At 47.5% G+C, this 72,089-nt stretch overlaps 1 long non-coding RNA gene across 3 annotated transcripts; it reads left to right on the forward strand.

The window, feature by feature from the left end:
• The first annotated feature begins 7,845 nt into the window (after positions 1-7,845).
• LOC142922483 (uncharacterized) lies at positions 7,846-51,259 on the forward strand. 3 transcript variants are annotated; one of them, XR_012940075.1, is made up of 8 exons: positions 27,813-27,912; positions 28,964-29,352; positions 36,162-36,252; positions 39,356-39,478; positions 40,332-40,490; positions 42,652-42,742; positions 42,956-46,046; positions 49,851-51,259. It is a non-coding gene; the product is annotated as an uncharacterized LOC142922483 (long non-coding RNA). The 3 variants fall into 3 exon arrangements; XR_012940073.1 differs by lacking the exon at positions 42,652-42,742; XR_012940074.1 differs by lacking the exons at positions 27,813-27,912; positions 28,964-29,352; positions 36,162-36,252; positions 42,652-42,742 and adding an exon at positions 7,846-8,231.
• The last annotated feature ends 20,830 nt before the right edge of the window (positions 51,260-72,089 follow it).

Genomic DNA, 72,089 nt, shown 5'->3' on the forward strand with positions numbered 1-72,089 from the left:
TCAGACCCTACACAGCCTGACGACTCAAGTGCTGTGTCACGGTCAGACCTGGGCCGTTCCGGGGCCAGGAGAGCCTGGGTTCTCAGCGGCCGTGGGAACGAGGCTGGGAGCATTACCTGACGCAGAGTGTCCTCATTCTCAGCTTGGGACGTGGTCAGCTGATCCTGCAGCGCCGACAGTCCCTGTTGGGGGGTGGAGAGCTCCGGCTGGGCACTGGCGCGCTCCGCCTCACTCGCTGCGAGCTCCTCCTTGCTCGCCTTGAGCTCCTCCCTCAGACGAGTGATTGTGTCCTCGTCCTCCTGAGCCTTAATACAGGCAACGTTCGTTTTACCATCGTAATCATCACCATCATCATCATGAACAGCCATGATCCGTCCACCGCTGAATGTGTTTTTGTGATACTGCTGGATGAAAGTTTCCCTGAGCCATACCGGTCATGGGAATTAATTGATCATACTTCATCACACTGGTCAGCACGAAGTGGTACACCCAAGACTGGGTCAGATTTCACTGGCCACCAATGCTAGCCATGGTTGGTAATCAAACTCGGACAGCTTGGTTCAGAGTGCAGAAGGCTCATCACAGTAAATTAATACGTTGTATATCATCATAAATATTTCGCCGCACAAGGGTCTCCTCCTCTTGTGAACGCTGCCACAAATGTCTTAAAACTCAAACTTTAATTATCTTTATTTTACCAGCTAAGGCCTACTGAACTATATAGCTCTTTTTCAGAAGCGACCTGCCCACAAATGAAAGTTCAACGAAGTGGCTTATCATGTGGAAATGTATTGCAGCTATAGAATCTAAACGCACGTTTCTAAATGTGGAGGAAGAACCGGAGGACCCGGAAAAGATCCACGTGACCACAGGGAGAACATGCAAACTCCAAATATACAGGTGTCGGGGTTGGGATTAAACCCACAACCTCCTGCATACAGGCGAGGTAGTTAACATCTCGCCACCATGGCGCCCCTCTTCAGTGCCAATCGCGGCTTCACCACGCGTGCCCTTGCGAGCCGATACCTTCTTGGAGTTGCGCTCGAACTGCTTAAAAGCATCGGTAAGGGTGAGCCGGACCTCCTCCAGCCCTGTCGCCAGCTCGCAGGCCTCTTTCCGATGCGCGTCCTGCTGCTGCGCCTTCTCCATCCCAAGTGCCTGGACGTGCCCCTCCGACTCCTTCAGCTACAGGCACGCACACGTTCCACAATGTTGGATTCATGTCTGGGGAAGTATACTGAATATGGTGTGCAGAATGTGGAAATATTTTCTGGGTTGGAAAAGACCCAGCTGTAATTAAGCCCGGCTTGCAAACAGATAAATAATTACCACTTAAGTCATTTAAAGTCTGTGGTGTGCATATAGCTGTGTGTCTGCAAGCCTATATTGTTTCTCTAACAAATGCAAGCCAATCACATTTTAGAAAAAGTCCTGTAAACTGCAGCTGACTTCATAATTAAATTGTATTCATTCTAACTGAAAGTATTAAAATGTGAGAAAATACATTCGCAACTCTGAATCATGACAAATTATGAGAGGGAGTGAATTAGTTAAAGGCCTAGTCAGGGATTGCCTTGTCTAGTGTAATTACCTCATCCAACATTCACCTATCTGCAGACAAAATTAAGAGCCATGAGGGGAGGACCGATCCTGTGGTCACAATTATACCTTTTGCCATATAGAAATGCATTATCATACTACATTCGAAAAAAAAAACATTCTGGCTGTCTGCCTTCCTGGCTGCATCCATATTACTTATATAACCACTTCAGGTTTCAGCCACCTGTGATTAAGCCAGGTTCACATGTGCAGTGAGTTAATGATCTCAGCCTGATCATCAATGACTTCACAGAAAAGCCCATGAAAACAATGTCGGCTTTACACTAAATCGAGCTAAGTTCCAGCTCTGAAAACCAAAGATCAGACTGTTTTGTGATGAACATTACTCATTACTCTCCATAGCAGGGCAGATATCAAAGTATTTCCTCCTATTGTGTGGGTACCAGAGGGCACTTAAATATTTCTCAGAAGTAGTTATGTGATTTATGCTTCTGCAAACCATTCTCTAACATGAAACTTGAACCATCTTCTTTGGTTCTTTCGGTAAAGTCACGTAGAATGAGAATAAAATAATAAATTGATAAAATAAAATAACACAATAATATTCTCACGATGTTTCGGCCACAACACAAGCGGCCTTCATCAGGTTGTTGTGGCCGAAACGTCGTGAGAATATTATTGTGTTATTTTATTTTATCAATTTATTATTTTATTCTCATTCTACGTGACTTTACCGGAAGAACCAAAGAAGATGAATCATTGCAGTCACGAAAGCTTTAAATCGAAATGAAACTTGAATTTGGAGCTTTCGTGACTGCAGGAATTATTCTTTGGTGTTTTATTATTAATTTTATTATTTCTTATTTCTACGTGACTTTACCTAAAAAAACATTCTCTAACATGCGATGGTGCACTGCTCAGGCGATGAGGACAGGCCTCATGCACACACATGGAGGTGGGGGGGCTGCCGCATAAGGCTCTGGTTACCTGGTGCTGCAGCCCGGCGATCTGGCCGTGCATGCACTCCATCTCAGCATCCGTGTGCTGAAGTGTGTGCTGCAGCTGCACCACCTCCTGTGCCCTCGCGGCCTCCTCTGCCCTGGAGACTCCCAGCTCGGCCTTGAGAAAGTCCGTCTGTTGCTCCAGAGAATTGCCTGTCGGAAGGGACACAAAACCATGGCGATGAAGACAGTACAGCCACCAGTGGCAGCAGACAGAGAAGGAGCAGCAGCTCAGGAGGAAGAGTACCAGCAGCGGGAGTAGTAGCAGACAGAATAGGTCTGAGGTCCCTCAGACCTATTCACCAGCTTGCATGCAAACACAGGGTCCAGAATAATAATATATGCACAGGAAGGGCCTAGTGAGAGAGCAGTTAGTAAACCCAGTGCAGTCCTATGTTAGACAGCGGAAGTGGTCCACGTGGGAAATGAAGTAAAAACGAGGAATTACTCGTTTTAACTCGTAAAAATAAGTTATTGGTGCACAGTGCTCGACAAAAATTAGTGTTCAATGGGTCCGTGGATTCAGAAAGATTTTGGAGCACAGGCCCCTACCCACCGGTCTCCTCGCAGCAAGCGTTAGCCTCCTGCAGTCGTTGCTGCAGCTCCAGTACTTCATGCCGCAGGTTGTCCACCTCGGTCTGCTGCACCTCTTGGTTGGTAAAGAGGTCGCGCATGTTCGCTCTCAGCTCCGCGGCCTCGGTGCCCAGCCGCTCGGTTTCAGTCCCGCGCTCTCGCGCCTCTTCCCGCGCCGCCACCAGGTCTGCCTCTGAGCGCCGCAGCAGCTCGTCACGCTCCTTCAGCGCCTGCGGGCGGAGACGGGCAGCATCTAAATTACACGTAATTACAACATGTAATTTGAATATATTAATAAATTGTTTAGCATTCATCCAAAATATTGAGAAAATAAGTGGGCTTGGGCAGGACACATTGCTGTTGCAAGAAGGGGGGTGGCTGTTGCGAGAGTGGAGGCCTCACCTTCTGGAGGACCGTGATGTGCACAACGTGAGCGTCGTACTCTGAATCGTCGTGCATATGTGATGCACGATATTCGGCCAGCTCTATGTATGCCAGATGCAGAGTCGCATCGTGCTCACGCCTCAGCTGCTCCTCGCGCTCGCCCCACCGCACTGCCTCCAACTCCACCTGCAGGCTGTTGATGGCCTGCGAGTGTGCCATTAGCTGCTCACGGGCAGAAGGGCACAGTGTCACAGGCACGTGCATGCATAGGTGGGCAGCCCTTCATCACAGACACATGCAGCGTGCAGATGAGGACAGGTACAGACATACAGACACACGGAGCATGTAGTTGTACAGAGAGATAAGAGACTATAGACATGGGCAGGAGGCACAAGAAAATAAATTACAGATGCAGAGACATACACACAAAGACACAAGCAAGTCATACAAATTTGGACACATTATGGAAAGACAGTGCATGTGGAGAGAGATGTACATAGCCAAAGGCAGAACATGCAGAGGGAGACAAGATAAGAATGCGGAGACACGGGCATTGAGTACAGAGACGCACATACAGGCGCCTCGCATGCAGACGGACGCACACGTGCAGTGAATGCTTTTCAAGATGAAAATAAGAAATTGAGATTCTATTGTAAACAAATCAAGAACTACAAAAATATGCAAGGTAAACACCTGTGGTCTTATTGAACATACCACAATCACGTTTAAAATATTTAGAATGATAATAGAAAGTCAAAAAATAGAACCATGATACATTGTATACATCAATCAACGATTGGTAAGCGTGCATACAACATGGCAACGTTCTTCATCATAAGATAATGAAGAAACTCGTTGCACCCAAATGTTCATCTTCAAATTGAGTCAATATTCAAAACAAATAACTCACAACGCCTCCTCACACCATGTCGGTCATGGGAATGTGTTTGACTATACTTCCCCATGCTGGTCAGCACCGTACAGATGTATTAATCAATAAAACATAATACATGCACATTATGTGGGGAGATGCTATGATACAAAAATTTAGTTTGATCTGCTTTTATCTTTCGTTTTCAACATTATTGGGAATAAAACCATGGACCACTCGCTACAGTGAATTTAGCAAAATTTATTACGGAACCAAAATATAATTCGATGGGTTTTTTGTGCACTCATTTGCAACTAGGCTGAGACCACTATGCTTGAGAATCCGGTTTAATCACTGTGGTTGGGCAGCTGTAATCCACATTCAATCCTGGCATCTCAGCCATGCTGGCACAGCATGTCTGACCCCTGGGGCACCTAGCTACCTCCCAGAATGCACTCATTTAATGTGCCATTTCCTTGACGTTCAGATCGTAACTCTGAATAAAAACTCAACGCATGAATCAATAATGATGCACTTAATAGGGCAGAGCTTCTAAAAGGTGATGTTTCAGGCAATGGGCCTTCATCACATCAGAGAAGTCAAAGCAATATCCATTGCAGCGTTATTGACGAATATGTTGAGGTTTTGTTATCTCTGCTTGTGTGCCACGCAGCTTCACAACGTGAACACATTATTTGGGTCTTTCGGTAAGGCCATGTAGATACAAAAATAATAAAATAATAATAACAATATCACGACGTTTCGATCGCAACACAAGCAATCGTCATCAAGTGAAGGATATGGCAGGAGAGCTGCCGAGGCAGGAAAAAATATATGGCGGGAGCGCTGCTAAGGTAGGGAGTTAAAAAGGTTTGAGATGGGTGTAGCTCAAGGGTCAGTGGGCAGGGCTTGATGAAATTTGCATGTAAATGTAAGATCGGCGTAATCTTGACAAACGAAGTTTCACTTTAGCCGTGCTCCGTGTAACAAGGGGACAGGGGGGTTGGTGGTGGCCACAGTACCTCCTCAACATGGTTTTTCTTGAGTTGGTGCAGCATCTCGAGGAGACTCTTCTCTGTCTGGCTCAGTGAGCCACGCAGGGTGGCGAACTGCGCTCTTGCCCTGCTCAGATTGTCCCGCAGGGTCGACACCTCCCGGGACAGGTGGTGCATTTCCTTTTCCGGCATTTCCAACTGCGACGGGAGCAAGGGCACATGGCACGGGCACGTTAGCTCCTCCCAGCGTAAATCCTGCCTTCAATCGCATCGTGACATGCCATTCGCCATCGGATGGTGGAGACAACACCATGGCACATGGCAAGTGAGGTGCCTAATACACAGGTATACACACATAGGACAGATGGGCTGACACCCACACACCCAAGCAAAGGCAACACCACGATTCCCCGCACAGCCTAAACAGAGTGGTAGAATGCGCAGCAGCGCTGGCCTAGGAAACGCACCCACATCATCTTCATTTACATTCGCTCAGCCAATGACTTACGTTTATTCGGGACCTCGGGGTCCCGCCATAAGGTTAATTTGATATTCAGTTTTATCACAGTACGCTCTGAGCCACACAGCGCTCGCCAATTTTTAAAAGACAAACTCGTCCGCCGACGTGTTTGCTCCTCCTTGGTCTCTCTGCCTTAGCCCCAAAATGTCTGGGAATGTCAACATGCCAGTGATAAGGCCGGTCGAGGTGAGTGAGCATATGGCGGTTACACTGGTGAGTACAGTACATAATACTTCCTGATGCTATTATTAAAAAAAAAATTCGTTTGATGGAATGTTTACCATCTGTTTTATTACTCTTATAAAATAGCGCTGATACTCCAATGAAGCCCTCATTTATTGTTCATAAGAGATAACGCTGTCGAGAAGTCATCCCCATATATAATGGTATAACCCTTTTCGCGCTGATTTCCTGAATGCTCACTTCTCCACATAGGCATCTTGAGCGCTAAGCGAGACTGCCTGTATTCATTTCAGCCTAAGTCGACATAGGGGAGTCCCAACACTGGCTCAGATATCCCTCGCCACTGGTGTTAGCAGGTATTTGTGGTTCATGCGGACTTGCTGCCTTGTAAAAGGTGTCAATCTGGTGTTGGGGCAAAGCTTTTTTTTTATCATTCCATACACGTTTGCATTTTAGCTGGTAAGTGGCAGAGTGGTGGCCTCCACTCCAGCCTAGATTTGTCTGTCCCCTACCTCTCTTACCGAGTACAACTCCTCTGACATCAAAACACAAGGGGCCGTCCATAAATGACGTCATGCTATTTTGGACCCCTCCCCCTTTGTCACACGGTGTCACAAAAAGTCAGACCCCCCCCCCCCCCAAAAAAAAAAAAACATGCTTCAAATCGCTTTAGTTCACAGTTCCATTTATTTGGTATAGCCCTGTGAGCCATTCAGCCCTTGAATCGGGTGCACCCGCAACAAACAAAAAACATGAACAAGAAAACATATTAAACTATTGCCATTGTAGTGCGTATTAATGTGGTGCTGCACTCTGATGTTGTAGAACATTTATTAAAAAGTATTTAATTAAGTAGAACGTGTTGTCTATTTTTATTTAAAATTGCGCATTTTGATGTGACATCACATTTCTCAAACCCCCCCCCCCGTCACACATCGTCACAAATGTCTGCCAACCCCCCAAGTGCGTGACGTCATTTATGGACGGCCCCCAAGAGGTGGCACTACGCACCTACTCTGTTGACACATTCATTGTCTCATGTGTTGCTTTCTCAACTGTGGTCTGTTGAAGAATATCATGTATATTCTTGCCGACGCAGATAAAGAAACACAGGTGCTCAGATCGCTGGCTTTGCCCGAATTACAGGCCACCACGCAGCGATAAGGAGCCCGCAGCGCTGACGTAATCAAATGCAGCGATGCCGTCATCAGATGCAGCGATTACGCCATCGACTACAGCGATGACATCGATTAGTGATGACGTCATCAATTACAGTGACGACGTCAATTTCAGTGAAGAATGCATCGAATACAGTGATGACGTCATCTATGGCAGTGATTACGTCACTGGCTTTACCCAAAAAGGGCGGAGCCAATGGCTCGGGCCTTATTGCGTCACCAAACGTCACGTGACCCCCAGGCACAGCTGCTGGGAAATGGCAGTTGACACGAGATGCTATCACCTTGGCAACGCAAACAAGGACCAACTGCCCAGAGAAAGCTTTCTCCGACTAAAATCCTTGATGAAACTCTCAATCTGTGATCTTAAACTATGAACCTCGTTACCCACGCATCAAGCGCTCAATTTAAAGTAAAATTTAAATATTTTAAAAAATAATATTTTTTCTCGATGTGATCGCAATACTCTATTTGTTACTTCGTATAACTCCAACGCAAGAGGTGGCGCCACTCACCTCCACTGTTGACGAATTTGGAGTCTCCAGCGTCGCTTGCATCTGCTGCCGTCTCTTGAAGAACTTCATGGCTCCTGTTGGGGGCGCAAGAGACAAACGCAGCCGCTCAGCTCGCTCGCCCTGCCGGAGTGACGTAACGCCATTGGGGTCGGAGGTGAGTGCGCAGGAAGTGACGCAATTGGCCCCGCCTACCATGGGCGGAGCCAGATCACGTGCCCCCAGGCACCCTATGGGGGCAGAGGAAGCTGCCTTCGTATCAGCCAGTGCTCAAAGTTCTCGACGCGGCTTTTGCGTCTGCGATTTGAAACTCGGAACCTCTTCACCCACGTGTCGAGAGTTCAATGTTTGAATGCAATTTAATCGAGGCCACTGTCTTGGTATGGTACTTTGACTGTTGGTGTTTTGCCATCTTGCCCAAGCTTGGATTTGATGTTGACAAATCTACAAGAAGGTATGAGCTTGCACAGTTTGATTTTACATGACATTTATTCGTGACTTGACTACATTTTCTCAATCCTTACTCGAGTATCTTTAATTGCATTTTGTTGTTGATGCAACTGGCTAACCCGACCCTTCTGGACGTGTGTGAATGAGAACGTCAAAACTCATGTAAAATACAGATTCTGATTTATCTACACGCACACGCAGAAGGCAAACGCGGGTACCTGGCCTCTATGCAGCAGACACGAGTAATTTATTATCTTTCAGGATGTTATTTAGAACTTTATTGAATGTTATGTCACCAACCAAACATCGAGCATAGCAACAAATATCATGCAACACTCCGGAGACGGACACCTCCCTTACCGACCTCACCTCATCCTCCTCACCCCTAGCCTCGTCCTCCTCACCCCTAGCCTCGTCCTCCTCACCCCTAGCCTCGTCCTCCTCACCCCTAGCCTCGTCCTCCTCACCCCTAGCCTCGTCCTCCTCACCCCTAGCCTCGTCCTCCTCACCCCTCGTCCTCCTCACCCCTCGTCCTCCTCACCCCTCGTCCTCCTCACCCCTCGTCCTCCTCACCCCTCGCCCTCCTCACCCCTCGCCCTCCTCACCCCTCGCCCTCCTCACCCCTCGCCCTCCTCACCCCTCGCCCTCCTCACCCCTCGCCCTCCTCACCCCTCGCCCTCCTCACCCCTCGTTCTCCTCACCCCTCATCTTCTCGCCTCGTCCTCACCCCTCACCTCGTCCACCTCACCCGTCGTCCTCAACCCTCACCTCGTTCTCACCCCTCGCCTCTCGTTCTACTCACCTCGTCCTTACCCCTCACCTCGTTCTCACCTCATCCTCACACGGCTACCTGCACTCTATGTAGTAGACGTGAATAATTGACTATAATTCAGATTGTTATTAATAACTTTATTACATGTTTTGTCACGAATCAAACATCACCTCCTCCTCACCCTTCACCTCGTCCTCACCCCGTCCTCGCATCTCGCCTCGTCCTCCTCACCCCGTTCACCTTCACCCCTCGTTCTCACCCCTCGCCTCGTCCTCCTCACCCTTCACCTCGTCCTTCTCATCCCTCAGCTCGTATTCCTCACCCCTCACCTCGCCCTCACTTCGTCCTCCTCACCCCTCACCTCGTCCTCGCCTCGTCCTCACCCCTTGCCTCGTCATCTTTACCCCTTAGCTCATCCTCCTCACCCTCACCTCGTCCTTCTCTAACCCCTCGCTCTCCTCACCTCGTCCTCACCCATCACCTCGTCCTCCTCACCCATCGCCTCGTTCTCCTCAACCCTCGTTCTCACCCCTCGTTCTCCTCACCCCTCACTTCGTCCTCCTCACCCCTCACCTCGTCCTCGCCTCGTCCTCACCCCTTGCCTCGTCATCTTTACCCCTTAGCTCATCCTCCTCACCCTCACCTCGTCCTTCTCTAACCCCTCGCTCTCCTCACCTCGTCCTCACCCATCACCTCGTCCTCCTCACCCATCGCCTCGTTCTCCTCAACCCTCGTTCTCACCCCTCGTTCTCCTCACCCCTCACTTCGTCCTCCTCACCCCTCACCTCGTCCTCGCCTCGTCCTCCTCACCCCTTGCCTCGTCATCTTTACCCCTCAGCTCATCCTCCTCACCTCGTCCTCCTCACCCCTCACCTCGTCCTCCTCAGCTCGTCCTCTCAACCCTCACGTCGTCCGCTTGACCTTTCACCTCGTCCACACCCCTCACCTCATCCTCACCCATCACTTCGTCTTCCTCCCCCCTCACCTCGTCCTCCTCACCCCTCGACTCGTCCTTCTCACCCCTCATCCTCCTCACCCCTCGTCCTCCTCACCCCTCGCCTCATCTTCCTCACCCATCGTCCTCCTCACCACTCGTCCTCCTCACCCCTCGACTCGTCCTCTCACCTCAGCTCGTCCTCTCACCTCAGCTCGTCCTCTCACCTCAGCTCGTCCTCCTCACCCGTCGTCGTCCTCACCGCTCACCTCGTCCTTCTCACCCCTCACCTCTCCCTCGCCTCGTCCTCCTCACCCTTAGCTCGTCCTCACTCCTCGTCCTCCCCTCCCCTCGCTGTCCTCACCATTTGCCTCGTCCTCCTCACCCCACACCTCGTTCTTCTTACCCCTCATCTTGTCCTCCTCACCACTCGACTCGTCCTACTCACCCCTCACCTCACCCTCCTCACCCCTCGTCACCCCTCGTCCTCCTCACCCATCGTCCTCCTCACACATCGTCCTCCTCACCGCTCGTTCTCCTCACCCCTCGTTCTCCTCACCCCTCAGCTCGTCTTCCTCACCCCTCACCTCACCTCGTCCACCGCACCCCGCGCCTCGTCATCCTCACGCCTCGCCCACCTCACCCCTCACCTCGTCCTTCTCACCCACACCGCGTTCTTCTTACCCCTCACCTCTTCCTCCTCACCCCTCGACTCGTCCTTCGCACCCCTCACCTCCTTACCTCTCGTCCTCCTCACCCCTCGTTCTCCTCACCCCTCGTCCTCCTCACCCCTCGCTCTCCTCACCCCTCGTCTTCCTCACCCCTCGCTCTCCTCAACCCTCGTCCTCACCTCGTTTTTCTTCTCACCCCCCGTCCTCACCCCTCGCTCTCCTCAGCCCTCGCCTCGTCCTCCTCACCCACACACCTCGTTCTTCTTACGTCTCACCCCCCGTCCTCCTCACTTCTCATCCTCCTCACCCCTCGCTCGTCCACCGCACCCTGCTCCTCATCCTCCTCACCCCTCACCTCGTCCTCCTTACCCCTCACGTCGTCCGCTTGACCCCTCAACTCGTCCTCTTGACCCCTCACCTCATTCTCACCCCTCACCTCATTCTCACCCCTCACCTCGTCCACCTCACTTGTCCTCAACCCTCACCTCGTTCTCACCCCTCACCTCGTCCTCACCCCCACAACTCGTTCTTCTTACTCCTCACCCCTCACTCTCCTCAGCCCTCGTCCTCCTCACTCTCGTCCTCCTCACCCCTCGTCCTCCTCACCCCTCGCCCTCCTCACCCCTCGCCCTCCTCACCCCTCGCCCTCCTCACCCCTCGCCCTCCTCACCCCTCGCCCTCCTCACCCCTCGCCCTCCTCACCCCTCGCCCTCCTCACCCCTCGACCTCCTCACGCCTCGCCATCCTCACCCCTCGCCCTCCTCACCCCTCGCCCTCCTCACCCCTCGCCCTCCTCACCCCTCGCCCTCCTCACCCCTCGCCCTCCTCACCCCTCGCCCTCCTCACCCCTCGCCCTCCTCACCCCTCGCCCTCCTCACCCCTCATCTTCTCACCTCGTTCTCCTCACCCATCGCCTCGTCCTCACCCCCGTTCTACTCACCTCGTCCTCACCGCTCGCCTCATCCTCACCCCTCGCCTCATCCTCACCCCTCACCTCGTCCACCTCACCCGTCGTCCTCAACCCTCACCTCGTTCTCACCCCTCGTCTCTCGTTCTACTCACCTCGTCCTTACCCCTCACCTCGTTCTCACCTCATCCTCACACGGCTACCTGCACTCTATGTAGTAGACGTGAATAATTGACTATAATTCAGATTGTTATTAATAACTTTATTACATGTTTTGTCACGAATCAAACATCACCTCCTCCTCACCCTTCACCTCGTCCTCACCCCGTCCTCGCATCTCGCCTCGTCCTCCTCACCCCGTTCACCTTCACCCCTCGTTCTCACCCCTCGCCTCGTCCTCCTCACCCTTCACCTCGTCCTTCTCATCCCTCAGCTCGTATTCCTCACCCCTCACCTCGCCCTCACTTCGTCCTCCTCACCCCTCACCTCGTCCTCGCCTCGTCCTCACCCCTTGCCTCGTCATCTTTACCCCTTAGCTCATCCTCCTCACCCTCACCTCGTCCTTCTCTAACCCCTCGCTCTCCTCACCTCGTCCTCACCCATCACCTCGTCCTCCTCACCCATCGCCTCGTTCTCCTCAACCCTCGTTCTCACCCCTCGTTCTCCTCACCCCTCACTTCGTCCTCCTCACCCCTCACCTCGTCCTCGCCTCGTCCTCACCCCTTGCCTCGTCATCTTTACCCCTTAGCTCATCCTCCTCACCCTCACCTCGTCCTTCTCTAACCCCTCGCTCTCCTCACCTCGTCCTCACCCATCACCTCGTCCTCCTCACCCATCGCCTCGTTCTCCTCAACCCTCGTTCTCACCCCTCGTTCTCCTCACCCCTCACTTCGTCCTCCTCACCCCTCACCTCGTCCTCGCCTCGTCCTCCTCACCCCTTGCCTCGTCATCTTTACCCCTCAGCTCATCCTCCTCACCTCGTCCTCCTCACCCCTCACCTCGTCCTCCTCAGCTCGTCCTCTCAACCCTCACGTCGTCCGCTTGACCTTTCACCTCGTCCACACCCCTCACCTCATCCTCACCCATCACTTCGTCTTCCTCCCCCCTCACCTCGTCCTTCTCACCCCTCATCCTCCTCACCCCTCGTCCTCCTCACCCCTCGCCTCATCTTCCTCACCCCTCGCCTCATCTTCCTCACCCATCGTCCTCCTCACCCCTCGTCCTCCTCACCCCTCGACTCGTCCTCTCACCTCAGCTCGTCCTCCTCACCCGTCGTCGTCCTCACCGCTCACCTCGTCCTTCTCACCCCTCACCTCTCCCTCGCCTCGTCCTCCTCACCCTTAGCTCGTCCTCACTCCTCGTCCTCCCCTCCCCTCGCTGTCCTCACCATTTGCCTCGTCCTCCTCACCCCACACCTCGTTCTTCTTACCCCTCATCTTGTCCTCCTCACCACTCGACTCGTCCTACTCACCCCTCACCTCACCCTCCTCACCCCTCGTCACCCCTCGTCCTCCTCACCCATCGTCCTCCTCACACATCGTCCTCCTCACCGCTCGTTCTCCTCACCCCTCGTTCTCCTCACCCCTCAGCTCGTCTTCCTCACCCCTCACCTCACCTCGTCCACCGCACCCCGCGCCTCGTCATCCTCACGCCTCGCCCACTTCACCCCTCACCTCGTCCTTCTCACCCACACCGCGTTCTTCTTACCCCTCACCTCTTCCTCCTCACCCCTCGACTCGTCCTTCGCACCCCTCACCTCCTTACCTCTCGTCCTCCTCACCCCTCGTTCTCCTCACCCCTCGTCCTCCTCACCCCTCGCTCTCCTCACCCCTCGTCTTCCTCACCCCTCGCTCTCCTCAACCCTCGTCCTCACCTCGTTTTTCTTCTCACCCCCCGTCCTCACCCCTCGCTCTCCTCAGCCCTCGCCTCGTCCTCCTCACCCACACACCTCGTTCTTCTTACGTCTCACCCCCGTCCTCCTCACTTCTCATCCTCCTCACCCCTCGCTCGTCCACCGCACCCTGCTCCTCATCCTCCTCACCCCTCACCTCGTCCTCCTTACCCCTCACGTCGTCCGCTTGACCCCTCAACTCGTCCTCTTGACCCCTCACCTCATTCTCACCCCTCACCTCATTCTCACCCCTCACCTCGTCCACCTCACTTGTCCTCAACCCTCACCTCGTTCTCACCCCTCACCTCGTCCTCACCCCCACAACTCGTTCTTCTTACTCCTCACCCCTCACTCTCCTCAGCCCTCGTCCTCCTCACTCTCGTCCTCCTCACCCCTCGTCCCCCTCACCCCTCGCCCTCCTCACCCCTCGCCCTCCTCACCCCTCGCCCTCCTCACCCCTCGCCCTCCTCACCCCTCGCCCTCCTCACCCCTCGCCCTCCTCACCCCTCGCCCTCCTCACCCCTCGCCCTCCTCACCCCTCGCCCTCCTCACCCCTCGACCTCCTCACGCCTCGCCCTCCTCACCCCTCGCCCTCCTCACCCCTCGCCCTCCTCACCCCTCGCCCTCCTCACCCCTCGCCCTCCTCACCCCTCGCCCTCCTCACCCCTCGCCCTCCTCACCCCTCACCTTCTCACCTCGTTCTCCTCACCCCTCGCCTCGTCCTCACCCCCGTTCTACTCACCTCGTCCTCACCGCTCGCCTCATCCTCACCCCTCGCCTCATCCTCACCCCTCACCTCGTCCACCTCACCCGTCGTCCTCAACCCTCACCTCGTTCTCACCCCTCGTCTCTCGTTCTACTCACCTCGTCCTTACCCCTCACCTCGTTCTCACCTCATCCTCACACGGCTACCTGCACTCTATGTAGTAGACGTGAATAATTGACTATAATTCAGATTGTTATTAATAACTTTATTACATGTTTTGTCACGAATCAAACATCACCTCCTCCTCACCCTTCACCTCGTCCTCACCCCGTCCTCGCATCTCGCCTCGTCCTCCTCACCCCGTTCACCTTCACCCCTCGTTCTCACCCCTCGCCTCGTCCTCCTCACCCTTCACCTCGTCCTTCTCATCCCTCAGCTCGTATTCCTCACCCCTCACCTCGCCCTCACTTCGTCCTCCTCACCCCTCACCTCGTCCTCGCCTCGTCCTCACCCCTTGCCTCGTCATCTTTACCCCTTAGCTCATCCTCCTCACCCTCACCTCGTCCTTCTCTAACCCCTCGCTCTCCTCACCTCGTCCTCACCCATCACCTCGTCCTCCTCACCCATCGCCTCGTTCTCCTCAACCCTCGTTCTCACCCCTCGTTCTCCTCACCCCTCACTTCGTCCTCCTCACCCCTCACCTCGTCCTCGCCTCGTCCTCACCCCTTGCCTCGTCATCTTTACCCCTTAGCTCATCCTCCTCACCCTCACCTCGTCCTTCTCTAACCCCTCGCTCTCCTCACCTCGTCCTCACCCATCACCTCGTCCTCCTCACCCATCGCCTCGTTCTCCTCAACCCTCGTTCTCACCCCTCGTTCTCCTCACCCCTCACTTCGTCCTCCTCACCCCTCACCTCGTCCTCGCCTCGTCCTCCTCACCCCTTGCCTCGTCATCTTTACCCCTCAGCTCATCCTCCTCACCTCGTCCTCCTCACCCCTCACCTCGTCCTCCTCAGCTCGTCCTCTCAACCCTCACGTCGTCCGCTTGACCTTTCACCTCGTCCACACCCCTCACCTCATCCTCACCCATCACTTCGTCTTCCTCCCCCCTCACCTCGTCCTTCTCACCCCTCATCCTCCTCACCCCTCGTCCTCCTCACCCCTCGCCTCATCTTCCTCACCCCTCGCCTCATCTTCCTCACCCATCGTCCTCCTCACCCCTCGTCCTCCTCACCCCTCAGCTCGTCCTCTCACCTCAGCTCGTCCTCTCACCTCAGCTCGTCCTCCTCACCCGTCGTCGTCCTCACCGCTCACCTCGTCCTTCTCACCCCTCACCTCTCCCTCGCCTCGTCCTCCTCACCCTTAGCTCGTCCTCACTCCTCGTCCTCCCCTCCCCTCGCTGTCCTCACCATTTGCCTCGTCCTCCTCACCCCACACCTCGTTCTTCTTACCCCTCATCTTGTCCTCCTCACCACTCGACTCGTCCTACTCACCCCTCACCTCACCCTCCTCACCCCTCGTCACCCCTCGTCCTCCTCACCCATCGTCCTCCTCACACATCGTCCTCCTCACCGCTCGTTCTCCTCACCCCTCGTTCTCCTCACCCCTCAGCTCGTCTTCCTCACCCCTCACCTCACCTCGTCCACCGCACCCCGCGCCTCGTCATCCTCACGCCTCGCCCACCTCACCCCTCACCTCGTCCTTCTCACCCACACCGCGTTCTTCTTACCCCTCACCTCTTCCTCCTCACCCCTCGACTCGTCCTTCGCACCCCTCACCTCCTTACCTCTCGTCCTCCTCACCCCTCGTTCTCCTCACCCCTCGTCCTCCTCACCCCTCGCTCTCCTCACCCCTCGTCTTCCTCACCGCTCGCTCTCCTCACCCCTCGCTCTCTTCACCCCTCGCTTTCCTCAACCCTCGTCCTCACCTCGTTTTTCTTCTCACCCCCCGTCCTCACCCCTCGCTCTCCTCAGCCCTCGCCTCGTCCTCCTCACCCACACACCTCGTTCTTCTTACGTCTCACCCCCCCTCCTCCTGACTTCTCATCCTCCTCACCCCTCGCTCGTCCACCGCACCCTGCTCCTCATCCTCCTCACCCCTCACCTCGTCCTCCTTACCCCTCACGTCGTCCGCTTGACCCCTCACCTCGTCCTCTTGACCCCTCACCTCGTCCTCTTGACCCCTCACCTCGTCCTCTTGACCCCTCACCTCGTTCTCACCCCTCACCTCGTCCACCTCACTTGTCCTCAATCCTCACCTCGTTCTCACCCCTCACCTCGTCCTCCTCACCCCCACAGCTCGTTCTTCTTACTCCTCACCCCTCACTCTCCTCACCCCTCGTCCTCCTCACTCTCGTCATCGTCACCCCTCGTCCTCCTCACCCCTCACCCATCGTCCTCCTCACCCCTCGTCCGCCTCACCTTTCACCTCGTCCTCCTCACCACTCGACTCGTCCTCACCTCTCACCTCAGCTCGTCCTCCTCACCCGTCGTCGTCCTCACCCCTCACCTCTCCCTCGCCTCGTCCTCCTCACCCTTAGCTCGTCCTCACTCCTCGTCCTCCCCTCGCTGTCCTCAACATTTGCCTCGTCCTCCTCACCCCACACCTCGTTCTTCTTACCACTCATCTTGTCCTCCTCACCACTCGACTCGTCCTACTCACCCCTCACCTCATCCTACTCACCCCTCGTCCTCTTCACCCATTGTCCTCCTCACCCATTGTCCTCCTCACCGCTCGTTCTCCTCACCCCTCGTTCTCCTCACCCCTCAGCTCGTCTTCCTCACCCCTCACCTCACCTCGTCCACCCCACCCCGCGCCTCGTCATCCTCACGCCTCACCCCTCACCTCGTCCTTCTCACCCACACCGCGTTCTTCTTACCCCTCACCTCTTCCTCCTCACCGCTCGACTCGTCCTCCGCACCCCTCACCTCCGCACCCCTCACCTCCTCACCCCTCGTCCTCCTCACCCCTCATTCTCCTCACCCCTCGCTCTCCTCACCCCTCGTCCTCCTCACCCCTCGCTCTCCTCACCGCTCGCTCTCCTCATACCTCGTCCTCACCCCCACACCTCGTTTTTCTTCTCACCCCCCGTCCTCATCCCTCGCTCGTCCTCCGCGCCCTGCTCCTCACCTCCTCACCCCTCGTCCTCCTCACCCCTCGCTGTCCTCACCCCTCGCTCTCCTCACCCCTCGCTCTCCTCACGCCTCGCTCTCCTCAGCCCTCGCCTCGTCCTCCTCACCCCTCGTCCTCCTCACCCCCACACCTCGTTCTTCTTACTTCTCACCCCCCGTCCTCCTCACTTCTCGTTCTCCTCACCCTCTCGCTCGTCCACCGCACCCTGCTCCTCATCCTCCTCACCCCTCACCTCGTCCTCCTTACCCCTCACGTCGTCCGCTTGACCCCTCACCTCGTCCTCTTGACCCCTCACCTCGTTCTCACCCCTCACCTCGTCCACCTCACTTATCCTCAACCCTCACCTCGTTCTCACCCCTCACCTTGTCCTCCTCACCCCCACAGCTCGTTCTTCTTACTCCTCACCTCTCACTCTCCTCACCCCTCACTCTCCTCACCCCTCGTCCTCCTCACTCTCGTCATCGTCACCCCTCGTCCTCCTCACCCCTCGTCCTCCTCACCCCTCGTCATCCTCACCCCTCGTCCTCCTCACCCCTCGTCCTCCTCACCCCTCGCCTCATCTTCCTCACCCCTCGCCTCATCTTCCTCACCCCTCGCCTCATCTTCCTCACCCCTCGCCTCATCTTCCTCACCCATCGTCCTCACCCCTCGTCCGCCTCACCTTTCACCTCGTCCTCACCCCTCGACTCGTCCTCACCTCAGCTCGTCCTCCTCACCCGTCGTCGTCCTCACCGCTCACCTCGTCCTCCTCACCCTTAGCTCGTCCTCACTCCTCGTCCTCCCCTCCCCTCGCTGTCCTCACCATTTGCCTCGTCTTCCTCACCCCACACCTCGTTCTTCTTACTTCTCATCTTGTCCTCCTCACCACTCGACTCATCCTACTCACCCCTCACCTCACCCTCCTCACCCCTCACCCTCCTCACCCCTCGTCTCGTACTCACCCCTCACTTCGTCCTCCTCACCCCTCACCTCGTCCTCCTCACCCCTCACCTCGTCCTCGCCTCGTCCTCCTCACGCCTTGCCTCGTCATCTTTACCCCTCAGCTCATCCTCCTCACCCTCACCTCGTCCTCCTCACCCCTCACCTCGTTCTCCTCACCTCGTCCTCCGCACCCCTCAGCTCGTCTTCCTTACCTCGTCGTCACCCCTCACGTCGTCCGCTTGACCTTTCACCTCGTCCACACCCCTCACCTCATCCTCACCCATTACCTCGTCTTCCTCACCCCTCACCTCATCCGCTTTACCCCTCAGCTCATCCTCCTCACTCCTCAGCTCGTCCTCCTCACCCCTCGTCCTCCTCACCCCTCGACTCGTCCTTCTCACCCCTCATCCTCCTCACCCCTCGTCCTCACCTCTCATCCTCCTCACCCCTCGTCCTCTTCACCCCTCGTCCTCCTCACCCCTCGCCTCATCTTCCTCACCCATCGTCCTCACCCCTCCGCCTCACCTTTCACCTCGTCCTCCTCACCCCTCACCTCTCCCTCGCCTCGTCCTCCTCACCCTTAGCTCGTCCTCACTCCTCGTCCTCCCCTCGCTGTCCTCACCATTTGCCTCGTCCTCCTCACCCCACACCTCGTTATTCTTACCCCTCATCTTGTCCTCCTCACCACTAGACTCGTCCTACTCACCCCTCACCTCACCCTCCTCACCCATTGTCCTCCTCACCCATTGTCCTCCTCACCGCTCGTTCTCCTCACCCCTCGTTCTCCTCACCCCTCAGCTCGTCATCCTCACCCCTCACCTCACCTCGTCCACCGCACCCCGCGCCTCGTCATCCTCACGCCTCGCCCGCCTCACCCCTCACCTCGTCTTTCTCACCCACACCGCGTTCTTCTTACCCCTCACCTCTTCCTCCTCACCCCTCGACTCATCCTCCGCACTCCTCACCCCTCGTCCTCCTCACTCCTCGCCTCGTCCTCCTCACCCCCACACCTCGTTCTTCTTACTTCTCACCCCCCGTCCTCCTCACTTCTCGTCCTCCTCACCCCTCGTCCTCCTCACCCCCACACCTCGTTCTTCTTACTTCTCACCCCCCGTCCTCCTCACCCCTCGTCCTCCTCACCCATCGTCCTCCTCACCCCTCGACTCGTCCTCACCTCTCACCTCAGCTCGTCCTCCTCACCCGTCGTCGTCCTCACCGCTCACCTCGTCCTCCTCACCCCTCACCTCGTTCTTCTTACCCCTCATCTTGTCCTCACCACTCGACTCATCCTACTCACCCCTCACCTCACGTCACCCTCCTCACCCCTCGTCCTCACCCATTGTCCTCCTCACCGCTCGTTCTCCTCACCCCTCAGCTCGTCTTCCTCACCCCTCACCTCGTCCACCGCACCCCGCGCCTCGTCATCCTCACGCCTCGCCCGCCTCACCCCTCACCTCGGCCTCACCCCTCACCTCGTCCTCACCCACACCGCGTTCTTCTTACCCCTCACCTCTTCCTCCTCACCCCTCGACTCGTCCTCCTCACCCCTCGTCCTCCTCACCCCTCGCTCTCCTCACCCCTCGCTCTCCTCACCCCTCGCTCTCCTCACCCCTCGTCCTCACCCCCACACCTCGTTCTTCTCACCCCCCCGTCCTCACCCCTCGCTCGTCCACCGCACCCTGCTCCTCACCTCCTAATTCCTCGTCCTCCTCACCCCTCGTCCTCCTCACCCCTCGTCCTTCTCGCCCCTCGTCCTCCTCACCCCTCGCTCGTCCACCGCACCCTGCTCCTCATCCTCCTCACCCCTCACCTCGTCCGCTTGACCCCTCACCTCGTCCTCTTGACCCCTCACCTCATTCTCACCCCTCACCTCGTCCACCTCACTTGTCCTCATCCCTCACCTCGTTCTCACCCCTCACCTCGTCCTCACCCCCACAGCTCGTTCTTCTTACTCCTCACCCCTCACTCTCCTCACTCCTCGTCCTCCTCACCGCTCGTCCTCCTCACCCCTCGTCCGTCTCACCCCTCGTCCTCCTCACCCCTCGTCTTCCTCACCCCTCGTCTTCGGCACCCCTCGTCCTCCTCACCCCTCGTCCTCCTCACCCCTCGTCCTCCTCACCCCTCGTCCTCCTCACCCCTCGTTCTCTTCACTCCTCGTTCTCCTCACCCCTCTCCTCGTCCTCCTCACACCTCATCTCGTCCTCCTCACACCTCATCTCGTCCTCACCCCTCACCTCCTGACCTCGTTCTTCTTACCCTTCACCTCGTCCTCCTCACCCCTTGCCTCGTCCTCCTCACCCGCTCCTGACACGGCCAACACACACGCCCATGGCAACCTCACTTAGGGCACGGCACACCGACTTAGCATCACCCTCATTTATACCTCCACGTTTATCGGCCTCGTTCTATCGTGACGGCCAAGACGCTGGACGTTTGTGATAAAGAACTTCGTAGCTCATCGGATTCCTCCTCCAGTGTACAAATAAATATCACGGCTCTGATCTCTTTGCGGCGCCGCAGTGGCGTTCATCACTCGCCGCCTCCCCATGGCACGACTACGACGCCCTCTGTTGGACGCTGTGTGTCATCAACATTGTTGCCTGTGATTACACTCAACACAACGTTGTTGTGAGTGATTACACTCAACACAACGTTGTTGTTGTGATTACACTCAACACAACGTCGTTGTTAGTGATTACACTAAACACAACGTCGTTGTGAGTGATTACACTCAACACAATGTCGTTTTGAGTGATTACACTCAACACAACGTTGTTGTTTGTGATTACACTCAACACAACGTCGTTGCGTCTCATCAATATTTTTGTGTGTAATTACACACACAACAACGTTGTGTTTAATCACGCAACAATGTTGCGTGTAATCACTCACATATTGAGTGATTACACACTCGGCGTGTGTCTGTAGCAGTTGTACGTGTACCGCTTGTCGTAGATGTTCGCGGTTTGAATCCAGCGGCCGCCCTGTTTAATGCTACAGGCGTGTTCACCGCAAAGACACCATGTGCCGTCTGCTTCAGTGGACGTTGAAGATCCCAGCGTCATGGACCAGATTTACCGAATTAAATACAATTGCCCGCAAATTACCCAGTTGGAATATACTGTGCCTAGTAATCATTGCTGGGAAATGTGGTAGAACCCTCCTGAAAAGAGCCAGTAGGGCTATCCTGGCTAAAACTGACCACCCACCCCCTCGTGTGGCATGCTAGCCTTAATAGGTGCTCGCTAACAGCACTTATTTATCGAACAGACTGTTAAATGAAGGGACTGTGTCTTCATTTGAGTCCGTGACTGTGTAACCTGGTACATAAGGGTGCCGCGGTGGTGGGATGTTAACTCCTTCACAAGGTATGCAAGAGGTCGTGTGGTCGATCTGGACCCTGACGCCTGTATATTTGGAGTTTGCATGTCTCTCTCTCTCTCCCGTGGTCGCGTGGATTGTTCTCCAGGTCTTCCAGTTTTTCCCTCCATATTTAGAAACATGCGTTCAGAGCAGGAGTCTCAAACTCAACTTACCTGGGGGCCGCTGGAGGTAGAGTCTGGGTGAGGCTGGGCCGCATCAAGTATTCAAAAAAAAAGTGCAACTGATCCAATCTTCTCAATCTTTATTAATAACAGTTCAGAACATGAACGGTTCTTCAGAACATAGGCTTCTCTTACCTACTCCATGCTTCCAGAGACCTGGCAGTGCTTCCTCTTCTTACACAGCTGAGCCACATTTGGCTTGAGGGAGGAAGCAATTGAGACCCTCAGTATGGCTTGAAATGCTCATCAGTAAGTTTGGACCTGTACTTTGACTTATTAAAGTTCATGGTGCAAAAGAGCTTTTCACACAGATATGTGCTCCCAAAAAGGCACATGGTCTGCTTGAACATCCTGGAAAGCTCAGGGAAGGTGGGGGTGATATATTTACATGTTTTTATCCCAATACCTGAGTATTTGGGATCTTATTTAGTATGCCCTTTCTATATATTCTGAGAGGTATTTGAAAACTTTATCATTGTTCATGCTTTTTTTGAGCACTTCGTTTTTTTATCATTATTAAATTCATCAATCGTGTTCTCTCTCAGGTGTTTATACCTTTCACATTCATAAATAAAGTGATCTAGATTTTCTTCTTTTTGTTCACATCCTACATATCCTTCTGCTCTAATGAATCTCTCTGGATGCCATTGAGCTAACTCTGGTGTCCATGTTACTCCACCTGTCTTAATTCTTAACATCAAGTGCATTGTCTCATGTTTTATATCTTTTAATTTCTTGCTCTTTTTGATTAAATTGTTCTTGGTAAATTATTTTCTTTTGCGATTGCACATATCTGTCCTTTTTCCTTTTCTTTGTTTCTCTTGTAATAATAATCTATAACTTCTTTATAATATTCAGGTTCTAACCACCATTTGGCTTTTGTTCTTGCCACCCATCTCATGCTATTTGCTATCCATGTAATTATTTTCCCTTTCCTATTGCAACACTCTGTTGTCTTTATTAGGTCACTGATTACACTTGTTGAGTCCGCCCACTTCCTAAGTCCTCTGTACCTTGCACTGAGTGACAGGATATATTTTCCTTCCACTTGGTGTCACTCCGGAATCACGTTTCAACCAAGTGACTAACGTTGCTAATTCGCGTTGGCTAACTTGTCAACAAACACCGGAAGCTGTCACGAGCCTGAGCTATGGTAAAAAAATATAATAATTAAATAATTAAAATTGATGTCAAATAGTGGGCCACAAAATATCGTTCCGCGGGCCACAATTGGCCTGCGGGCCGCAAGTTTGAGACCCCTGGTTTAGAGTATTTTACTGCTATAAATTTCCACAAGATGAGCCACTCCGTTAAAACTAACATTTGTGACCAGATCGCTTCTTAAAAAGAGCTATATGGCTCACTTACCTGGTAAAATAAAAAGTTACATTTCAAATAATCACCACGGTAATGTGTTACCCACACGACCTTGAACTTGAGGCATCGCGCAGAACGCGGCATGCAGTGTGGGGTTAGCTGGGTGGTGCAGGGAGCTGCTACTACTTGCAGAGGGGGGTGGGGCAAGGGGGGACTGAGTCCTCTTGCATAATTGACTTGCGGATTGACCGATGCATAGACGAAAAGATAGCACGTGAATGAATGAGTGTACGGCTGGACTGCAAATGAATGGACAATATTCTTCATCGCCATTTTAAAAAAAACTTTACATTGTAATCCATCACCCTGTACATCTGCTGAACCAACGTATCCTACAGCAGCATATGAGTGTGTTTTCATACATTGCCTGAGTGTGTGTTTCTTGCGTATGATCGGTATGTGTTTTACGCATGATCCATATTTGATATCACACAAGATATTTGCCTGTTTTTCTAATGATCTGCACGTGTTTCACGCATAATCTCTGGGTTTCACACATGTTCTGTGTGGGTGGCCGGGACCACCCTCAGCTGCCTTTTTCTCCCGAGTTGCGATGTGTACACAACGTACCAGATACTAATTTAAGGCTGAACCGACCTCTCGAGATCCAGGACGCAGTGGTGATAGTGGCTGTAAGCGGGAATCGAGCTCGGGTCGCCTCGTCCTCCTCACCCCTCACCTCGTCCTTCTCATCCCTCAGCTCGTATTCCTCACCCCTCACCTCGCCCTCACTTCGTCCTCCTCACCTCGTCCTCGCCTCGTCCTCGCCTCGTCCTCACCCCTTGCCTCGTCATCTTTACCCCTTGCCTCGTCATCTTTACCCCTTAGCTCATCCTCCTCACCCTCACCTCGTCCTTCTCTAACCCCTCGCTCTCCTCACCTCGTCCTCACCCATCACCTCGTCCTCCTCATCCATCGCCTCGTCCTCCTCATCCCTCGTTTTCACCCCTCGCCTCCTCCTCACCCCTCGCCTCGTCCTCCTCACCCCTCGTCCTCCTCACCCCTCGTCCTCCTCACCCCTCGTCCTCCTCACCCCTCGTCCTCCTCACCCCTCGTTATCTTCACCCCTCGTCCTCCTCACCCCTCGTCCTCCTCACCCCTCGTCTTCGGCACCCCTCGTCCTCCTCACCCCTCGTCCTCCTCACCCCTCGTGCTCCTCACCCCTCGTCCTCCTCACCCCTCGTCCTCCTCACCCTCGTCCTCCTCACCCCTCGTCCTCCTCACCCTCGTCCTCCTCACCCCTCGTTCTCTTCACTCCTCGTTCTCCTCACCCCTCTCCTCGTCCTCTTCACACCTCATCTCGTCCTCCTCACCCCTCACCTCCTGACCTCGTTTTTCTTACCCTTCACCTCGTCCTCCTCACCCCTTGCCTCGTCCTCCTCACCCGCTCCTGACACGGCCAACACACACGCCCATGGCAACCTCACTTAGGGCACGGCACACCGACTTAGCATCACCCTCATTTATACCTCCACGTTTATTGGCCTCGTTCTATCGTGACGGCCAAGACGCTGGACGTTTGTGATAAAGAACTTCGTAGCTCATCGGATTCCTCCTCCAGTGTACAAATAAATAAATATCACGGCTCTGATCTCTTTGCGGCGCCGCAGTGGCGTTGATCACTCGCCGCCTCCCCATGGCACGACTACGACGCCCTCTGTTGGACGCTGTGTGTCATCAACATTGTTGCCTGTGATTACACTCAACACATCGTTGTTGTTGTTGTAAGTGATTACACTCAACACAACGTCGTTGTGTGTAATTACACTCAACACAACGTCGTTGTGAGTGATTACACTCAACACAATGTCGTTTTGAGTGATTACACTCAACACAACGTTGTTGTTTGTGATTACACTCAACACAACGTCGTTGCGTCTCATCAATATTTTTGTGTGTGATTACACACACAACAACGTTGTGTTTAATCACGCAACAATGTTGTGTGTAATCACTCACATATTGAGTGATTACACACTCGGCGTGTGTCTGTAGCAGTTGTACGTGTACCGCTTGTCGTAGATGTTCGCGGTTTGAATCCAGCGGCCGCCCTGTTTAATGCTACAGGCGTGTTCACCGCAAAGACACCATGTGCCGTCTGCTTCAGTGGACGTTGAAGATCCCAGCGTCATGGACCAGATTAACCGAATTAAATACAATTGCCCGCAAATTACCCAGTTGGAATATACTGTGCCTAGTAATCATTGCTGGGAAATGTGGTAGAACCCTCCTGAAAAGAGCCAGTAGGGCTATCCTGGCTAAAACTGACCACCCACCCCCTCGTGTGGCATGCTAGCCTTAATAGGTGCTCGCTAACAGCACGTATTTATCGAACAGACTGTTAAATGAAGGGACTGTGTCTTCATTTGAGTCCGTGACTGTGTAGCCTGGTACATAAGGGTGCCGCGGTGGTGGGATGTTAACTCCTTCACCTGGTATGCAAGAGGTCGTGTGGTCGATCCGGACCCTGACGCCTGTATATTTGGAGTTTGCATGTCTCTCTCTCTCCCGTGGTCGCGTGGATTGTTCTCCAGGTCTTCCAGTTTTCCCCTCCATATTTAGAAACATGCGTTCAGAGCAGGAGTCTCAAACTCAACTTACCTGGGGGCCGCTGGAGGTAGAGTCTGGGTGAGGCTGGGCCGCATCAAGTATTCCAAAAAAAAGTGCAACTGATCCAATCTTCTCAATCTTTATTAATAACAGTTCAGAACATGAACGGTTCTTCAGAACATAGGCTTCTCTTACCTACTCCATGCTTCCAGAGACCTGGCAGCGCTTCCTCTTCTTACACAGCTGAGCCACATTTGGCTTGAGGGAGGAAGCAATTGAGACCCTCAGTATGGCTTGAAATGCTCATCAGTAAGTTTGGACCTGTACTTTGACTTATTAAAGTTCATGGTGCAAAAGAGCTTTTCACACAGATATGTGCTCCCAAAAAGGCACATGGTCCGCTTGAACATCCTGGAAAGCTCAGGGAAGGTGGGGGTGATATATTTACATGTTTTTATCCCAATACCTGAGTATTTGGGATCTTATTTAGTATGCCCTTTCTATATATTCTGAGAGGTATTTGAAAACTTTATCATTGTTCATGCTTTTTTTGAGCACTTCGTTTTTCTTATCATTATTAAATTCATCAATCGTGTTCTCTCTCAGGTGTTTATACCTTTCACATTCATAAATAAAGTGATCTAGATTTTCTTCTTTTTGTTCACATCCTACATATCCTTCTGCTCTAACCAATCTCTCTGGATGCCATTGAGCTGACTCTGGTGTCCATGTTACTCCACCTGTCTTAATTCTTAACATCAAGTGCATTGTCTCATGTTTTATATCTTTTAATTTTTTGCTCTTTTTCATTAAATTGTTCTTGGTAAATTATTTTCTTTTGCGATTGCACATATCTGTCCTTTTTCCTTTTCTTTGTTTCTCTTGTAATAATAATCTATAACTTCTTTATAATATTCAGGTTCTAACCACCATTTGGCTTTTGTTCTTGCCACCCATCTCATGCTATTTGCTATCCATGTAATTATTTTCCCTTTCCTATTGCAACACTCTGTTGTCTTTATTAGGTCACTGATTACACTTGTTGAGTCCGCCCACTTCCTAAGTCCTCTGTACCTTGCACTGAGTGACAGGATATATTTTCCTTCCACTTGGTGTCACTCCGGAATCACGTTTCAACCAAGTGACTAACGTTGCTAATTCGCGTTGGCTAACTTGTCAACAAACACCGGAAGCTGTCACGAGCCTGAGCTATGGTAAAAATATATAATAATTAAAAAATAAATAATTGATGCCAAATAGTGGGCCACAAAATATCGTTCCGCGGGCCACAATTGGCCTGCGGGCCGCGAGTTTGAGACCCCTGGTTTAGAGTATTGTACTGCTATAAATTTCCACAAGATGAGCCGCTCCGTTAAAACTAACATTTGTGACCAGATCGCTTCTTAAAAAGAGCTATATGGCTCACTTACCTGGTAAAATAAAAAGTTACATTTCAAATAATCACCACGGTAATGTGTTACCCACACGACCTTGAACTTGAGGCATCGCGCAGAACGCGGCATGCAGTGTGGGGTTAGCTGGGTGGTGCAGGGAGCTGCTACTACTTGCAGAGGGGGGCGGGGCAGGGGGGGACTGAGTCCTCTTGCATAATTGACTTGCGGATTGACCGATGCATAGACGAAAAGATAGCACGTGAATAAATGAGTGTACGGCTGGACTGCAAATGAATGGACAATATTCTTCATCGCCATTTTAAAAAAACTTAACATTGTAATCCATCACCCTGTACATCTGCTGAACCAACGTATCCTACAGGAGCATATGAGTGTGTTTTCATACATTGCCTGAGTGTGTGTTTCTTGCGTATGATCGGTATGTGTTTTACGCATGATCCTTAGTTGATATCACAAGATATTTGCCTGTTTTTCTAATGATCTGCACGTGTTTCATGCATAATCTCTGGGTTTCACACATGTTCTGTGTGGGTGGCTGGGACCACCCTCAGCTGCCTTTTTCTCCCGAGTTGCGATGTGTACACATCGTACCAGATACTAATTTAAGGCTGAACCGACCTCTCAAGATCCAGGACGCACTGGTGATGGTGGCTGTAAGCGGGAATCGAGCTCGGGTCGCCGGATTCATTGTAGCGCAGCGTGCTAAACCCACACGCTCACAGACAGGACTCCAGCTCATCCACCTCGCGCACCTTTGCCAGGAACTTCCAATTGTGGAGCGACGAGCAAATGAAGCGACCCGACCTCCCCTCGGGATACGATGGCTGGCAGGTGGTTGAAGCTATCCGGCAGGAAGCGAGTGCAGGTAACGCTCACCTGAGCGTTGCGAGGCGTGCCCCGCAGGTGGTATCACGTGGGACGATGGATGTGCGACCACGCTATGGCCCTTTCACGATTCCGCTGCTGTATGGGGACCGCCACAACCTAGCGGATCGTTGCGGTGTATTTGACCATACTTCACCACGCTGGTTGGTTGCAGGTGTGGGGAGCGGCACAGTGCAAGGGTTCATGTTGCTGGACTGCCCCTTTTCTGATCATGTGACCCTTGCCAGATTAATTCTGCAAATGCGCAATCGCCGAGCCATGCGACAGCACCCCCGGTTTGCCACGTGTAGCTCTTGTAGACGATGACAACAAACACGCACCCTGCTCTACGGAGCCTGACAGCAGTCATGATGGTGGTGGTTTGCGTGGTACCTTACCATCAGACAAAAAAACTAAACAATTTTGTATTTTACCCGGTAAAGCTCACTGAGCTATATAGATGTTTCTCTGAAGCGACCTGCCTATCACAAATGATAACTCAACGAAGTGGCTTATCACGCGGAAATGTATTCTAGCCTCGATATTACAGCTGAATACAAATCCTCAGAGGGTACCCACGAGCCCGGGCAGCAAGGGGGCAGTTGGCAGATGGTAAGGGGCCAAGGAGCAAGGGGGAGGATGGAGAAGGGCAGCGGGGAGTGGAGCAGTGGTGTGGCACGTTCGAGTGATGCAAATATTAACTGATTTGTATTGAATACAACTAGAACAATTTACACCGGTGCGTTGATCGATATGATCTTGATTATAATGTTAACGATAATTATGTTGAGATTAGGATATGCAGGAGATAGTGATTATAATGATAATGTCTCTACGCATGGTGATGGTAGAGAACTATTAATCTGGTGATGATGTAATGATGATGGCTTGGCAAGTTGAAGATGGTGATGATAGTGCTCCTGCTGGTGGTGGTGGTGGTAATTCAGATGATGATTATGATGCTGCGACTTGCTGTAGCTGCTTATAATAATAATGATGCTGCATCTGCTGCTGACGATGATGATCCCCCCCACCCTCGTCCACCCCCGCAGGTTCTGAGGATCACCGCATGGTGGTGCAAGCACTGAGCCTGCTGAAGCGCGGGAGTGCGGAGAGGCGACCCCGCAAGATGGAAACAGGAGGGACAGGGTCCTCCTGGGGGGATATCGTGAGCGGCGCAGGGGGTCCTAGCGGGGTCGAGAGGGGAGGAGACACAGCGGATGGACACCTCATTGTTCCCCCCGACGGGGACCCTAATGGGGTCCCAGTGGGCGGGGACTCGGGTGGGAGATAACGGCCGAGGTTCGCGTGGCGAGAACAAACGCGCGACCCCGTGTGCGCGTGAGCGTGCGGGGCCACGAGGGCACGTACACGGGACCCAACCTCGGCGGGTTCGAGGAGGCCCTCCTGGAGCTTGGACTGCACGAGGCTTGAGACGGAGGTAGGTGGCTGAGGGGTTGGGTGAGCGACAGGTTGGGTGAGTGAAGGAGGCATTGATTGATTGCGTGGGTAGAGGGTGAGTGGGTAATGTTGAGTGAGCGGGTGTATGTGGTTGAGTTAGTTGGTAGGTAGCCGAGTGGGTGAATGTGGGAGGTTGAGGGGGTGAATGAATGGTTGGATGAGAGAGTGGGTTGGTGAGTAGGTGGGTGAGTGTGGGAGGTCGAGTGGGTGAGTGAGGGGGGTCGAGTGGGTGAGTGAGACGGATGGTGAGTGGGTGGGGGAGTTTGAGTGGGTGAGTGGATGCGTGGGTGATTTGGTAAGTGCATTGTTAATTGTGTAAATGGCTCGGTGAGTCAGTGAGTGCGTGCATGGGTGGGTAAGTGAGAGGATGAGTGGGTTGGGGAGTGCGTGAGTGGGTTGGGGAGTGCGTAAGTGGGTGGGGGAGTGAGTGGGGGAGCGAGTGGGCGGGTTAGTGATTTAATCAATCATCGTGTGATTGAATGGTTGAACGGAGGGGTAGGTGAATGAGTGTTTGTGGTTTAGTGAGTGTGTGTGTGGATGAGTTAGTGGGTGGGTGAGTGGATGATTGTGGGAGGTTGAGGGGGTGAGTGGATGTGTAATTTAATGGTTGTATGGGTGGGTGAGCGTGGGAAGTTAAGTGGGTGTGTGAATGAGTGAAGGGGTGGGGGAGTTGAGTGGGTAGGTTGTTGGATAATTGGGGTGAGTGAGTGGGTGAATTATTGGGTGGCTGAGTGGGTGTCCGGGTGAGTTAGGGGGTGGGTCAATATGGGTGGATGGGTGATGGAGTCGGTGATTGAGTTTGTAAATTGAGTGGGTGATTGAGTAGTAGGGTGAGAGTGGGTGGTTGGGTGGGTGGAGGTGAGAGGTTGGGTGAGTTGGTGGGTGGGTGAATGAGTGGATTGATCAGTTAGTGTGTGGTTGAGTGGGTGGTTGTCTGAGTGGGTGAGAAGATGGGTCGTTGAGTGAGTGGATGGGTTATAGATTGAGTGGGTGGTTGTGTGATTGATTGGCTGAGCAAAGGGGTGAATAAGTGGATTTGTGTGGTTGAGTTACTGGTTAGGTGGGTGAGTGCATGAGTGTGGGAGGTTGAGAGTTCGTTGGTGAGTGTTTGAGTTAGATATTGAGTTGGTGGTTATGTGATTGAGTAGGTGAGCGGAGGATTGGGTGAGTGAATAGATGTTTATGTTTGAGTTAGTGGGTGGGTGATTGGATGAGTGGGAGGGTAATTGGATGAGTGGGAGATTTAAATGGTGAGTGAATGGGTGATTGAATGCTTGGATGGGGGGTGAGTGATTGAATTGGTGGATACGAGATTGAGTGGGTGGCTGGGTGAGTGGGTTAGTGAGTGGGTGTGTGGGTGTGTGTGTGTAGATTAGTTTGGTATGAGATTGAGTGGGATGCTGGGTGAGTGGTTGAGAAGATAGGTGGGCAAGTTAATGAGTGAGTGGGTGGGTAAGCGGAGGGGTGAGTGACGGGTTGGGTGAGTGAGTGAATGGGTGAGTGACGGCTGGGTGGGTAATTTAACATGGGAATCTTCTTTGGTTCTTTCGGTAAAGTCACGTAGAATGAGAATAAAATAATAAATTGATAAAATAAAATAACATAACACAATAATATTCTCACGACGTTTCGGCCACAACACAAGCGGCCTTCATCAGGTGAAGGGACGAGACTGTCTGGTAGGACAGCGCTGGAGGCGCTGGAGGCGCTGTCCTACCAGACAGTCTCGTCCCTTCACCTGATGAAGGCCGCTTGTGTTGTGGCCGAAACGTCGTGAGAATATTATTGTGTTATGTTATTTTATTTTATCAATTTATTATTTTATTCTCATTCTACGTGACTTTACCGAAATAACCAAAGAAGATGAATCATTGCAGTCACGAAAGCTTTAATTCGAAATTTAACATGGGAAATTGAGTGGGTAAGTTAGCGTGTAAGTGAGTGGATGGTTGAGTCAGAGAGTGAGGCGCCAAGGTGGTGAGATGTTCACTATTTTGCCTTGTATACAGGAGGTGGTAGATTCGATCCCGACCCTGTCGCCTGTATATTTGGAGTTTGCAAGTTCTCACCCGTGGTCGCCTGGATTTTGTTCTAGATCCTCAGGGTTTTCCCTCTGCATTTAGAAGCAACATGCGTTTAGAGGATTTGGCTGCAATAAATGTATCTGTGATAAGCCACTCGTATATCTATCATTTGTAGCCAGGTCTATTCTGAAAAGGATCTATATAGCTTAATGGGTCTTGCCTGGTGAAATAAAAAGTAAATTTCAGTTTAAAGCTTTCATGACTGCAAGGATTCATCTTCTTGGTTCTTTCGGTAAAGTCACGTAGAATGGGAATAAAATAATAAAATAAAATAAGACGATAAAATTATCACGACGTTTTGGCCACAACACAAGTGGCCTTCTTCAAGTGAAGAGACAGGTCTGTCCGGAAGACAGCTTGAATGAACGCTGACATGCAAGGACCGCGTCTATTAAGCTGTGTGGGCGGAGTTAAAATATGAATTTGCATGTTACCTGCATCACCTCCGGAGAGGAGGAGGGAGGGGGCTGGGAACACAGGCAGAGAGGAAACAAGAAAAGGGGCAAGTGCAACAGCCAAGGTGCACTGTTGTGTCCTGAGTTGCCTTATGACTATGCTGTAAACTGGACTACTATATAATACAATATTATACCTTCCAATCTAAACTACATGGTATAACATCACATCATAGACAAATTCCACTTTTGAATTATACAATGCGTTACTTTACACTACCCTATACTTTAGATTATAAACTATTAGACTTGTGATATTACACTGTCTTATTCTATGAACCCAACTATATACCACACTGATGTATATTCATTATGCAATTACGATGCTATATATTGCCTTATGAGTTATGTTAAACATTACAATGTTATACTATTAATTATTATACTACATGTTGTAAACCATACCATTGACCGTGGTGTGAGAAGTATTAAGAGGCAGTGCCAGCGAAAGGGCTGCGGTCTGAAAATCACCATAAAATACAATCAATTAAGAACCGAAATGGTTTAAAACATCTTTCCAATGGTTACTAAGCCAGAATCCATCTTCTCGGTTGAAATTGTCTCTGTGCTTGTATATGTGGATGGCCTCATGAACGAATCTCTCATGGTAGCTGGTTGGCTTGCAACGAACCTCTGTCTTGGAGAAGTCAATGTCATGTGAGCCCACTGAATTATAACAGTGATCTGCCACGGCAGAGGAGTTCGTCCTACCGTGTTTCAAGTCTGCTTTATGTTCGCGGATGGGGTCCAATATATGTCGTATGGTTTATCCAATGTAGCTGCTACCACAGAGGCACTTTAGTTTGTAAAAGCCCAGGTACTGTATGTCTGGAACCACATCCTTTACAGATGGAACCAGATCACGGATTTTTTGTACTGTGTTGAATCGGACCTGGATCTTGTGTTTATTCAGGATTTTGGAGATATTTTAGTGACCCCCGCAATGTACAGTGAGGGAAAAAAGTATTTGATCCTCTGCTGATTTTATACGTTTGCCCACTGACAAAGAAATGATCAGTCTATAATTTTAATGGTCGGTTTATTTGTGGTGAAGGTTGTTTTGAAAACGAGCTATGTAGCTCATTGGGCCTAACCTGGTAAAATAAACATAATTTAGTGTGTAGGTGAGTGAGCGGCGTGTGAGTGAGTGCATACGTGTGTAGGTGAGTGGGCGGTGGGTGAGTGAGATATTGGGTTAGAGATATAGTAGTGGATGGCTTGCTGAGTGGGTGAGTGGCTCTGTGGTTAAGTTAGTGGGTGGTTGAGGTAGTGGGTGGTTTAATTAATAGGCGATTTAGTTTGTGAGTGGTTGAATTATTGGGTGGTTGACTGATGGGTGGGTGAATAATTCCGTGGTAATGGGTGAGTAGATGAGTGGGCGGGTGGTTGGGTGAGTGGGGGATTAGAAATTGAGTGGATTGCAGGGTAAGTGGATGTGTAAGTGGGGTGGGTAAGTAGGTGAGTGGCTGAGGGAGTGGGCAGCTGGTTGGGTGAGTGGGTGGGTTAGAAATTGAGTGGGTGGCAGGGTCAGTTGATGTGTAAGTACTGGGTGAGAAGGTGAGTGGCTCATTGAGTAAGTGAGTGGATGGGCGAGTAGGTGAGTGGATGGATGAGGGAGTGAGTGGGTGGGTGAATTAGTGGGTGGGTGAGTGGATGTTTGGGTGGGTGGATGAGTGAGTGAGTGTGTGGGTGAGTGAGTGAGTGTGTGGGTAGGTGGTTAGGTGGTTAGTGTGTGGGTTAGAAGTTGAGTGGGTTAGTACCTGAGTGAGTGAGTCGGCGGGTGGGTTGGTGAGTTCGTTGTTGGATGAGTGGGTGAGTATTAGTGGGTAGGTATGTAGGTGAGTGATTGACTGTGTGGGTGGGTGAGTGAGTGAAGAGATGGGTAGGTGGGTTGGTTGGTGGGTGCGTGAGTGAGTGAGTAAGTGGGTGCGTAAGTGCATAAATGGGTAGGTGAGTGAGTTAGTGGGTATGAGATTGCGTGGGTGGTTGGGTGAGTGGTTGAGAATTAATTTTGATGAGTTAGTGGGTGGGTGATTCGGTGAGTGAGTGGTTGGGTTAGCGTATGGGTAAGTGAGCAAGTGGTTGGGTGAGTGTGTGGGGTAGTGAGTGATTGAATAAGTGGGTGAGTGAGGGGCTGGGTGGTTGGCTTGGCTAGTGAGATTGTGGGTGGGTAAGTGAATGGGTGTATTGGTCGGTGAGTGTGTGAGTAAGTTAGTCGGCACGTGATTGAGCGGGTGGCTGGCTGAGTGTGGGAGAAGATGGGTGGGTGAGTTAGTGGGTAGGTGAGTTGGTGCGTGGTTGGGTGAGTGAGGGGGTGGTTGGGTGAATGGGGGAGTGACTGGTGGGTGGGTAAGTTAATGTGGGAGGTTGAGTGGGTGAGTTAGTGTGTAATTGGGTGAGTGGGTCAGAGAGCGGGGTGCCACTATGGTGAGATATTAACTACCTCACTGAGTATACAGGAAATCGTGTATTCGATTCTGACCCTGCTGCCTGTATATTATGAGTTTTAATGTTTTGCCTGTGTCCTCGTAGATCTTTCTCCGGGTCCTCCAGATTTATCCCTCCGCATTTAGAGTCAAGATTTGTTTAGAAGAAATGTCAGCTTGATAAGCCACTTCGTTCACGTATCAGTTGTAACCAGATCACTTCTAAAATGTTTTATATAGCTCTGTGGGGCTTACCTGGTAAAATACAAAATAGTTTAGTTGTAGTTTATTGGATGGGTGATTGGGTAGGTGGGTAGTTCGGTGCGTGGGTGGGTTAGAGGTTGAGTAGGTGGCAGGATGAGTGGGTGGGTGAGTAGATAAGTGGCTGGTGAGCAGGTAGGTGGGTGAGTGCATGAGTTATAGATTAAGTGGGTGAATGGGTCAGTGTGTGATTTGGGGCATGAATAGGTGATTGGGTGGGTTAGTGGAGTGTTGAGTGAGTGGGTCGTTGAGTTAGTGAGTGGGGGGTATGCAGGTGGGTTCGTAGGTAAGTGGTTAAGCGAGTGGCTGGGTGTGTTGATGAGTGAGTGGGTTTCGCGATTGAGTGGGTGCCACGGTGATTGGGTTCATGAGTGCTTGGCTGGGTGTTTGAGTGGGTGGGTGGGAGGCTGAGTCAGAGTGGAGCGCCAGGGTAGCGGAATGTTAACTCCCTCGCCATTTGTATAAGACATTGTGGGTTCGATCCCGATTGTGACGCCTGTATATTTGGAGTTTGCATGTTCTCCCTGTGGTTGCATGGATTTTTCTCTGGGACCTCCGAGTTTTTCATGCATATTTAGAAATATACATTTAGAGGCTTTGGCTGCTATAAATGTCCACGTGATAAGCCACTTCTTTGAGCTATCATTTGTTTGCCACGTCGTTTCCGACAAGGATCTATATAGCTCAGTGGGCCTTACCTGGTGAATTTTAAAAATAATTCAATTGTAGTTGAACTATTTTAAGTTAATAGGTGGATGAGTGGGTCGGTGGGTTGGTGAGTGGCTGGTTTAGTAAGTGAGAGGTTGGATGAGTGGGTCGGTGGGTTGGTGAGTGGCTGGTTTAGTAAGTGAGAGGTTGGATGAGTGGGTGGGTGGTTGAGTTGTTGGTTTAGAGATTCAGTACGTGGCAGGGTGAGTGAGTTTGTGGTTGAGTTGTTGGTTTAGAGATTCAGTACGTGGCACGGTGAGTGAGTGGGTGGGTGGCTTTACGAGTCGGTGGGTGGGTGGATAAGTCAGAGAATGGGGCGCCATGGTGGCTAGGAGATGTTAACTGCCTCGCCTGGTATATTGGACTTCGTAGGTTCGATCCCGACCTTGACGCCTGCTGTATATTTGAAGTTTGCATGTTCTCCCCGTGGTCGTGCAGATTTTTCTCCGGTTTCTCCAGTTTTTCCCTGCACATTTAGAAACATGAGTATTTTGAGCATTTGGCTGCTATAAATTTCCCTGTGATAAGCCACTTCGTTAGGCTATCATTTGTGGCCAGGTCGGTTCTGAAAAATAGCTCTGGTAAAATAAAAAATGGTTTCATTTATAGTCTACATAGGATTGACTTCCCAGGAAGTAACACTCATTGTATAAACCCCAGAAGAATATTGTTTTGAGTCACCCAAACCAGAATGTGAACTGATATATTCGTATTTTCAAGCGAGGTTCTCGGCCACAGACCACCTGGACAAATATGATGTAGTTTAGTTTGCATATGAATTATTACTTGGGGTTTGTTGACATGATAAAGTTAATGTTTTCTTTGACAGGTCTATTGTGTTGTACACTCTGACAGGGGCTCAGGCTTGTTGGGGCAGCATCTGGCTGAAATGCACCTTCACAACAGAAGATTGGAGAGAGGCTTCACAAGGAAGAGAAAACTATCGGTATTGAATCATGAAATTGTAAAACATGTGGAAAACTAGGCCCACCGATCCAACCCTAGCATCATGTCAACTATGTATTATGTTGACATTCCTTCGCACTGAGAGTAGGCATGCCAATGGGATCTAATGAATATGTGTTAACAGGCGATTTGTGTGTAAACAAACACACATTTCATACAGCTGTTTATTAATCGTAAAAATCAAGCGATTGAGCTAGTGAATGAGATACACACATGCTGTCATTATTTCATACATGAACACAACCAGTGAGCCAGCGGTCATGATTTTCCACACCTAATCACATTCATCTCTTTGTTTTAGCCATCTTTGTGATGAAGGGAACTGTATTGTTCATGTGTGTGCAATGTACTTTTATATGAATTATGTTGGGTAATATATGAAAGTCCATCAGGGCAAACTCTTCTGCAAAGGAGACTTAGAGAATTCAACATTGCGTCCCTTTATATTTTTGCTAATCGCAATATTTTTCGATTTAAAGCTTTCGTGACTGCAGGAATTCATATTCTTGGTTCTTTCGGTAAAGTCACGTGGAAGGGAAATAATAAAATAATACAAATAAAACATTATATAATAAAATTTTCACGAAGTTTCGGCCACAACACAAGCAGACGTCCTCAGATGAAGAAACAGAGCTGTCGGAAAGACAGCGTCTTAATGAACACTGGGCAGTGAACACTGGGCAGTGTTCATTAAGACGGTGTCTTTCCGACAGCTCTGTTTCTTCACCTGAGGACGGCTGCTTGCGTTGTGGCCGAAATGTCGTGAGAATTTTATTATATTATGTTTTATTTGTATTATTTCCCTTCTACGTGACTTTGCCGAAAGAACCAAGAATATAATCGCAATATGTTCAGGAGGTAAATGTCAAGGTCTGCTAGCCAAAAGAAGGCTTTAGGAGAGAGTTCATGTAGTTTTGCTATTCATTCATTAAAGGGCAATAGAGTAAATGCTCAAATAAATGTTTTCAGCTAATTTTGTATATACGCTAGATTTACAAGTCTATAATGTACAGAAAATACCATGGTTGGCCAGACCATCGCTCGGCATCTGCATGTGGCTCCTGGGCAGTTCAAGTGTGGCTCTGCAGAGGCGCTGCTAATTTGTAACTCTTCAATTTAACTTTATATGAAGTGAGAACAATCTGGTATCGGAGGCAGGCCATGAGTACTCCCAGGGCACTGAGATTTCTAAACTCAAAATTCCACAGCCAGTCGACACGAGTCAACTTCTGTATGGCTAATCTTTATCTCTTGTGGCTCCCGCGGCCATCTGAAGATTATGGTATGCTGCTGGTAGGGTCAGGAAAGTTGGTCACCCTTGGTATATATCTGTATATGGGTTGATGATTTTGTGCAATGTTCAGCTGCTCCGTCACGACAGGGGTCCCAGTCAGTTTGAGACTGCTAAATTAAGGTTCTCATGTGCTTTACAGATTTTGATAAAAATTTCAGTCTTGAATTTCTCCCAACAGGTATGGACCCTGGGCAGGAGGATGTAGAGTATGTGGGATTCATACGGCTATATGCTGTGGTTACATCCCACATGTGATCTCCGCTTTAAAGTCATGAAACTGGTTGTAGCCCATTTAAATTTTAATATACCCGTTTAACACGTAGGCTTTCGCGGCCAATATCATCCATAATATCGTTTTTTTTTGGGTTAGATCGTTGAAATATAAATTTGTCGTTAAACCCGCCACCACCGACACAGCCAATTCGTAAGGTTTGTCACATAAACAGAACATTCCAATTCGTGAAGGGCTCACAAGTGACGTAATCACATCTATCCCTCCAAGGAATGAAACAGGAGGATTTCTCTACGAATTTGGCTGTCCACCTAATGATGATAGTTGTAATTACTGGCGAAACGTCATACTCAGATTGTAAATGTTGTGGATTTTCTCTCCAACACTTCTGTTTGCTGTACAAGTAGCGGATTGGCATGTTCCGTTTACGTGACAACCTTACTAATTGGCTGTTAGGTGGTGGTGGGTTTAACGGCTCATTTATTTTTATGCGATCTAACCCAGAAAAACTATATTATAGATTTAATGTACCCTTTTGTTGAAGGACAGCCTGGGTGACCAAAGTTTTATAGGAACGGCAATAATGTTTACTTGATTAAATTAGTTTTATCATGGAGCGGTGAAATCAGCTGTTGTTCAGATGTCAGTCTAATTAGTATTACATTGTAGAAATATGAGAGTCCTTTGTGTAATAGTCTATTAACCACTGATGATGGTAACATTGGTTTAAGGTTACATTTTAAGAAGAACTAGATTGGCGTACATTTTATCTTGCATAAGTACACAAATTTATAAAACAATATATTTGATTAAAAAAATGCATATATTTTCTTCCATTGCACACAGTTGTACCATTGATAACAGGGCACACAGTTACAACTGACATCACCAGATGTCACTCAAGTTCCCTCAGAGATCGATCTTGCATAACCAGTGTTCACATAATCAGTTATGTTTTCGCTAATTACCAATTACACTCAGCCGGGTTTGACAGACTTGTATGAATGTATGTTGCACTTCCTTTCCACCGTACATAGCCAACCGTGCTAAACGGAGGTGTGGGAATTAAGTGCAGAACCTATCGTTAGGATCAATGCTGTTGTATTTTTTATGAGGATATCAATTGGTGGCTGAAATGAGATGTTCAAAGACTACACCATGATAATCGGTACATAACATGAGTGTCGAATTATGTCTTAAGAATTACCCAGCCATTTGTACGTAAATTTCAACGTTGCTGGGTGACATCTTAAGTCCGTGTTCTTCATTGCAAGGCCCGCGGGCCAGTGGCAGTCCCTGGTGTCCTTTTTACTGCGACCCCTGACGTGCAGTCCCCGACAATACACACAAGTGAAAACACCCCATCATGCTGTCAAACCCCCCAATGGTTTTAAATGTGAGGTGGCTCTTTCACTGATAATGTCTTATTCGCGAAAGTGGCCCCCCTCCGAAAATGAGTGAATATCCCTGTTTTAGGTCAAGGATTGGCCAAATAAAGTAGGTATTATTTGCTTATGTTTCTAAATGTCCGTAATAAAACTATATTTATGCCACCAGCTGAATGAGTGGCAGGAGGACTGGGTGACGTTCTTCTCACGGCAGCGACTGCAGCTTCAGCTGGACATGATAGAGAAGGACTACGGTGAACGGGAAACCCGCGAGCTCTGGTCTCGGCTTCAGGTTCGTAAGCTGTTTCACTCTCGCCCTTAACCCTTTCCTGTTCCGAGACGACTGCTCATTTCAGGATGGGTCTCGTTCACCGAATCTCGGGACGCGCAAGCGGTTCAGCGGTAATTTTATTTAGAGAGGCATAGCGCCGTTGTTTTTAAAGACATTGTACTCGCCACAGAGCACCGTAGCGACAGGACAGCACTCTTATAGCTGGTACCAAACTGTGCTACACACCTTCCCGCACGGCCTTGTGGGATCCTCGGTACTAATAAAGTTTTTTAATATTTACTTCCTATTACGTTCCGATGGCGTACACGAGATTCAGCGGTGAACGGGATGCACCCCGCAACTTGCAGTCATCTCGGAGCAGGAAAGAGTTAATACATGCAGCAGTGTAGCTCATCATTTGCACAGCCATATGGGAAACCCATTTGATCGCAGTGGGTTTTCGAGGTGACTTTAAAGGTAAAGTGGTGTTTCACACGCAGGCTTTCGCGACCAATATTATTCATGATAAAGTTTTTTTTGGCTTAGATCGTGTCAGTGTAAATGCGTCGTACACCCACATCCACCCAACACAGCCCATTAGTAATGTTTCTGACATGAACAGAACGTGCCATTTATGTTATTGCTTCGGCACTCTGGTGTGTTAGAGAGGAAACGCAGAACATATTCAAACGAGTACGACCTTTCGCTGGTGATTACAACCAGCATCATCAAGCAATTGCCAGAAGCGTTCTGACTTCTGGCAATTGCCTAATGGCAATTGGAGTGGGTGTACGACGCATGTAAATTTATGCGATCTAACTCGAAAACAACGTTATCATGAATAAAGTGGTGTTGTTTTTTGCGTGGTGTGCAGCTTCGGTTGGGGGATTTTTTTCCGGGATGTAGAGGTGGTTCCGGCACTGCTCCACGGTGACCTATGGACTGGGAACGCTGCAGAGATTCATGAAGGGCCCGTGATCTTTGACCCAGCCTCCTTCTATAGGCACTCGGAGTACGAGCTTGCCATCGCTGGGTAAAAAAAGCTACAAACAACCAAAACAATAGCAGCAACTGCCGTTCACTGCCCTGTCTGTGGCATGCAAGGTTCATTCGTATAACCTCTGTGGCAAGGGCTGGCTCATTAAATAAATAACAGAGACCAGGTAGAGTTGTGGTTGAGATCTCTACATGCTGAGGTCTCCACCCTCTATATTTGCTAACTTACAAAGACTCATCCTTCCTTGCTAAGGCTTTTTGGGCAAATCCTGTTAAAGCTGATACGGTGCACAAAACAATAATGGAACGATAAAACTCTTACTTATCCACGGCACTTGAGGATGCTTGAATGTTCCAGAAACACAGTTTGTCGAACAAGGAACCCCTGGTTCAGAGACAAGTTGCCACTGATCTGCTTTACCAGGAATCCAAGCTGAAGATAATTCATTACACGTCAAATAGAATTCAAACCCTCAGAGCTGGGATATGCTTCAGTGAACAAAAACACATTTGACATTATGTTTACTGAGCAGCCATTGGTGATCAAGTTGAGAGCACAGCATTCCTGCCCTCAATTCGCAGGAACGTTTGTTGATAGATGGCTCACTGAATTTTGAACGGAGGACCTCAATGGCATTGGCTCGGTGCTCTGACATTGAAATTAACCTCGAGCCACTCAATTACCTGCATTACGTTGAATTTGTGAAAATGTTCATTTTGATTTTAAAGCTTTCGTGACTGCAGTAATTCATATTCTTAGTTTTTTCGGTAAAGTCACGTTGAAGAGAAACAACAAAATAATAAAATATATATATAAAACAATAAAAAATTCTCACGACGTTTGGACCATAACTCAAACGGTCGTCTTCAGGTGTGTTGGTTCGCATAAATAAATTTTTAAACGGCGCATTTATTTATTTATAAAAACCGTTAGCGCCACGCGCAGCGATTTGGCAGTTTACCCAGGACTAGTCCATCTATATTCTGAAAAGAGGAGGGGGGAGACGAAATTTTGTATAATGTTTGCTGTCTGAAAGCCACTGTAAGCGTGAACAATCAATTAAGACCTGAAATGGTTTATCAAATCTTTCCAATGATTGCTAAGATAGAATCCATCTTCTCGGTTGAAATTGTCTCTGTGCTTGTATATGTGGATAGCCTCATGAACGAATCTCTCATGGAAGCCAGATGGCTTACAAAGAACCTCTGTCTTGGAAAAGTCAATGTCATGTGAGCCTACTGAATTATAACAATGATCTGCCACGGCCGAGGTGTTGGTCCTACCGTGTTTAAGGTCTGCTTTGTGTTCACGAATGCGGTCCGAGACATGGCGTTTGGTTTCTCCAATGTAACTACTACCACAGAGGCAACTTAGTTTGTAGACACCAGGGTATTGTATGTCCGGAATCACATCTTTTACAGACGGAACCAGATCACGGATTTTATGTAATGTGTTGAAACGGACCTGGATCTTGTGTTTATTCAAGATTTTGGAGATCTTTTTTGTGATCCCAGCAATGTAGGGTAAAGTGATGGTTTTGAAAGGCTCCTCAAGAGGGTTCTTCTTCATGGTTTGAGTGATAGCTTTGCGGATTGTATAGTCGGAGTAACCATTAGCCCTAAGAGCTTGGTGTACGTGCTTGAGTTCACTGCTTGTGTGTTCCTGGTCGGATATGCATTGGGCTCTATGATACAGAGTCTTGATGAGAGAATTCTTCTGTGATGGATGGTGGTGGGAATCCGGTTTCAGATAAGCATCCGTATGGGTAGCTTTCCTGTAGACAGAGTGGCTCATTGAACCATCAGGTCTCTTTTTAATTAGGACATCCAAAAAAGGTATCTTGCCATCTATTTCGACTTCCATGGTAAATCTGATGGCTGGGTGTATGGAATTGATGTGGTCGAAGAATTGGTCTAGAGCAGGCCGGCCATGTGGCCAGATGACAAAAGTGTCATCCACGTACCTCTTCCATAAGGTTGGGCGCAGAGTGGCAGTCTGGATGGCGTCAGTCTCAAATTTCTCCATGAAAATGTTAGCTATAACTGGAGAAAGGGGGGAGCCCATTGGGGTGCCCTCTGTTTGTAGAAAGTTCCATTCCAAGTGCAGTATGTATTGGTTAAACAATGTCTCACCAGGGGGGGTACCTCAGTGTTTAGTCCTTGATGAACTAAGTCTTCAATGATTGCAATGGTGTCAGGTACAGGAACCTTGGTGAATAAGGAAACTACATCAAAACTGACAAGCAGGTCGTCTGGGGACAGGGAAATACCCTTGATTGTCGATACCAGGTGAGTAGAATTTTGTTCTGAAGATGACCGTTTGAGTTATGGTCGAAACGTCGTGAGAATTTTTTATTGTTTTATATATATTTTATTATTTTGTTGTTTCTCTTCAACGTGACTTTACCGAAAAAACTAAGAATATGTTGTTCATTGTTATGTTGTTCGTGCTGGAACAGCAGCATTGTAAGATTTTGAATGTTTGGTGTTGTTTGGGTACAGGATGTTCCAGGAGCTTTAGCTCTACGCTTCACTCATCCTACCACGCTCTCATCCCAAAGTCACAAGGCTTCGGCAAGAACCAGAAGCTCTAGCAACTCTTCCACTACCTGAACCACTGGAATCACTTTGGGACAGGATACCGAGGGTCATCCATCTCCACCATGCGCAGTCTCCTCAAGTGAATGAACGGTGCAGGAAATCGTGGGCTATGGTGTATGACTATAAAAATTCTTATCGGCCATGATATACATTGTTGAATAAAGGCCTTCCCTAAGCCACCACTCAATCTCACAAAACTAGTCCATTTAAATGCTGTGCAATGCCCTAGGCATTCCACGTGAGTGTGACCGGGGGTCCCTTTGTTCCACATCCTGGCCGTGATCTCCACGCGAAAACTGGGTCAGTTAATGTCCGAATCAGAATCTTTAATTAGGCTGGGCGAATCTGATGAGCTATTAAGCTCTTTTTCACAGATGTCCAGTCGGGGCGAGTCAGAAAGTTACAACAACAAACAACAATACAAACAGATAGGAGGGCGAAGTAAAGGAACGCGAAGCAAATTTTGACTTAACTTTCGTGACTGCAGGAATTCATATTCTTGGTTCTTTCGGTAAAGTCACGTAAACACCAAACAAAAACAATAAAATAAAGACCGCTTGTGTTGCGATTGAAACGTCCTGGGTTTTTTGCTTTTATTATTTTCAATTTATTTTTTATTTGTGTTTTTATTGATTTTTTTCATTTAATTTGAATTTTATTTCTTGTTTTCTATTTACGTGACTTTACGGAAAGAACCAAGAATATGAACGCTAAGCAAGTCATGAAATAAAAATATATAAGAGTTCAAATTGCATTAGTGCATCAATTCCTGCCAAATTTTTTTTATCACCAAATGCCATTTTGGGCAAGGCAGCATAACAAAAACAATCCCAGATGTTTGACTAGTACCAGTTACAGTGTATGTTTTTGTTGTTGTTTTGCTATGGGAGTAAACCCTTGCAGAGAAAGGGACCAGAATTAGGAAAGCTAAGCCAGGCACTCCTTCAGAAGATGCCATGCACGGGCGTGACCACTGCACCACCCTGACGCCCAAACAAATGTAATTCAAATAATCTGCAATACTGGCAAATAAACCCTATTAGTATCAACCGAATGTCTGGACAATCTGACCCCCTCTACACAAGCAACAGCTGAGAGTCAACGCTGTGATGCTGTGCGATTGGTGCAAGCGACTCATCGTTGTGTTTTAATGTTGAGCGGTTAAACTTGCACTGTTGTGGGGTGAGGTCAAGGCCAATGGCTGCTTCCAGCGGTGTCAAGATCAGCGTTTTGAAGAGGCTCACGAAGGATGATACTTGGCAGTTGGCTGCAGTCTCCCTCCATTAACAACAGAGGGCAGAGGAGCGACGCTCACAACAATTGGCTGAGCACTGGGCGTATACAACGCATGAAGTCGGCAGCAAGTTTATCTCAGGGAGTTGACCCGCACACGACAACTGGGTCTGTCCCGCGTGTTCACGCTATAACGCGGTTGCCTTCATTTAGGGAACGCGCACCGCCATAAGGCGACTTGTGAGCGGTCGACGCCGAACTACTTTCTTGAGCTGCGCGGTTGAGCGAGACGAGACGGTAACGCGGCGGCGTCCCCCCAAGTTATTTGTAACCCAATTCTGACTGCGCGTGGACATTCATTACGGGGGAAATATTTTTGCTTAGCGCGGCACTTTTCAGGAACGCATCTACTGCGTTAAACGAGGACCCGTCGTACAGGTGCTGTGCACACTGTACTGGGAATCAAAATCTGTTTTGACCCTGGAGAAATCCGAAGCGCTATCAAGCTCTCACTCACAGGTGTCCAGTAAGAGGCGGTGGGGGGGTCACCAAGTGACACGCAGCTTGACCGTGGAGTAGACCGCGAGGACGCCAGCGTCGCCTAGGCAACGCCGCCCCCCCCCCTCTGGCTCTGCCTGCCTCGCTCTGTGCACGTGAGGTGTCAACCACGTGACGCGGGCCACTGCGCGCGTTGCGTCACCGCTCACCGTGGGGGGCCCCTCCGCTACGTCCACATCGTACAGTCGCACATTCATTAATAGTCACACTCTTAATCATGTTTATGGTCATCGTCATTAAAGGTGAGTTTAATAATAATACTACTACACAATGTGTGCATTAATATATACGGCATGAATAAAATGCACCTGTAAATATTCTAAGTAAGTTTGACCTGACATTATTGCACAACAATTGCCCAGCCACCGTGGGATGTTTATCCTCCAATGTGTATCTGGCTCTGACCTGACTTATATAAAAGTGCAGCTCTGCAATTGCTTGGTCACCACCACTGGTGAAAAGACCTTCATGAGAGCGAACTCTTTACGAGTATTTGGTCTACTTTTCCATATAACAATAGGGTTTACCCTTTCTGGCAATACAACAGGTGTCAAGATGTTAAAACACCAAACAGAATCCTTATTCAAGGAATCCTGTCTGCATTAACCACACGTACTTGTGGTGAACATGGAAACATGCTCTGATAATATATGCATTGTCTTTGAAACTGATTAGTCCACACCAGGAAGGTCCCATATTCTACTTTTCCACGTTGACCAGATGTGTTGGAAGAGCCGGCTGAAAGCCACACTTTGCTGCATCACACACGACTTGCCGATCAGCTAACTGTGGTGTACCCATTTAGCGACCTCTGGTCTGTGAGTTCAGTTTACTAACCATTAACAGCATGGCAGCTTTCTAAGTGGCTTTTTGTGACAATTCACCTGTGTCATTATCTCTTGCACAGCCTGAAATAAGTTTTGGCGTAAGGGAAGGAAATTATGACTCACCCACCTGCACCTGCCTTGTGCTCCCAGACACCTAAGGACCTTACTACCGCTGTGAGAAATTGACGGGCGTAGACTGCTGCATGGCGATGATGTATTCACGTCGTTCCTGCTGTTTTCCTCTTTTGCTAGGTGATGCAATTGGTGTGCCAACACCTCCAGATGCAGTTCCTGAAGGACGTGGGCATTCGGGACATGTTCGTTTTGCCTGCGAGTTTGTCCGAACACACAGGGAAGTCAGCCTGTTCATCGAGGTGCGTTTCCCATGTTTATTTAACTCGATTGGTCGTCTGTTTGCAAGGTCATGCTGTGCCCAGAGGTCACCCACTGAGTTTTTTTTACCGTAACATTACCGTCACTTGGGTTTGGTGATCGATTCAACAGGGCAAAAATATTTGTAAGAAGCGTAAACGTGGCAACGTGATCATTGTCAGGACACGGAGGACCTTCAGAATGCCGAGTATGATCTTTAAATTTATCCTGGGCTGGTTCGGGGGATATTTGAACAGTTTGAATATTGGGGAGATATCGTCTTGCTACGGGTCTGAGTGAGAAGTCTCCCAGCGGTTTTTTGAGTCCATAATCGAGATTTTTGGGTTAGAGCACGTAAACATGCACTCAATGATACACTAAATATGCACTATTTATTTATATATACAGTGAGGCAAAAAAGTATTTGATCCCCTGCTGATTTTGTACGCTTGCCCACTGACAAAGAAATTATCAGTCTATAATTTTAATGGTAGGTTTATGTGAACAGTGAGAGACAGAATAACAACAACAAAATCCGGAAAAAACGCATGTCAAAAATGTTATAAATTGATTTGCATTTTAATGAGTGAAAAAAGTATTTGACCCCTCTGCAAAACATGACTTAGTATTTGGTGGCAAAACCTTTGTTGGCAATCACAGAGGTCAGACGTTTCTTGTAGTTGGCCACCAGATTTGCACACATCTCAGGAGGGATTTTGTCCCACTCTACTTTGCAGATCTTCTCCAAGTCATTAAGGTTTTGAGGCTGACTTTTGGCAACTCGAACCTTCAGCTCCCTCCAGAGATTTTCTATGGGATTAAGGTCTGGAGACTGGCTAGGCCACTCCAGGACCTTAATGGGCTTCTTCTTGAGCCACCCCTTTGTTGCCTTGGCCGTGTGTTTTGGGTCATTGTCATGCTGGAATACCCATCCATAACCCATTTTCAATGCCCTGGCTGAGAGAAGGAGGTTCTCACCCAAGATTTGACGGTACATGGCTCTGTCCATCGTCCCTTTGATGCGGTGAAGTTGTCCTGTCCCCTTAGCAGAAAAACACCCCCAAAGCATTATGTTTCCACCTCCATGTTGGACGGTGGGGATGGTGTTCTTGGGGTCATAGGCAGCATTCCTCCTCCAAACACGGCGAGTTGAATCATTCAGATGTTCATTGGCAAACTTCAGACGGGCATGTATATGTGCTTTCTTGAGCAGGGGGACCTTGCGGGCGTTGCAGGATTTCAGTCCTTCACGGCGTAGTGTGTTACCAGTTGTTTTCTTGGTGACTGTGGCCCCAGCTGCCTTGAGATCATTGACAAGATCCTCCCGTGTAGTTCTGGGCTGATTCCTCACGGTTCTCATGATCATTGCAACTCCACGAGGTGAGATCTTGCATGGAGCCCCAGGCCGAGGGAGATTTACAGTTCTTTTGTGTTTCTTCCATTTGCGAATAATCAAACCAACTGTTGTCACCTTCTCACCAAGCTGCTTGGCAATGGTATTGTAGCCCATTCCAGCCTTGTGTAGGTCTACAATCTTGTCCCTGACTTCCTTGGAGAGCTCTTTGGTCTTGGCCATGGTGGAGAGTTTGGAATCTGATTGATTGATTGCATCTGTGGACAGGTGTCTTTTATACAGGTAACAAGTTGAGATTAGGAGCACTCCCTTTAAGAGTGTGCTCCTAATCTCAGCTCGTTACCTGTATAAAAGACACCTGGGAGCCAGAAATCTTTCTGATTGAGAGGGGGTCAAATACTTATTTCCCTCTTAAAATGCAAATCAATTTATAGCATTTTTGACATGCGTTTTTCTGGATTTTTGTTGTTGTTATTCTGTCTCTCACTGTTCAAAAAAACCTACCATTAAAATTATAGACTGATAATTTCTTTGTCAGTGGGCAAACGTACAAAATCAGCAGGGGATCAAATACTTTTTTCCCTCAATGTATACTAAATTCTTCTGTTGATATGTAAACTCTGACTTTAACATAGCCACTTCCGTGACCAGTTACATGCTAATTCGTCACATTAACATTATGCTAATCTCCCAGTTACATGCTAATTTCTGACTTTAACATCCTGCTAATCTCTCACATTAACATAGCTACTTCAATGCAAAATTATTCTGTTGATATGTAAACTCCTTTGTCAAGGCGCTCTGCTCCTCCCATCCAGCTTAAAATACGCTGCCAAGCTTAGCAGTGTTCATTGGAGCGCTGTCTTTCCGACAGCTCTGTTTCTTCCCCTGAGGACGGCTGCTTGTGTTGTGGCCAAAACGTCGTGATAATTTTATTTTATTATGTTTTATTATTATTCTTTTATTATTTCCCTTTTACGTGACTTTACCGAAAAAACCAAGAAGATTAATCCCTGCAGTCACGAAAGCTTTAAATCGAAATCAACACACGTGGTAGGAAACAAGTATCGTATGTTATAATAATAATATAAACATGTAATATTCACGGCAATGGCAGTGTTGTTCAGCGTGCTCTGCTGTGGAAGCCAGCCACATGAGTTTGATAACCAGTCATGGCTAGTATCAGTGGAAAGCAAAATCTGAACTGGTTCAATGCTTCGCTGACCCAGACTGAGCAGTATGGAGTACTAATAAGTTAACCCGATGATACATTATTATTTGGCAATGCTGTTGCTGCGTTGGCAGTGGTGCCCAAGAACAATTAACTAAAAAGCTCAACACATTAGTCAGTAATGTTGTGGCCTCAATAGACACAACATTATATGCAACGTTTCGGGCAATGGTCCGTCTCCCATTTGTACAATGAAAAAGGGCCATTGCCCAAAAGTCTACATTTTTCCATTTTTATTTAATTTTAAGGTCATTGTTATTTACGAACGTGTTGAGTTCCCATGATAATTAAGAACAAATTTTGGTAAGAAAAGTCCTGTTACTATGATGAATGTATCCTATAGACAAACATACAAATTCATCACAGGGTTGCCTAAAGCTTGCCAATATAAAATAATGCCGATCAAGTTGTGGGCACCTGACATTCACTTGCCCTGCGGCCACTCCCTCAGTGACACGAGTCGCATTGACTCAGGGTCCCGCGGGTAGTTCCACGACTCGGTGGTCCAGGAGAGTGGCACGAGCGATGCGGGCATCAGCTGGGGCACCACAGGGGCAGCCACGCTTCGAGTCACTCGCACAGCTCCCAGTTCAGCACGACGTGAACGCATTCCCAGCCTTCTGATCTATGTGGCTTTTCCGAATGAAGCAAATTGTCACTGATAATTTAGCACATTTGCTAAGCTATTTAAAAGTATATATAGCGATTCATTTTATATAGCGTCGTTCATGATAATTGCATCTCAGAATTGCAGAGGAGCCAAAGACCAAGCTGGAATATTGCAAGGGAGGTGAGCCTGCGCCAATAATTGCCCTGCATTTCTATATATGTCCAGATGTTGCCAGCCAATTAGTGAGTGTATATATGTGGAAGGAAACTGGAGCACACAGATAAGTCACTGCTGAGTGCATTAATCACCCTTTGTGACATTTGTTTGTTTTTAAGTAAGAGGAGAGCGGAGTTTTAATGCCATGTCCTGAATGGGCCTTCCACAACAAAGTCCTCATTCAGGATCCCAGTCCCACAACATTTCAAGCCTGCCTCTCAGTTCTACTGCTCTTTGCACTGAACATTTAAACCTACTTATTGGACCTTCTGATATGCCTTCTTTGGTATCATGACATGCCATTTCCTATACTGGGTCATTGTAATCAGCGCTCCATCATGCCTCCTTGTCAGTCAGTAAACTTCTAACATTGGTGTCGTGTGTGTCTGTTGCAGGGATACTCTGGGGGGCCCTTTGTTTGCCAGGACTCAAACGGCCGCTGGTTCCTTTCTGGAATCGCCAGCTGGGGTGTTGGCTGTGCACGGGCTTACCAGCCAGGTGTCTAGCGCACCGTCGCCAAGTTCATGGACTGGATTCACCAGAACATGCAGTAGTCTCTTACACATTTCTGCACAAGCAGAATACTATAGACCAGGGATATAAATATTATGGGAACTATACATCAAAATAATTAATTAAGGCAATAAATATATTTTTCAAAAACTGATTTAAAGTTAATGTTTAAAGGTTAATTTAATGAGCTGAATACTATATTTTAACTGCACCATAATGCAAAAATGATTTCCAAGTGAACACGGATTTTGGGTCAAATCAGAAAAGTATTTTTTTTACATGCGTTGTCAATAGCGTTTTTAACTTTTGGGTTTGCCACACATGTCAACGGGCCTGGCAAAGCAAACATGAGCATGATGTTGGCATTGGCAGAAGATGAAGACAGAGCTTGCTATTTTTCAATGTTGCTTAATTCTTTCAAAACTGACACAATGAATAATGAATGCACTGTCTAAATATTTGGCCCAACCTGATTATACATGATAGCAAAGTGAGTGTTGTCCAAACTACGTATGATACATTTATATTCTTGTTTTATTTTCACCTGGGTCATCAACTCGCATCTCCCATACATTAATTGCCATGGATGTTGAGCAGTCGGGGTACTCAGAGAGGGGTCTATTGGCCTTCTAGGGGACCACTGCAATGATCGGGGCATCCAGAAGGGATGATGAGTTCCACAGGGAGAACGTCCTTTACAGAGGTTGTCTTAGAGTATGTCCATGGCAAGGTTATTGTTGATTATCTTCACCTCCCCCGGTCAACACAGTCCATGAGTTTGTGAGTTTTGCTTTACTAACGACGTGAAAACAAGACTGGTTTGCACAAGGAGCCTGCAAAAAATTAATTTAGATAACCTCATGAAATGTGCTGCATGGCACTTATCTGAGACGCCCCTTATCTGAGACGCTCCTGTGTAAATGGCGTGATATCAAAACCATTATTATAGTGAACTACATGACGCATGTAAGAAAACTATATAAACATCTATTGGAAACATTTCATGAAAATATGTACAAAAATGAACACTTTAATAGTGTTTCATGGTATTCCAAAAATCATAGCATATTTGATTGGTTAAGATGGTTTACTGGTCGGGATGATAAATGGCAATGATCCTTCATCATGTAAAAGACTGTAAGCTGCTCTCAAAAATATATATATTTGAAGATCGTATTCACACTCTGCAACAGTCTATTTTCCACATCAAACCATAATGTGTCTGTCGACTGCAATTGGAAATTGATGCATGCTTAGTAGCAATCGGGTAAATAAACATTGAAATGTGTCACATGTTCGTGTCTGGTGGCTTTTTGCTTGAGATTAGGGATCTTGTGAAAACAGTTATAAGACTTTATATGAAAACCTCCTCCACAGAGGCCGATTTTGACACTGTTGGTACAAGTCATCAAAGTCCAATTAGCTCCATCCACATCCTTCTGTACCACATCATTCCATCTCTCTTCTAGCCTATGACACATCCATTTAGCCCCATCCAGCCAAACAAGCTGTATCATGGGACCTTTTTCCAGAATCAGTGTGAAAAATAACAAAAGGTTTTACCCTTTCTGGCAGTAAAACAGGAAGTGGTGTTAAAATGTTCAAACAACCAATTAGAAACCTGTTGCAATGAATCAAGTCTGCATTAACCACACACGGTACTTGTGGTGAATATGCAAACAAACATGCTCTGATAATATTTGCATTGTCTTTGAAACTGATTGGCCTACACCAGAGACAGCCTTCTTTATGACCCAGTCTCACCACCAGTGTCAGACCAGAGATCGCCAAAAGGCGAACAGTACAAAGGCAATGCCACACGTATCGGAGCATTTATAGCTAACCACCGTGCCCACCGCTCCCCACTCACTCGGTGTGCTAACCGCGGTGCCACCACTCCCCCCTCACACAATGTGCAAACCACTACGCCACCAATCTCCACATTCTCACACAGTGCGCTCACCGCTGCGCCACCGGTCCCCACTCGCATCTAGAATATGAATTAAATGTCCACAGTCATCGTTTTCTGATTTCTGGAATAATTGTGCCAGAAATAATACGAGTTGCATTCCATTCAACATTGGGAAGGGGTCTGCCCTTCGTTTAAGTGCCTGGCTGCTTACAGAATTGTCGCAGACTGTTTTGCCTCAGCAGCTTTCCTCTTTTCTCCTCCTGATGACGATCAAAACGTCGTAGTTTTTTTGTTATTTTAAAAAAATATTTTCTTTCAACTTATCTACATGACTACCGAAAGACCCAAAGAATATGATTTCATGGATATTTATGAGGTCTGTTGCTGAGGGTTTCAAAGAAGTGGAGGCCTCTCTCAGTACATAAGAGTGAGGGGTTGTAGGTTTCGGCTTGGGTCATGGGTACGGGTTATTTTTTGGCATATTTTATTTAAAAAAAATGGAATTCCAATGTCGTGGATATTGTGATGTTTGGATTATTGACGGTAGAATTAATATTATTGCGAATATTTATTATATTCTAGTTTCATGCCACTGATTATTGATGTAAAAAATAGGTTCAAATTTAAACGGCATGCAAAGAAGGTTACAGTTAATTATGAAACAATTTGCAACTGTTGATTTATGTGTTGTAGTGTATGATTGTCTGCTCGACTCAATTTCTGAGGATCTCACGTTTATTTCTATATTATTGTACATTTTACAGTAGTGCTATAAAAATAAAATGAAAAAAAATTATGTGAGATTTTCACCACAAACTAGGCTACAATGAATTTTGATTTAAAGCTTTCGTGACTGCAGTAATTCATATTCTTAGTTTTTTCGGTAAATTCACGTTGAAGAGAAACAACGGTTATGGTTATATTACAATGGTTATGATATTGTGATAATTAGATTTTCACCACAAACAAGGCTACAATGGTTATGATATTGTGATAATTTGATTTTCACTACAAACTATGCTACAATGGTTATGATATTGTGATAATTAGATTTTCACCACAAACTAGGCTATAATGGTTATGATATTGTGATAATTTGATTTTCACCACAAACTAGGCTACAATGGTTATGATATTGTGATAATTTGATTTTCTGCCACCAAATTACAATTAGATTCGTTGCTTCGCATATTCCCTGATATTTTGTTTAGACCGCAAGCGTGTATCTATTTAAACTTTTGCTAACTAGCTTGTTTATGTCATCTAGAAAATGAATACAATTTTCACCATCATCGTTTTCTTATTTCTGGGACAATTGTGCCCTAAATAATAGGAGTTGCATTACATTCAGATCCTGGCTGATGACGTAGTTGACTCCAGTCTGTGATGTCACAGTCATGTGGGTGGTACCTTTGACATCATGATGTCTATGACGTCATGCACCACGTGTCATTCATATTGGAAGAGCTGCGTTTATTGGTGGCTGTGTTTCTTGTCTCAGCTAAAATAAGCGTGATATTATTTAGCCTCGTGGTTATTAAAGCCTCCACTACTGTTGATGAAACTGAAATTAATCTCAGCAGTTGTCAGCCTGCACATCATTTAACCGGTGAGCCTGAAAGGGGTGGTTTAAGGATTGTTTGCGTGTTAATGGGGTTTATTATTTAAGCTTTCAAGGGTGTGGGGGTCTCACTCACTACATGAGCATGAGGGGTTTGGGGGTTTAGCTTAGCTTAAGGTAACGTGTTGTAACAAATACTCTTACATATGCAATTTTAGCATATGTTATCAGAAAATCAAACTGAAAGGGGTGGTTTAAGGATTGTTTGCGTGTTAATCCGGTTTATTATTGAAGCTTTCAAGGGTGTGGGGGTCTCACTCACTACATGAGCATGAGGAGTTTGGGGGTTTAGCTTAGCTTAAGGTAACGTGTTGTAACAAATACTTTTGAATATACAATTTTAGCATATGTTATCAGAAAATCAAACTGCAATGTCGTGGATATTGTGATTCTTGGATTCTTGACGGTAGAATTAATATTGATGTGGATATTTCTGACATTGTCGTTTTATGTGACTGATTATTGATGTAAAAATTAGTTTCAAATAGAAACGGCATGCAAAAGGTGAACATTAATCATTAAACAATTCCCAATTGTTAATTTGTGTAGCAGTGTATGATCATCTGCTTGACACAATTTATGATTTTCTCTTTTATTTCTATAATATTGTAAATGTTACAATAGTTTTTTTCATAAGGTACCATTTTAAAAATATAATTTTACATTGTCACCTCAAACTAGACTCAAATATTCATAATATTGTGGTAATTGGATTGTCTGCCATCAAATTAAAACAATTAGATTCGTAACTTGGAATATCACTTCATATTATGCTGTTTCTAACATTGTTTAGACCGTAACCGTGTAACCATTCAAAACGTTGATAACGAGCCTGTTTAAGTCATCTAGATTACAAATAAAATGTACACAATCATCATTTTCTTATTACTGGGACAATTGTGCCCGAAATAATCTGAGTTACATTACATTTAACATTAGGAAGGGGTCTGCTGTTCAGGTCAGATCCTGGCTGATGACATAGTTGTCTCCAGTCTGTGTCACAGTCATGTGGGTGGTACCTTTGACATCATTATGTCTATGACGTCATGTACCACGTGTCATTCATATTGGAAGAGCTGTGTTTATTGGTCGCTGTGTTTCTTGTCTCAGCTAAAATAAACGTGAGATTATTTAGCCTCGTGGTTATTAAAGCCTCCACTACTGTTGATGAAACTGAAATTAATCTCAGCAGTTGTCAGCCTGCACATCATTTAACCGGTGAGCCTGAAAGGGGTGGTTTAAGGATTGTTTGCGTGTTAATGGGGTTTATTATTGAGGCTTTCAAGGGTGTGGGAGTCTCACTCACTACATGAGCATGAGGGGTTTGGGGGTTTCGCTCAGCTTATGGTAACGTGTTGTAACAAATACGTTTAAATATATAATTTTAGCAAATGTTATTAGAAAATCAAACTGAAAGGGCTGGTTTAAGGATTGTTTGCGTGTTAATCGGGTTTATTATTGAAGCTTTCAAGGGTGTGGGGGTCTCACTCACTACATGAGCATGAGGGGTTTGGGGGTTTAGCTTAGCTTAAGGTAACGTGTTGTAACAAATACTTTTGAATATACAATTTTAGCATATGTTATCAGAAAATCAAACTGCAATGTCGTGGATATTGTGATTCTTGGATTCTTGACGGTAGAATTAATATTGATGTGGATATTTCTGACATCGTCGTTTTATGTGACTGATTATTGATGTAAAAATTAGTTTCAAATAGAAACGGCATGCAAAAGGTGAACATTAATCATTAAACAATGCCCAATTGTTAATTTGTAATGCAGTGTATGATCATCTGCTTGACACAATTTATGATTTTCTCTTTTATTTCTATAATATTGTAAATGTTACAATAGTTTTTTTCATAAGATGCCATTTTAAAAATATAATTTTACATTGTCACCTCAAACTAGACTCAAATATTCATAATATTGTGGTAATTGGATTGTCTGCCATCAAATTAAGACAATTAGATTCGTAACTTGGAATATCACTTCATATATTGCTGTTTCTAACATTGTTTAGACCGTAACCGTGTAACCATTCAAAACGTTGATAACGAGCCTGCTTAAGTCATCTAGATTACGAATAAAATGTACACAATCATCATTTTCTTATTACTGGGACAATTGTGCCCGAAATAATCTGAGTTACATTACATTTAACATTAGGAAGGGGTCTGCTGTTCAGGTCAGATCCTGGCTGATGACGTAGTTGTCTCCAGTCTGTGATGTCACAGTCATGTGGGTGGTACCTTTGACATCATGATATCTATGACGTCATGCACCACGTGTCATTCATATTGAAGAGCTGTGTTTATTGGTCGCTGTGTTTCTTGTCTAAGCTAAAATAAACGTGAGATTATTTAGCCTCGTGGTTATTAAAGCCTCCACTACTGTTGATGAAACTGAAATTATTCTCAGCAGTTGTCAGCCTGCACATCATTTAACCGGTGAGCCTGAAAGGGGTGGTTTAAGGATTGTTTGCGTGTTAATGGGGTTTTCATTGAGGCTTTCAAGGGTGTGGGGGTCTCACTCACTACATGAGCATGAGGGGTTTGGGGGTTTAGCTCAGCTTATGGTAACGTGTTGTAACAAATACGTTTAAATATATAATTTTAACAAATGTTATTATAAAATCAAACTACAATGTCGTGGATATTGTGATTTTTGGATTCTTGACGGTAGAATTAATATTGATGTAGATATTTCTTACAATGTTGTGAGAATTAGTTTCAAATAGAAACGGCATGCAAAAGAGGTGAACATTAATCATTAAACAATTCCCAATTGTTAATTTACGTGTTACAGTGTATGATCGTCTGCTTGACACAATTTATTATTTTCTCTTTTATTTCTATAATATTGTAAATGTTACAATAGTTTTTTCATAATAATGCAGATACTCCTGCATTTTGTCTTGTTATTCAACAATTATTTAATTGATGGAAAACATTGTTTGTAAAGCAAAATTATGTAAATGCATTTACAATTAAATAATGTGCAACTGGACGCGATTATTTCGCATTCTAGTTTTTAAAAGATGCACAACCGGTGATAAAAGTAAAGTTAATCTCGTCAGTTGTGAGCCTGGTCTTCATCACATCTGAAAAGTGAGCCCGACACGGGCGTTTTAAAAATGATCAGGGATCGTTGTTAATAATTAGGGGTGAAAAGTTGTGGTTATGGGCTACAGGCTGAGTTTTAGTGTTTGGGGATAGAGTGAAGGGTTAGAGTTCACAGTTATAATTAGAGGTTGGAGTTTGCCATACGGGCAAGTGTGATACAGTTACGGTTTAGAACTTAGAGTTACGGTTGTGTATTAGGGTTTGTGTATTAAGGGTTAGTGTTCGGTATGACGGGTTAGGGTTGCCTATCAGGTGTTCGGGTTATGCTTGAGTAATAGTATTTTGATGTTTGGGCGAGGGATATTACTCAGGTAATTCGATTGGTTGACCTCTGAATAGATTACCCGTTATGTTCCTGATTTCATCAGGTCTCAGAAGCTAAGCAGGGTCTAGCTTGGGGAGTGATTGGATGTCCTAGCATTGGGTGGCCACCACGTGCTATAAATGGTGTAATAGCCATTGTGAGCATTGGAGGGCAGTGCAGAAATATATTTTCTTTTGCAGTCTCCCCGACCTTCACCAACCCACACTGACCAGCGTTTTTAAGTATGGTTACATAACCCTCATCATCCATGAGGCATTGAGAGGCCTTTATCAACCAGTGGATTAATACAAATGGGTTCTACATGAACATGGTTAAGTCTGACGATTATGTTCAATGGAATAGTGGATTGGAATAAACATGTGTGAGTGGGTGAGTGAATGAGTGAGTGAGCGGGTGCACAAGTGAGTGAGTTGGCAGTAAGCAAGTAAATGAAGGGGCTTGTAAATCAACATGCACAAGAGTGAGTGAACTGGTACTGTGAGTGGAAAATGGTAATAATTGAGAGGATGAGTGATTAATTGAGTTGATAAATTTGATCTTTGTTCTAACCCAGGGGTCGGGAACCTATGGCTCGCGAGCCAGATGTGGCTCTTTTGATGATTGCATATGGCTCGCAGATAAAACAAAATATTCTCACTTGTTTGAATCCATCCATCGATTTTTCACTGCGCATGTCCTGTTCAGGGCTGCAGGAGCAATTGTCCATTATTTTAATTGGATGATACTGGCCTACGTTTGCCGTTGCTGGGTAAAACAGGTAAACGCCCCCTTTTGAATCAGTCTGAGACTGCGTCTGCTCGGTCATTAGCTCAAAGCTAACCCTTCGACGAAGAAGATGGCGAAAAGAAAAAAAGACGACGAGTATCGTACATTTCAGGACGAATGGACCGAAGAATTCGCCTTTGTGGAGAGAGCGGGTTCTGCGGTGTGTCTAATTTGCAATGACAAAATTACATCGTTGAAACGGTCGAATGTAATTCATAATAAAGGTTTTTGGGTTAGATCGCGTTTATTTATAAATGTGTCGTAACCCTCCACCACCCGACACGGCCAATCAGCAAAAAAAAAGTGTCACGTTGACAAAAGACAAATAATTCACTACTTCAGCCCACCGGTGTGTTGAAGAGTTAATCCACATTTACAGTTTGAGTACGACGTTTCGCTGGTAAATACTTCCAGCATCATCGGGCAATTCGCCAGAATGGTAAAGCCCTCGCTTGCTCCCGGTTTTATATAGAGCAGCAGGGTGACGTCATCACTTAACTCATCAGGTGCAGTGATTAGAGGCGGAGGGGGGGGTAATGTAATTATATAATCGATTAGTAATCAGTCATTGGTTATGATTAGTAATGAGTTGTAGATTAGTAATTCTTTAAATCAAAATGTAATGTGTATTATTTAATAATACGCTTCCAGGCCGCACTAAGCCGGTAGCTGTCAGAGCGATTAAAGTTATTCTTGTTCCTCTCAATTTCAATGGATTCTCTAATTAGTCTTTGCCAGTAATAATTAGTTTTACACACCACTGCAACATTGTCAAAATCAATTGAGTGTCCTTGTTGACAAGCATGTTCTGCCACTGCCGACAGTTGTGTTTGAGATAATTTAATATTTCTCTGATGTTCTTTTAGTCTTACGCTGATGTTACGTCCCGTCTGCCCAATGTAGCAGCTGCCACATGAACAATTAATCCGATATACACCTTCTGTTGATAGTTTAGGTAATGCGTCTTTAGTGCAAGATACTAGTTTTTGAATTTTGTGTACTGTACCAAATCTTACTGTAATGTTTTGCTTTTGCAAAACGCGGGCTAATTTGTCAGTTACTCCTGAGATATATGGAATTTTTATTGTTTTAACAATCTGGTCGCTTTCAGTAGTATTGCTTTGCGATCGTGATTTGGCATTCAGTGCTCTGTTAATTTGAGCATTATTGTAGCCATTCTGTCGTAGTGCGTCTTTAACGTGTTTAATCTCTCTCACTAGACTCTCACCATCTGACACCGTTTTCGCCCGATGTACGAGCGTCTTGATAAGAGAGGATTTTTGAGCTGGATGATGATGTGATTCTGCATTCAGATAGGCATCAGTGTGCGTTTGCTTTCTGTAAACGCTGTGTGTTATTTTACCGTTTAGGCCATGTCCAAGCAAAATATCTAGGAATGGGAGTGTGTTATTCACCTCCATTTCCATGGTGAACTGGATGGCCGGGTTTTGTGCATTGAGATGATTTAGAAAATCATTAAGTGTATCTTTACCATGTGGCCAGACAACCAAAGTGTCATCCACATACCTAAACCAAAAGGATGGTTTTAATGTGCTCGAGGCAAGTGCTCTTATTTCAAAGTTTTCCATGTACAAATTTGCTATAGCAGGGGATAAAGGAGAACCCATTGCTGCTCCTTCCTTTTGTTTAAAGAAATCCCCTCTCCATAAGAAGTAAGTGTTATTTAAACAATGGCCAGCAAGTTTCGGAATATCTTTTTGTAAACCGGTATTCTTTACTAGTGTATCAAGTAATTTAAGCAATTCGTCCACTGGAACCTTAGTGAATAGAGAAATAACATCAAAACTTACCAGAATATCATCAGGAGTAAGTTTAATATCTTTAATCACATTCACAAGATGTTCTGAATTTTTTTATGAATGAAGATGTCTTACCGATGTAGGGCTGTATTTGTTTGGTTATATATTTTGCTAATTGATATGTGGCAGAGCCAATTGTACTGACTATGGGTCGTAATGGGATGCCGATTTTATGAATCTTTGGTAGCCCATAGAGTCTAGGTGGTTTTGAGGCCCTTGGCTTAATTAGGTATTGCTCATTTTTAGGGATTAATGAATTTGCAATTATTGCAGTGGTCTTACGTTCTAAAGTATTAGTTGGATCTCGTTTAATTTTAATGTAGGTACTTTCCTCTAGTAAATTTCTAATTTTATTATCATAATCGGCTCGTGACATCACTACAGTAGTGCGGCCTTTATCAGCTGCTAGGATTTGGATATCCTTATTTACACGCAGCTCTCTTAAGGCTTTTGCCTCGTTAGAGCTAATATTTACTTTTGGAACTTTGCTATTCTCAATTATTTTAGCAACCTCATGTCTAGTCATCTCTGCCTCATTATGTGGAAGGAGTCTAACTGCTGATTCTACCTCAGCAATTATCTCATCCACTGGAATTGTGCTTGGGGTAACGGCAAAGTTAAGGCCTTTAGAAAGGATAGAGACCATGTCACCGGTTAATACAGTGTTGGTCAAGTTCAGTACAGTTTTGTTTTTACATTTTTGGTTTTCAGTAGGGATTTGTTTATTTTGTAGTCTAGAAAATTTATTAATTTGGTTAGTTTTTGTTAGTTTAAACACATTATCAGCCGATTGTTGTGTTATGTTATCGATTATATTCCAATAATGCATAGATACACTATTGCTTATATCTAAGTGTAACTGCTTTAGCGATTCTGAAATGTAAGATAATTCACTCCTATTGTGCTGTATTCTCTCTATTAATAATAATTCGCTAGCTTTGTGTAGTATCCAGTTCACCATGGAAATGGAGGTGAATAACACACTCCCATTCCTAGATATTTTGCTTGGACATGGCCTAAACGGTAAAATAACACACAGCGTTTACAGAAAGCAAACGCACACTGATGCCTATCTGAATGCAGAATCACATCATCATCCAGCTCAAAAATCCTCTCTTATCAAGACGCTCGTACATCGGGCGAAAACGGTGTCAGATGGTGAGAGTCTAGTGAGAGAGATTAAACACGTTAAAGACGCACTACGACAGAATGGCTACAATAATGCTCAAATTAACAGAGCACTGAATGCCAAATCACGATCGCAAAGCAATACTACTGAAAGCGACCAGATTGTTAAAACAATAAAAATTCCATATATCTCAGGAGTAACTGACAAATTAGCCCGCGTTTTGCAAAAGCAAAACATTACAGTAAGATTTGGTACAGTACACAAAATTCAAAAACTAGTATCTTGCACTAAAGACGCATTACCTAAACTATCAACAGAAGGTGTATATCGGATTAATTGTTCATGTGGCAGCTGCTACATTGGGCAGACGGGACGTAACATCAGCGTAAGACTAAAAGAACATCAGAGAAATATTAAATTATCTCAAACACAACTGTCGGCAGTGGCAGAACATGCTTGTCAACAAGGACACTCAATTGATTTTGACAATGTTGCAGTGGTGTGTAAAACTAATTATTACTGGCAAAGACTAATTAGAGAATCCATTGAAATTGAGAGGAACAAGAATAACTTTAATCGCTCTGACAGCTACCGGCTTAGTGCGGCCTGGAAGCGTATTATTAAATAATACACATTACATTTTGATTTAAAGAATTACTAATCTACAACTCATTACTAATCATAACCAATGACTGATTACTAATCGATTATATAATTACATTACCCCCCCCTCCGCCTCTAATCACTGCACCTGATGAGTTAAGTGATGACGTCACCCTGCTGCTCTATATAAAACCGGGAGCAAGCGAGGGCTTTACCATTCTGGCGAATTGCCCGATGATGCTGGAAGTATTTACCAGCGAAACGTCGTACTCAAACTGTAAATGTGGATTAACTCTTCAACACACCGGTGGGCTGAAGTAGTGAATTATTTGTCTTTTGTCAACGTGACACTTTTTTTTTTGCTGATTGGCCGTGTCGGGTGGTGGAGGGTTACGACACATTTATAAATAAACGCGATCTAACCCAAAAACCTTTATTATGAATAATATTGGTCGCGAAAGCCTACGTGTTAAACTGGTCGAATGTAAAGCGGCACTTCGACACGCGCCACGCTACCTTTGCATCAAAATACCCTGCGGGAGACAGCAGAAAGAAAGCGTGCCAAGAGCTGAGCAGGGTGCAAGCTAGCCAGCAGCAACTCCGCGTATGGACCCGGCAAGGTGACTATAATTTGGCTAGCTTTGCTGGTTCTTTAGCAATAGTGAGGAACGGAAAACCATTCACAGATGGCGAGTATGCTAAAACGTTCATGCTGGATGTAGCCAATGAACTTTTTGATGATCTTCCGAACAAAGACAAGATAATCAAACGGATACAAGACATGCCTCTGTCGGCAAGAACTGTTCATGATCGTACCATCGTGATGGCAAACAAAGTGGAGGAAACGCAAGTGAAGGACATAAATGCAGCGCCGTTCTTTTCTCTGGCTTTGGATGAGTCAACAGACGTGAGCCATTTGTCGCAGTTCAGCGTGATTGCAAGATATGCTGTTGGTGACACACTGCGCGAAGAAAGTCTTGCTGTTCTGCCATTAAAAGGGTCCACAAGAGGTGAGGATTTATTCAAGTCTTTCATGGAGTTTGCTCAAGAAAAAAGTCTACCTATGGATAAACTTCTCTCAGTGTGTACTGATGGTGCTCCGTGTATGGTGGGGAAAAACAAAGCATTTGTGGCGCTTCTCCGTGAACATGAAAATAGACCCATCCTAAGTTTCCATTGCATTATACACCAGGAGGCACTTTGTGCTCAGATGTGTGACAGGCAGTTTGGCGAAGTGATGTCGCTGGTCATTCGTGTGATCAACTTTATTGTTGCCCGAGCCTTAAATGATCGCCAGTTTAAAACACTGCTGGATGAAGTTGTAAATAACTATCCTGGTCTGCTTTTGCACAGCAATGTGCGTTGGTTGTCAAGAGGGAAGGTGCTTAGCCGTTTTGCGGCTTGCCTGAACGAAATCCGGACTTTCCTTGAAATGAAAGGCGTCGGGCATCCTGAGCTAGCCGACACCGAGTGGCTCCTCAAGTTTTACTATCTCGTAGATCTGACTGAACATCTGAACCAGCTCAACGTGAAAATGCAAGGCATTGGAAATACAGTGTTATCCCTTCAACAAGCTGTATTTGCTTTTGAAAACAAGCTGGAGCTTTTCATCACGGATCTTGAAACAGGTCGTTTACTACATTTTGAAAAACTGAGCCAATTTAAAGATGCATGCACAGCAAGTGAGCCCATTCAAAACCTTGATCTCCACCAGCTAGCTGGCTGCACATCCAGTCTCCTACAGTCCTTCAAAGCACGCTTTGGAGAATTTCGTGAGCACACTCGTCTTTTTAAGTTCATCACCCATCCAAACGAGTGTTCACTGAACACAGCCGACCTGAATTACATCCCTGGTGTCTCCGTCAGAGATTTTGAAGCAGAAGTGGCTGACCTGAAGGCCTCAGACATGTGGGTGAATAAGTTCAAGTCACTGAATGAAGATTTGGAAAGAATCACACGACAGAAAGCGGAGTTGGCGAGCAAGCACATGTGGACAGAAATGAAAAAACTCCAACCCGAAGACCAGCTGATTCTCAAAACTTGGAACGCGCTTCCTGTCACATACCACACACTGCAGCGTGTGAGTATTGCTGTATTGACCATGTTTGGATCTACGTATGCATGTGAGCAGTCATTCTCACATTTTAAAAACATCAAGTCCAACCTACGATCACGTTTAACGGATGAAAGCCTCAACGCTTGCATGAAGCTTAACCTCACCAAGTACCAACCCGACTACAAAGACATCAGCAAATCCATGCAGCACCAGAAGTCGCATTAATGGTGAGTGTTATAACAACATTATTTAAAAGAATAAATTCAGAGGCTTATTATACTGACATTTAGTTGAATTCACTTTTTAAATATATTATATGGCTCTCACTGAAATAAATTTCCAAATTTTTTGCTTTCATGGCTCTCTTAGTCAAAAAGGTTCCCGACCCCTGTTCTAACCCCTCCAGGCCACCACCATCAAACAGACACAACACCTACAACATGGACAGACAACTTAAGTGGGCTGATATCTTGGAGCGCTATGAGAGTAAGTTACATATACCTACATAAAATAGTTTGTTAGAATCAGAATATTTATATATTCTGGAGAATTCTGATGAGCTATAAACTTACTTTTCACAAATTACTAGGAAATGCAGAGGAGATCTCCATAATAATGGCATTCAGCAGAACTGGCTTGGTGGGTAAGGGATTAGACACTGATCCAGCATGGCAGAGAACGTTTATTAAGCTCTGGGTTTCAGCAACCTATAATTAAACTAGGGTCTCAAGTTTATGGAATGAATGATCTCAACATGCTCACAAAAATATGACATGTAAAGTGTTAATGCCATGTGATGAATATTTCTCAATAGCAGGGCCTGTAGTGTGATAAGAGGTAACTAGAGGGATCTCAGAATGAGTTCTGTGAAATCTCCATGTGCTTCGTTCTCTAACCCATCACTCATCCTTTGAATGAAATGTCTGTGCTCCGTAGTCCGGAAGTCGCAGCTCCAAACGACCACGTGGGGGACATTATGGACAGAGTTGACCCTTTCCCGAACCAAGTTGACAAGAATGGCGACCAAAAGGTGTGTATGTGGTCGGTGAGGGTCAAGGACACCGTCTGTACACGATAGCACACCATGCCACCACACGATAAAACTACAACATGACTACACATCACATCACCAAACCATCTCTCCACACCACCTTTCCCATCATACCACCCCACCATCCAGTCAATAACCCATCACAGAACCTCACCATGTGTCTACACCATCACATGACACGATCTCTCCATAACATTCCAACACATCACATCTAAATACCACCACATCATCTCCCGACATCACCCCATCTTGCCACCATGTCACGCCATATCCCACTCGTGCATGCACATAAATTGGCCTTTTTTTCAGGCAGTGACGCGACCTCTGTCTGTGAGCTCATTGGAAGGTGCTATTCCAGTTGCCCACGATGAGCGCTGCTGTTAGATTTTTCCAGATTATGGGCAGCTAGATCCTTACAATGGAACATTCTGTGGCACCTATTGCCCGTGATGAATGTTAATAACAATCGCCATTAAATTATCGCAGTTGATCAAGGTCTCAATGGGGTTCGTGAGGTCTGTGGGGTCGATAGGTGTCTGTGGGAATATATGAGGGTGTAACATGTATCATTAGTTTGTAGGGTTTAGGTGAATTAGTGGTTAGGGCTACATTAATGCTGTGTTCAAAAGTACTGATTGGTAAAGGTTTGTTTTAACATCGGGTGATTGTGTATATGTATGTGTGTGCTCAGCAAATTTGGATGAGTCAATATACATGTTTGCGTCCATGCATAGGTGTGTGAGTATGCATTTGTGTATGGGTGGAAATGCATGTTTGCGTGCGTGTGGGTATTATTTTGTGCATGTGTGTGCATGTTTGAATGTTCCTGTGCTAATCGTTGCGCATATGCACGAATAGAAGCAGCTCAAGTGTAGGCGCCCCAAGAACCAGAGGAGCATTCGGGAGGTGAATAACCTCGGCGAGGTGAAGCCTCTCGAGGAGGAGAAGCGCTTCACCAAATTGAAGCACCACTGCCTCCAGACCACGGCCACCAGCACCACCGCTAGCACCACCACCAGCACCACCACCAGCACCACCACCAGCACCACCACCAGCACCACTGCCAGCACCACCACCAGCACCACCACCAGCACCACCACCAGCACCACCACCAGCACCACCGCCAGCACCGCCGCCAGCACCGCCGCCACCTCCTCCGCTACCGCTACAACCACCACTACCACTCCTGTGCAGGGCCCAATCACACTGCACATTGGAGAAGATGTCTTTAGAGAAGGAGCCGCTGAGCCAGGGTAAGCAACTCTGCGTGTGTCCTGTGTGTATTTATTATGATTGTTTACGCAGGATAAGCATCAGTGAGTCTCAAGACCTTTTTTTCAGCAGGGTCCTGCCAAGTTTTGTTAGTAATCGGGAACAAAATGACTGTTGTTTGCGATCCTATTTGAGTGATTTGCATTGCTTATGTGGGTTCAGTTATGGGGAGAAAGCAGAGCCCACCCAGAACAGGGGGAGAGAACAAACTCCACACAGAGAAAGTGGCCCAGTTGGGAATCGAACCCAGATCCCTCTAGTTATGATGCAAAGATGTTCCAGCTCTGCCACCCGCACAAACACACAGACAATGCAAACCCCACATGTACATTCGGCGATAGAAATGTTCTCCATAATTGCTTTCTGGGTGAGACCACGTAACAATGCGGTAATATATTCACCATGTAACCCTACATCCACTATATTGTTGCCAGACTAATGCCCGTTTCCTGGCCAACTACCAAGTGTATTTTTACTGCACAAGGATAGCTGCCATTGGGAGGAGGGGGGTGCCCCCTTTCAAATGCATTGAGACGAGAAATGCAAGATGTGAGTGGCTCATCACGTGTAAAGCGCTCTGAGATGCCATCAAAGTCAAAGGGGGCAACTTAGTCGACCACGAATCACCATAGATATTTTTCCACAATCGTGCATGGGTGAAGCGGGCCAGCGATAGCGGGTTCATCACTCACTGCTTACAGTTCAGCTCTGGCGTCCTGCCCTGGGTATTAGTGCTGCTGCGTAAACCACAAAGACACGCACACCCTCTCCTTCATAGCACACGTTAAAAATCTCCCCTGATGTCATTAGAAATGAGTATGCCATTGTGTGCCAGGGATCAATTATAGTACACATATACAAATGTCACTGCAAGTTATTCCATTGGATTTACACAGCAATTCCAGCCACTACTGTGAAACTACAGCAGTCTGTGTTAGATTCAGCAGCACCTTTCTTCGTGCTAGCCTTGCATTGAGAGAATGACAGCTGCAATGCCAAGCGTACTCACTGATTGTGATGTTTTGTGTGGTTATTAAATTCGAATTAGTCCGCCACACAGTCCACCTACAGATTGTAAGGAGACGACTGCGTTGTCTGCCATAGCAGGAAGGTTGAACGGTGTCATGCGCGTCTCTTCACAGAGCGGAGTCAGCGCAGCAATCCTCGCAGGCCGTTGAAGAGAAGAGAGAGGTTGTGGAGAAGAAGATGAAAGAGGAAGTGAAGGAGGAGGTGAAAGAGGAAATGGAGAAGGTGGAGAGGGAGTTGGAGAAGACAAATGAGGAGATAGCGGTGGAGGACGAAGAGGACGACAAGGAGATGGAGGAGAAGATGGCTGTGGAGGAGGAAAAGGAGAAGATGGTGGTGGAGGAAGAGATGGTGATGCAGGAGGTCGAAAAGACGGAGAAAGAGAAGACGGAGGAGACAAAGGAGGCGACGGGGAAGGAGACAGAGGAGGAGACAGAGGAGGAGACAGAGTGGCAGGAGGCGGTGGTAGTGCAGGAACGAAAGGGCCTGGCTCGTGTGGCGAACGCGATCCATGCGCTCTTCCGCAGCATGATGCTGTTTGGTTGCGGCCGGTCGACCGCACAGTTGGGGTGATGGAGGTGCCACTGGGACCGCAGCCGGGGAAGGAAACTGAGCAGCAGATGCCAGGACTGTACTGGACACTGACTGCTGCCAACAGACTAACTCTGTTAAGAGTTAGCATCAATCCAATGCATTATGTAATAATTATCATTGTTGTTTTTATTATAAACTTTATGACATAAACCTATGAGGAAACAATGTAACTTTGCATTGCTTGTGAGCGCTGCCTGGGTTGGTTCAATGTGCCTTGGCTCGTGTGCAGTGTCCCGGCTGTGTGTGCGGCGGTACAATGACAACTATGTCATGAGAGAAGTTTCAGGCAATGGCCCTTCTTCAGAACGTGTACAAGCAGTGGTGGGAAAAGATCATCAGGCGATTCGTCTGACACATCCACCCCTTCACTGCCCCACTGCCCCTCTGCCAAGCTGCTTCCGCTGTCCTGCTGCCCCTCTGCCCACTGCCCCATTGCCTCACTGCCCCTCTGCTCCGCTGCCCCACTGCTTTGGTGCCACTCTGCCCTAATGCCCCGCTGTTCCATTGCTCCACTTTCCCACTGCCATCACATCCATCACGAAGCAGCGAGACGTCCATACCACCTCATTAAATATTACCCTGATGTGCACGCAGAGAGAGAGACCCTCGTTTAGCATTGCATACTGGAGGGGGCTGCTGTGATGCAATGGCTCGTAAACTTCACTGGCAATAGAGAGATTGCTGGTTCCACCTTCTGGCACAGCAGTTGAAACAAATGGTCGAGTATCTGAAGTTCCCCTGCCTCTGTCCGCCAAACAGTACAACTGGGTACACCATAATCGAGTGGCAAGTTGCGTGTGGTAGGTAAAAGTGTGGGTACTCCTTCCTCTTCAAAATCATCTGACGAGTATGGAAGAATAGACCAAAATATCGTTCAAACGCCTTTCTAGAGGTCTCTATTGTGTAAATTCTTCTTGCCAGCAGAGGCATGAGAAAGCAATTGCAGGACTGCTCCACAATACCAATTGTCTTGGCAAAGTATTCCAATAATGCTTCTTACTAAACAGGCTGCTTATATATTTAACATGGGGGGGGGGGGTGTTGATTGTTTAGAGATGGTCCAGTGGCTCAGAGGTCAGAGCACTAAAATGGGGTTGAATCCAGGCATTCACCTACGATTAAAGCAGGTTCTCAAGTCTGGTGAATTAATGGTCTCAGCGCGGTTGCCATTGACTGCACATTATAAACCATCACATTACTGCTTGGGTGAGTGGGAAATTTAGTAAGTGGGTGGGTAGGTGGTGGATGAATGAGTGCATCGGTGTGTGGATATGTGGGTGAGTGGATGGGTAATTGGATTAGTTGGTGCCTGGGTGAGTGGATGGTTGGTGGTTGAATGGGTGGATGGGTAATTTAATGAGTGGGTTAGTGTGTAAATTGGTGGATGTGTGAATGTGTTAATGAGTAAGTGGATGGTTGAGTTGGTGAATGATTAGGTGGGTGGATGAGTGAGTGGGTGGGTCAGTGAGTTAGTTTGAATGAATCAGTGGTTGAGTGGCTAATTAAATGAATGGGGAACTGGATACATGATTTGGTGCTTGGGTGGGTCAGTGGGTAATTGAGCGAGTGGGTGAATGAGTATAGGGGTGAGTGGATTTTTGAATGAGTGATTGGGTGAATGGGTGAGTTCGTGAGTCTGTGTGTGAGAGGGTAATGGAGTGGTTGGATGTGTGAGTGAGTAAATTAGTGGGTGAATGAGTGGTGGGTGAGTGGGGAGATGATTGAGTGAGTGGGTGAGTTAGCTGGTGGGCAAGTGGGTGCGTGGGTGGGTGGGAGAGCGGGTGGGTTAGTTAGTAGGTGGGTGAGTGAGTGAGCGGGTGAGTGAGTGAGTGGGTGGCTGGGTGAGTGGGTGGTTGAATGGGTGGGTGGGTGAGTGGGTGGGTGAGTGAGTGGGTGAGTGGGTGGGTGAGTAGTTGAGTGGGTGGGTGAGTGGGTAATTGAGTGAGTGGGTGAATAAGTACGTGGGTAAGTGGTATTTGAATGATTGAGTGATTGGGTGAGTTGGTGAGTGTGTGTATGAGTGAGTGAGTGGGTGAGTGAGAGTGGGTGGGTGGGTGAGTCAGAGTGGATGGGTGAGTAGGTGGGTGGATGGGTGGGTGAGGGTGAGTGGGTGGGTGGGAGATTGAGTGAGTGGATGAGTGGGTGGGTGAGTGAGTGTGTCGATATGTGGTGAGTCTGTCCCTGGTGAGTGTCTCTGGTGAGTCTGAGGACCAGACACTGTTCTGACCATTCCGTCCCCTTCGAGCGCCTTGCTGGCCTTCATCGGGGCTCACTACCAACACGAGCTGCCCCAGATATGTATATGAGAATCAAAATCTGAATATGTAATCATACTGGAGGAATCCGATGAGCTATAAAGCTTTTTTCAGAGATGTCCAGTAGGGACGGCTTTGTACGTTACAGCAACAAACAATAAAAAAAAAAGATCGGAGTGCAAGGTATAGGAAAAGTAAACAAATCACTAAAAAAAGAATAAACTAAGCAATTTTTTAAAATATTATCAGGTAAAGTCCAATGAGGTATTAGCTTATTTTTCAGAAGCCAATTGACCACAAATGATAACTCATGTCTGGGGGCAGCTATTGAAGGCTGAATTTCTTTCGCACCGTACATAGCCAACCGTGCTAATCGGAGGTGCCGGGGAAGGACACCAAAAGTATTAGGTTAGGGTCAGGGCTATAGGGTCAGGGCTATAGGGTCAGGGCTATAGGGTCAGGGCTATAGGGTCAGGGCTATAGGGTCAGGGCTATAGGGTCAGGGCTATAGGGTCAGGGCTATAGGGTTAGGGCTACAGGATGTAGGGGCACTGCAGGTTCTCCACAAGGCACGTGATGCCCTCTAGTGGACAAACGCATAACTACAGCTGCTGCAGCTCAAGGAACAAGATATCCGAGTTGTACAGCCTCCACATCGCCACTTCTCCACGCACACAATGCGAGTGGTGCTACTCAGCCGCACAAGCTTCTAAGAGTGCATCTCATCATCAACATTAACTCAACACAAGCAGCACCCTGAAACAGGCTTCGTCTCTCAGTGTCTCATCAGCAGTCAGGCTCGCTTGAACTGGTGAACTGCCAGATGTTACTGAGATGGGGGGGGGGGTTCCATGTGGAGGACGTAACCTGTTCATGATTATTGAGGGCGGCTGTTCGATGTGGAGTGACGTCACTTGTTCATGATTATTAGTGAGGGGGGGAGTACTGCATCTTGAGTGACGTCACCCGCTTATGATTATGAATGAGGCGTGGGGGTGTGTCCATTTGGAGGACGTCACCTTCTCATGAATATTAATGAGGGGGGCTGGTCGATGTGGAGTGACGTCACGAACGTTAAGGACATACATTCCTGGGTGATTACAGTAGATATATAACAACAACCGCCATTCGCCACTAAGTGGCGGTGACGTCACCACGACGCTTGTGCCAGGCCATGTGCACCTTGAGGCCACGTGAAGTGTCGAACGCCCGCTGGCAGGAGGTCACGGGGCAGACCCAGGTGCCACGGGTTGACTGACTGAGATGACTGAGATGACTGGCTGATGCACCACCTGTGCCCCCTATTGTGCCAACCTGCTGTGCCCTAGCCACCCGGCGCTCCCCTCGTTGTTGTGAGCGTCGCTCCTCTGCCCTCCATTGTTGTTGGAGGGCGACTACCTCCAAATGCCCAGTAGCGTCCTTCATAAGCCTCCTCCACAGAGGCCGATTTTGACACTGCTGGTACCAGTCATCGGCAACTCCACTCAGCTCCACGTCCTCCTGTACCACATCACTCCATCTCTTCTCTAGCCCGTGCCGCGCCCGTTTAGCCCCCTCGATCCGGCCGAACAAAAGCTGTTTCGGCATGCGGTGGCTGGGCATGCGGGCTACATGACCCAGCCATCGCAGCCTTGCCTGCCGGAGGAGCTCATCGATGGGACCTTGCCCAGATCTTTCAAGGATTTGTGAGCTCCTCACACAATCCAGTCTGGTTAAACCCAGGATGGATCGTAGGCAGGCCTGTCTAAATGTTTCTAACCGGCGAAGATGTTCCATTAGGGGGGTCCACGTTTCGCAAGCGTAGAGAAGTGAGGAAATGACCGTGACCGAGAAGACCCGAAGCTTCGTGTGGCGCGACAGACCAGGCAGCTTCCACACAACGTTACGCAACCGATGAAAAGATATTGCCACTCGACTTATTCAGAGTGAGACCTCTGCTGTTAAACTGGAGCCGGTCATAAGCACACTACCCAGGTATGGGAAACTCTCTACTCTCTCCACAACTGCCCCATCACCGATTGAGAGTTGTGGGGGTGGAGTGTCCGATGGTACAAAATACCCAGGCAGGTGCTTAGTTTTGGTGTTGCTGATGGTAAGGCCCCATCTATTAGTAGCACGCTCCAGTCTCAGCAGCAGCATCTCCAACTCCTCCTCTGAATGAGCAGCTATTACCAAATCATCGGCATACATAACGTGACGATTTAAAGCTTTCGTGACTGCAATGATTCATCTTCTTTGGTTCTTTCGGTAAAGTCACGTAGAATGATAATAAAATAATAAATTGATAAAATAACACAATAATATTCTCACGACGTTTCGGCCACAACACAAGCGGCCTTCATCAGGTGAAGGGGGCGAGACTGTCTGGTAGGACAGCGCTGGAGTGAAAGAGCCACGTTCAGATACGGCCTTTAAGCTGTGTGAGAGGAACAAAGCGCCCTCAAATTTCAGCACCACGGATAGCTACGGGCCCCGTTCAGACGGACGAGTTCGTCCATGGTCGGAACAGAGGAGGGGGAGAGAAACAGCTGCGAGGCCCTAGTATGCTCCATGTTGTAAAACTATAC

This window comes from Petromyzon marinus, unplaced genomic scaffold, assembly GCF_048934315.1.
Source record: "Petromyzon marinus isolate PM22_M1 ecotype Great Lakes invasive population unplaced genomic scaffold, UKy_Petmar_22M1.pri1.0 PM_Scaffold_1, whole genome shotgun sequence".
Lineage (NCBI taxonomy): Eukaryota > Metazoa > Chordata > Hyperoartia > Petromyzontiformes > Petromyzontidae > Petromyzon > Petromyzon marinus.